Below are 59,841 nucleotides of genomic sequence, written 5' to 3' on the forward strand. Positions count from 1 at the left end.
ATTGTGCAAGTTCTCCCACTTAAAAAGATGAGAGGCCTGTAATTTTCATCATAGGTACACTTCAACTATGACAGACAAAATAAGAAAAGAAAATCCAGAAAATCACATTGTACGATTTTTAATTCATTAATTTGCAAAATATGGTGGAAAATAAGTATTTGGTCACCTACAAACAAGCAAGATTTCTAGCTCTCACAGACCTGTTACTTCTTCTTTAAGAGGCTCCTCTGTCCACTCGTTACCTGTATTAATGGCACCTGTTTGAACTTGTTATCAGTATAAAAGACACCTGTCCACAACCTCAAACAGTCACACTCCAAACTCCGCTATGGCCAAGACCAAAGAGCTGTCAAAGGACACCAGAAACAAAATTGTAGACCTGTACCAGGCTGGGAATGCTGAATCTGCAATAGGTAAGCAGCTTGATTTGAATAAATCAACTGTGGGAGCAATTATTAGGAAATGGAAGACATGCAAGACCACTGATAATCTCCCTCGATCTGGGGCTCCACGCAAAATGATAACAAGAACGGTGAGCAAAAATCCCAGAACCACACGGGGGGACCTAGTGAATGACCTGCAGAGAGCTGGGACCAAAGTAACAAAGCCTACCATCAGTAACACACTACTCCGCCAGGGACTTAAATCCTGCAGTGCCAGACGTGTCCCCCTGCTTAAGCCAGTACATGTCCTGGCCCGTCTGAAGTTTGCTAGAGAGCATTTTGGATGTTCCAGAAGAAGATTGGGAGAATGTCATATGGTCAGATGAAACCAAAATATAACTTTTTGGTAAAAACTCAACTCGTCGTTTTTGGAGGACAAAGAATGCTGAGTTGCATCCTAAGAACACCATACCTACTGTGAAGCATGGGGGTGGAAACATGCTTTGGGGCTGTTTTTCTGCAAAGGGACCAGGACGACTGATCCGTGTAAAGGAAAGAATGGGCCATGTATCGTGAGATTGAGTGAAAACCTCCTTCCATCAGCAAAGGCATTGAAGATGAAACGTGGCTGGGTCTTTCAGCATGACAATGATCCCAAACACACCACCCGGGCAACGAAGGAGTGGCTTTGTAAGAAGCATTTCAAGGTCATGGAGTGGCCTAGCCAGTCTCCAGATCTCAACCCCATAGAAAATCTTTGGAGGGAGTTTAAAGTCCGTGTTGCCCAGCAACAGCCCCAAAACATCATTGCTCTAAAGGAGATCTGCATGGAGGAATGGGCCAAAATACCAGCAACAGTGTGGTGCTATAAAAGGTCGCAAAGGTCACAAAGTTCAAGGGGGCCGAATACTTTCGCAAGGCACTGTATATATACAGTGCCTTGCGAAAGTATTCGGCCCCCTTGAACTTTGCGACCTTTTGCCACGTTTCAGGCTTCAAACATAAAGATATAAAACTGTATTTTTTTGTGAAGAATCAACAACAAGTGGGACACTCATGAAGTGGAACGACATTTATTGGATATTTCAAACTTTTTTAACAATTCAAAAACTGAAAAATTGGGCGTGCAAAATTATTCAGCCCCCTTAAGTTAATACTTTGTAGCGCCACCTTTTGCTGCAATTACAGCTGTAAGTCGCTTGGGGTATGTCTCTATCGGTTTTGCACATCGAGAGACTGACATTTTTTCCCATTCCTCCTTGCAAAACAGCTCGAGCTCAGGGGTTGGATGGAGAGCATTTGTGAACAGCAGTTTTCAGTTCTTTCCACAGATTCTCGATTGGATTCAGGTCTGGACTTTGACTTGGCCATTCTAACACCTGGATATGTTTATTTTTTAACCATTCCATTGTAGATTTTGCTTTATGTTTTGGATCATTGTCTTGTTGGAAGACAAATCTCCGTCCCAGTCTCAGGTCTTTTGCAGACTCCATCAGGTTTTCTTCCAGAATGGTCCTGTATTTGGCTCCATCCATCTTCCCATCAATTTTAACCATCTTCCCTGTCCCTGCTGAAGAAAAGCAGGCCCAAACCATGATGCTGCCACCACCATGTTTGACAGTGGGGATGGTGTGTTCAGGGTGATGAGCTGTGTTGCTTTTACGCCAAACATAACGTTTTGCATTGTTGCCAAAAAGTTCAATTTTGGTTTCATCTGACCAGAGCACCTTCTTCCATGTGTTTGGTGTGTCTCCCAGGTGGCTTGTGGCAAACATTAAACAACACTTTTTATGGATATCTTTAAGAAATGGCTTTCTTCTTGCCACTCTTCCATAAAGGCCAGATTTGTGCAATATACGACTGATTGTTGTCCTATGGACAGAGTCTCCCACCTCAGCTGTAGATCTCTGCAGTTCATCCAGAGTGATCATGGGCCTCTTGGCTGCATCTCTGATCAGTCTTCTCCTTGTATGAGCTGAAAGTTTAGAGGGACGGCCAGGTCTTGGTAGATTTGCAGTGGTCTGATACTCCTTTCATTTCAATATTATCGCTTGCACAGTGCTCCTTGGGATGTTTAAAGCTTGGGAAATCTTTTTGTATCCAAATCCGGCTTTAAACTTCTTCACAACAGTATCTCGGACCTGCCTGTTGTGTTCCTTGTTCTTCATGATGCTCTCTGCGCTTTTGACGGACCTCTGAGACTATCACAGTGCAGGTGCATTTATACGGAGACTTGATTACACACAGGTGGATTGTATTTATCATCATTAGTCATTTAGGTCAACATTGGATCATTCAGAGATCCTCACTGAACTTCTGGAGAGAGTTTGCTGCACTGAAAGTAAAGGGGCTGAATAATTTTGCACGCCCAATTTTTCAGTTTTTGATTTGTTAAAAAAGTTTGAAATATCCAATAAATGTCGTTCCACTTCATGATTGTGTCCCACTTGTTGTTGATTCTTCACAAAAAGTTCAAGGGGGCCGAATACTTTCGCAAGGCACTGTATGTGTGTATATATAAATGATTTAGTCCACAAAGGTTAGGTAGGAGGACTACTTATTGGTAGGCTATTGTTTGAGCACAGAAGGCAGCTTTTGTGGTTACTTGAATTTTTGTAGCTATACTTCCAAAAGGCTTTATGTAGAAGCACCTTTCACCATAAAGACGACTCATCGTGCATATAACCCGTTTGGCATGGACATTGCCACTGAGGGCTTCCATCATTTGAAAGTAGTCAACTGGTTGGAGATTCCTTTGAATTGGGAGCAAATCAGCCAATGAAGAAGAAAATGTACTACTGTAAAATGGAGATCACCTCAGAGTGGTGAGGAGGAATCTTCCATGTCAGGAAGCAACTTTACCATTTTTGGTTTTCAGGTTTCACTCAAGCGTTGTAAGCTTTGTTTTACTATTGACAGTTATAGCTGAGTTCGGAGATGGTTTTTAAATTTTCTCCCCTTAAATATAAGTAATCCGATTTATTTGTTTCAGTCTCTGAATTATTGGTGTAGTGTTAGCTGGTCTTGGACTGACTGGTCTTGGAATTGTGACAACAGGCAGCCTCACCCCGCTTGGCTCTGTGGGATGTGTAGTGATTTTGCCAACACTGCCAGTACACAGCAGTGGTGGTCGGTCGGTAAAGTTTAAGATGAGGGAGGACAATTTTTTATTTATGAGCATGGCCTTATTTCTATTACAGCACATTGGATGACTGTAATTCATATTCCATTCACCCAGCTCAATGTAACATCGTTAGGTTTAGGCTACTACATGATATTTTCCCTATACCCATCATGAGGTTGCTACAACCTAGCCTATGATGTGGGTGCACAGGTCAAAATATATTTTTGAGTAATCAAGGTGACAAACAGTGACACATTCAAAACCGCCTTGCACACTCTTGCCTGCATCTAGCTGATCTGGGGTGTAATCATTAGTCCAACAGTTGCAAACGAGAGTTTCTATTGGACAAATTCAGGTATGTTTATCCCCATTTTGTTCCGTTTGCTTCCATTTTTAGAAGAAAAAAAACAGAATCGGCAGAATGAATACACCCCTGATCACATGCAAACACAGTTCACTTTCATAGCAGCCACATATAAACAGCATGATTAGTTTGCTCATTGTATAATTCCTTTGCACATCTATACACTCTCCTCTCACCTTTTCCCTTCGCTTGTGGACTTCAGTGCACAACACATCAGCTGTATGTGACCAGGCAAAAAAAACTTTCCAAGCCAAACCTTTATATCATAACGCTAACCGCTACACAAAGCCTACATCGTTGTCACCATATTACCTAACATTATAGTCAACATAGCTACTAGAACTAATGCATTAGTAAACTCGCCACAATCATGCAGTCAGTTTAGCAGTTACACCGGCAGGCCCCGGTAGCAATACATTTATAAAAGCTTACCTTGACTTGAAATAATTCCAGTGTTGGATAGCCATAGCCAGCTAGCTAACATAGCATCCCTCTGTTTGAGCCAGGTGTTTGAGTAGGCTAAACTAGCTAGCTGCATTTTTAAATAAAATATTTGGTTAAAAACTGTTAAACTATTGTCTCTCTGTCAGCTACTCACCACATTGTATGCACTGCAGTGCTAGCTAGCTGTAGCTTCTGCTTTCAGTACTACATTCATTCTCTGATCCTTTGATTGCATGGACAATATGTCAGTTCAGGCTGCAAGAGCTCTGATTGGTTGGAGGACGTCCTCCGGAAGTTGTCATAATTACTGTTTAAGTCTATGGAAGGGTGTGAGAAACATGTGCGTCGTAGGTTTTGTATTGAAGTCAATGTACCCAGAGGAGGACGGAAACTAGATGTCCCATGGCTACACCATGGCCACTACCCTACCGAGTGCTGTTGAGGCTACTCTAGACAATATTTTTTCAACGGACTGTCTTATCTGTTGATTAAATTAAACTTGATTAATATAATGAGTAATCCAGGAATGTCACGAGTTAATTGACACATTAAAACTTTTGAAAATAGCAACTCTATAGAGCACAATGACTACAATGAATGGCTAAATTACTTCCGGACACGCAGAGCTCCTCCTCCTCCTCACTGCTCTATGGCGCTGACCATGGTATCACAGACCCTATAATGGCAGATACAAAGATGAGTCCTAGCTCTATGCCACAAATAGAACAATAAGACAGATATTTCACTGGATGTATAAATATGAAGCATCTGCTTGACGTTTCCATTCACTACCAAATATGGTAGTGAGAGTAAGCTCAGGGGCCTGCAGTGGGAGAAGATGGAAGGAGATCGATTTTCTCCTACATTCTGCACATTTTCTCATCGATTAAACATTTGATCTCAATATAGTTTTCTGATCCCAAAACTAGAATATGTTATGAACAGAGTGGACTAAGTTTTGTAGCCTTTAGCCTTTGCCAAATTTGTAAAAAAAATTGCGTTGTTTAGAAGGAGTGAAAAGGCGAATTGAGTTATTGCACACGCGCACTTCACAGAGTAGGCGTTCCCTAACGAAAATATGCCGATATATGCTAGCACGGGCCGATCTCGCTATCGCTTGCTTGGTTCTTCCCACCTCCTTGCTTGTTCTGGCCACTATTACTCATCTGTTCCCATTGGAAACGACAGGCCATGGTCTATCTTGGTATAGTTTAAAAAATCTTTGTTCATGCCTTTCACACACCATTGACCTCGCGAGCATTGTGCGTACTTCTCGCGCGACTTCTTTCCATCTCAAGAGCTGGAGCTTGATTGAGCGCTCATGAAGAGAGGAAGAGGCGAAACAAGAGGGATAACTGCCCAAAAGCTGTCTTCTCCAGCAGGTAGCGTTTTTTCCTCTCACCAAGCGAATACTTTTTTGTATGGAGATCAATGAGACAGTGTCGAATTTGGTTAACAAAAAATGTAATGGCTTATTTGCTACGTGTGGATTATTTGATCGAGTAGAAGTTTCGTAATGATTAGGTTGTTACGAGTGTACGTACTGATATAAGTAGGACACATGACATACCGGCAACTTTGAGAAAAAACACCTAATATCGGTGTTGTGCGATATAAGTAGGATACATGACATACCGGCAACTTTGAGAAAAAACACTTAATATCGGTGTTGTGCCTGGTCGTCACTAGTTACCACAGCCACAAAGTAATAAACCCTGTAGAAGTCTACAACGTATCTTCTTAAAATGTGATTTTAAGCCTAACCCAAACCGTAACCACACTGCTAACCTTATTCCTAACCCAGACCTTAAATTAAACCAAAAGGCACATTTTTGCTACGATGAATGTTGATTATTTTTACTTTGTGGCTGTGGTAACTAGTGGAAACCATTATGCCTGTCTGTTCTCTCATTGGCTAGAATGGTCTGACAGACTTGCCTCTTCCCGTCTACCTTGTATTTTTGAATAAATGTATTTTCATTGATAATAACAACTCGTTCATAACCAAGTGGGAATGTGGTATTTACCACATATGACAGGAAACAATTCAGTTGAACAGTCCTTCAACTGGTAAATTACTCATTTTTTTGTGAGAAAATAAAATGATGCATAGCTCGAACATTGTACAAAACTATATACAAATATCAAACATAACAAAATACCCCCCAAAATACAATAAATCCAGAGAGACACAAAAAAATTACATTTTGATACATTTTGACATTTTCAGATATAGTAAGTTTCTAATTTTGTCAGAAAGACGTTTTCATTTCAAGTTAAAGCATACTGTTCGCTAGCTAGCTAACGTTAGCTGGCTGTCTCGCTAGTTAACGTTACGTGTATGATCTGTGTAGTAATATTATTTGTATCTCAGAGCCATTTGCATTGCTAGTTATAGCCCAATGTTAGCTAGCTTGCTAACATTGAACCTGGTTGGCTAGCTAACCTGAAGATTCATGCAGGGTAGTAACATTATGAGTTGGAATTAAATAAAAATCACATTTTCTTTGTCACATACACGTGTTTACCAGATTATATTGCGGGTGTAGCGAAATGCTTGTGTGAAGTTCCTTGAGGGCCGTCATAGTATCGGCTTGAGGGGGGATATACACAGCTGTGACAATAACCAAAGATAATTCTCTTGGGAGATAATACGGTCGGCATTTGATTGTGAGGTATTCTAGTTCGGGTGGAGTTGAGTTGAGGAGTTGAGTTTCTGTATGTTATTACAATTACACCATGAGTCGTTAATCATGAAACATACACCCCCTCCCCCCTTCTTCTTCCCGGAGAGATGTTTAATCCTGTCGACACAAAATACTGAGAAACCAGATGGCTGGTCCGACTCCGACAGTATATGCCGAGAGACATGTTTCCATGAAACAGAGTATGTTTACAATCCCTGATGTCTCTCTGGTAATACTGGTGAGTTACTGGTGAGTTGGTTCTGATACCCAATAGTTCTTCCCGGCTGTATGTAATAACACATAACATTTTGTGGGCTAACAATGTGGTTCAAATTAGGTTATAACGTTAGGCCAACGAGACAGTGTCCAGGTTCTAAAATTCTGTGGTAGAATGCCTTGCTTTTATTTTGTCACAACAGTCACAACCATAAGCTATTTTCTGTAATTGGCTCGCCATTAATTGTAAATAATGATCTTGTCGTGAGTTTATTTTTCCGTAATAATGAAGACAAATGAGCTAAAGTGAAGACGTTGTCAGCTATATAATATTGTCATTATTTGAACTGGCTTGCCAGCTAACTTAACATTAGCTAGCTGGCTAACAAGCTAGAAACGAACTGAAACATTGTTTAGAAAGTTGCTTTTAGTTACCTGGTTTGCTAGATTGACATAAACTAAAATCATTTTTAAATGGGTGGGTTTATTGGTGTTGAAATACACTAGTTATTCTATTTTCATTTCTACACAACTTAGTGCATATAATGAAAAGCTTGATCGATCCTTCAGTAAAGTAAAGGTTCCATTGGGAATAGCTTTCTTTAAAATGTCATATTCCTTACACAACATAACAAAGCTATATTTGGCTAATAATTCATTGTACATATTAAGATTACCATTATCATTTATAAATTGACTAACCAAAGATGTTATTGGAAAACTAAAAATGGAAAAATAAGGTTTTATTTCTATATCTAACATCGACGTTATTCCAAATAAAACATTTATATGGAGAGAAGTTGTGCTTGTATATCAAGGACCAGCACATTAGAGCTTGTTTTGGAAATGTTGCAAATTTAACAGGAATTTTAACCACAGCATGAGGGCATTGGAGTAAAAAATGAAGCCCCACAATTTTCTGGAAAATAAACTGTAGTTTTTTTTAGATACTTCTTCATCCAGTTCACTTTTGTAGTCTGATTAAACAGTGTAAAATCTAAAACATTTACACCACCATCACAAATCTTGTTGGTAATAACATTCTTTCTGATCTTTTGTGGCTTATTTTTCCAAATTAAATAGAATAATAATTTGTCGAGAGTGGTACACGTAAACTTGGGAATCTCTAAAGATGTAAAAAGATAAGAAGTTTGAATAAACCCTCTGCCTTTAACAGGATAACTCTACCCTGAAGAGATACATCTCTTGCCAACCATGAATAAAATGTATTTTCTATAGATTTAATTAAGGGACTGACATTAATATCTTTAATTTCATTAGTATTTCGGGTAATTTTGAGTAGGTTACAACATCGTTGACAGATATTTCAGGACTCACTGTGTCTTTAAGTGCTTTAAGTGGTAAAATTTCACATTTTGCAATATTCAAAACCAAACATGACACCTGAGAGAATTGCTCTACTGTATGTAGGGTTACTGGAACCTGATTTTCATTTCTCAAAAACTGGGTTGTATCGTCAGCTAACTGGGAAATCTTCACCTCCATATCACATACAATTGAAGTCAGAAGTTTACATACACCTTAGCCAAATACTTTTAAACTCAGTTTTTCACAATTCCTGACATTTAATCCAAGTAAAAATTCCCTGTCTATGGGCAATTAAGGATCACTACTTTATTTTAAGAATGTGAAATGTCAGAATAATAGTAGAGAGAATGATTTATTTCAGCTTTTATTTCTTTCATCACATTCCCACTGGGTCAGAAGTTTCCATACACTCCATTAGTATTTGGTAGCATTGCCTTTAAATTGTTTAACTTTGGTCAAACGTTTTGGGTAGCCTTCCACAAGCTTCCCACAATAAGTTGGGTGAATTTTGGCCCATTCCTCCTGACAGAGCTGGTGTAACTGAGTCAGGTTTGTAGACCTCCTTGCTTGCACACACTTTTTCAGTTCTGCCCACACATTTTCTATAGGATTGAGGTCAGGGCTTTGTGATGGCCACTCCAATACCTTGACTTTGGTGTCTTTAAGCCATTTTGCCACAACTTTGGAAGTATGCTTAGGGTCATTGTCCATTTGGGAGACCAATTTGCGACCAAGCTTTAACTTCCTGACTGATGTCTTGAGATGTTGCTTCAATATATCCACATAATTTTCCTGCCTCATGATGCCATTTATTTTGTGAAGTGCACCAGTCCTTCCTTCAGCAAAGCACCCCCACAGCATGATGCTGCCACCCCCGTGCTTCACGGTTTGGATGGTGTTCTTCGGCTTGCAAGCCACCCCCTTTTTCCTCTAAATGTAACGATGGTCATTATGGCCAAACAGTTCTAGTTTTGTTTCATCAGACCAGAGGACATTTCTCCAAAACGTATGATCTTTGTCCCCATATGCAGTTGCAAACCGTAGTCTGGCTTTTTTAATGACGGTTTTGGAGCAGTGGCTTCTTCCTTGCTGAGCGGCCATTCAGGTTATGTCGATACAGGACTCCCTTTACTGTGGATATAGATATATTTGTACCCGTTTCCTCCAGCATCTTCACAAGGTCCTATGCTGTTGTTCTGGGATTGATTTGCACTTTTCACCCCCACCTACATGTACAAATTACCTCAACTAACCTGTACCCCCGCACACTGACTCTTTACCGGTGCCCCTTGTATATAGCCTCGTTATTATTGTTATTCTTATTGTGCTACTTTTAAAAAAAAAATCTAACTTTTTTTTTGTCTACTTGGTAAATATTTTCTTATCTATTCTTGAACTACACTGTTGCTTTAAGGACTCGTAAGTAAACATTTCATGGTAAAGTCTACACTTGTTGTATTCGGGACATGTGACAATTAAAGTTTAATTTGATTTGATTTGAATTCACCCCCCCTGAGACAATACATGCTAGAAACACCTTTGGCAGCTATAAAAGCTTTGTTTTTTGGGGTAAGTCCAAGAGCTTTGCACATCTGGATTGTACAATATTTGACCATTATTCTTTTTTAAATTCTTCAAGCTCTGTCATGTTGTTTGTTGATCATTGCTAGAAAGCAATTTTCAAGTCTTGCTATAGATTTTCAAGCAATGTCAAAACTGCAACTAGGCCACTAAAGAACATTCAAAGTCATCTTGGTAGGCAACTCCAGTGTAGATTTGGCCTTGTGATGTAGGTCATTTTCCTGCTGAAAGGTGAATTTGTCTCCCAGTGTCTGTTGGAAAGAAGATTAAACCAGTTTTTCCTGTAGTATTTTGTCTGTGCTGTCTGCTTCTTTTTATCCTAAAAAACTCCCTAGTCCTTGCCGATGACAAGCATACCCATAACATGATGCAGCCACTACCATGCCTGAATATATGAAGAGTGGTACTCAGTGATGTTGTCACACCTGCTTCCACTCCCGCTTTCTGGCGTTCGAGGCTGTCAGGCTGCCCTTCCTTACGCATATTTGTCACCATCATTACACGCATCAGCGCTCATTGGACTCCCCTGGACTCCTTGTTGTTGATTGTCCCCTCTATACCTGTCTGTTCCTCAGTTTTGTTCCTTGTGTCAGCATTATTGTTGTAATGTTGTTTTGTTCCCCCCGTCCAGACGCTGTTCTTGTTTAGTTTGATGTCCGTTCTCCATTAAATGTTCACTCCCTGTACTTCAAATCAAATTTAATTTGTCACATGCACCAAATACAACAGGTGTATTACAGTGAAATGCTCACTTACAAGCCCTTAACCAACAATGCAGTTTTAAGAAAAATACCTAAAAAAGTAAGAAATAAAAGTAACAAATACTTGCTTCTCGTCTCCAGCATTGGTCCTCACAGAATGCTGACACCACTATTTGAAGCATCAGAGAGTTCTTGTTTTTTGTTGTTGGTGGTGACGTTGGGTCCGGGTGCCACCACCGATGGAACCAGGGGTGCCTTAGCTGGCTCGAGAGGTTTCCTTGCTTCGGTTGGCTCGGCAGGCTCCCATCCCATGTCATGCCTCAGCCGACCCGTAGGGCTCCAACTCCTCAGCCGGCCCGTCGGGCTCCCACTCCTCAGCCGGCCCGTCGGGCTCCCACGCCTCAGGCGGCTCGTCGGGCTTATATACCTCAGCCGGCTCGTCGGGCTTATATACCTCAGTCGGCTTGTCCAGCGCCCATGCCTTGGCCGGCCCGTCAGGCTCGCCCAGGTGGGACGCCTCATTACACGCATCAGCGATCAGTGGACTCACCTGGACTCCTTTACGTTGTTGACCGCCTCCTCTATATCTGTCTGTTCCTCAGTTTTGTTCCCCGTGTCAGCATTATTGTCGTAAGGTAATTTTGTTTCCCCTGTCCAGACGCTGTTCTTGTTTTGTTTGATGTCCGTTTTCCATTAAATGTTCACTCCCTGTACTTGCTTCTCGTCTCCAGCATCGGTCCTCACAGATGTGTTGTGTTGGATTTACCCCCAACATAGTGCTTTGTATTCAGGACAAAAAGTTAATTTCTTTGCCACATTTGTTACAGTATTACTTAAGTGCCTTGTTACAAACAGGATGCATGTTTTGGAGTATTTATATTATGTACAGGTGTCTTCTTTTCAAATTGTGATTAAGGTTAATATTGTAAGGTATCTACAATGTTGTTGATCCATTCTCAGTTTTCTCATATCACAACCATTCAACTCAGTAACTGTTTTAAAATCACCTTTGGCCTCATGGTGAAATACCTGAGCAATTTCCTTCCTCTCCGGCTAGTGAGTTAGGAAGGACGCCTGTATCTTTGTAGTGACTGGGTGTATTGATTCACCATCCAAAGTCTAATTAATAACTTCACCATGCTCAAAGGGATACTAAGGTTTATTTTTTTATATATATTTTTTTACACCTACCTTCTTTACGAGGCCTTGAAAAACCTCTCTCATCTTTGTGGTTGAATCTGTGCTTGAAATTCCCTCCTCAATTGATGGGTCTTACAGATAATTGTGTGTGGTCTACAGAGATGTGGTCATTGTTAAAAAAAATCATGTTAACTACTATTATTGAATACAGAATGGACTCAAGACATTTCAACAACAACACAAATTCACTTTGACCATGATGGGGTATTGTATGTAGATCAGTGACACAAAATCAACATTTTATACATTTTAAATTCAGGCTGTAACAACAAAATGTGGAAAAAGTAAAGGGTTGTGAATACTTTCTTAACATAAATCTTCAATAATGTTCCAGCTGGAGAATTCCTTTGTCTGTAGAAATGCAATGGAACAGAGCTCGCTCTCACGTGAACGAGCGTGGTCAGCTCATGGCACTCTGCCAGAGCCCTGACTCATTCCCCTCTCATTCGCCCCCACTTCACAGTAGAAGCATCAAACAAGGTTCTAAAGACTGTTGACATCTAGTGGAAGCCATAGGAAGTGCAATATGACCAATATCCCACTGTGTATTCGATAGGCCAAGAGTTGAAAAACTACAAACCTCAGATTTCCCACTTCCTGTTTGGATTTGTTCTCAGGTTTTTGACTGCCATATGAGTTCTGTTATACTCACAGACATCATTCAAACAGTTTTAGAAACGTCAGAGTGTTTTCTATCCAAATGTACTAATAATATGCATATCTTAGCTTCTGGGACTGAGTAGAAGGCAATTTACTCTGGGAACCTTATTCATCCAAGCTACTCAATACTGCCCCCAGCCATAAGATGTTAAGGCACTGCATGTATACCTCATCATCAGCCCATTTTATAGGTAAACTGCAGGGTAATGTAAAAGTTGTATATTTTAAAGATACAATACGTAATATGGTGCACGCCATAATTGGGTTTATTCCAGAGGCCAGAAAAGTTATCTGAGTCTTGTTTTAGTAACAGTGAAATCATACCTTCTTGCTGAGTACCTGACAGACTAGTTAAAGCAACCTAAAAATTGAGCTTTGAGTACATCAAAAAAAGAGTTGATATACTTTACCTTTACCGGTATACCATGAAGCCCTGGAGTTTTTCCAGACTGAAAGGATTTAATAGCCTCAAAGTTATTTCTCTGTAATTTGGCCTTCGCACTGATCTTTTTAGGGATTTGTTAACTCATTCATTTATTTATTAGGAAATACAATCCTTACTGTAATCATCATTCAGTGGGAGAGACCGAAAAGAAAACATCTGCTTAAAATATTTAGCTTCCTCTTTTTTAAAAATAAGTTGGAGAGTCCTGAATGACTGTCTTTAGTAGTGAGTTTCTACCAAATTTTTTTTGGTGGCGTTCCTGTGTTGAAGATTAAGGAAACATGTGATGCATTTTTCGACATACTCCATCTAGTTTGCTTTATTTTTGTAATTTATTACATTAGATTGTTCTTGAATATGGTTGGTCCTCCAGTTCTTTTTGCTTTTCCTCTAGCTTGTTTTGTGCCTCTATAGTACCATTTTTATTGCAATCTACCTGTACTGTGGACAGCTTGGAAAGACGGCAACCGGGGCAGGGAGGGTTGGCAAACAAAACCACTTCCTCCGTGCGGAGGAGACGCAAACTAAGCTACAGATCGACACATGAAACATATCCCCATGGGAGCCTGACGAACCAAAGGCTAATGATGCATTGAAACGGACAACTGAATATGACCATGGAATATGTGTGTTTGGAAAGGTCTGCAAGAATGCCAGAGGCCTTACAATTAATACATTCTAGATTAAATGTCTAGAGGAGGTAGTAGCGACACAACACACAGGTAGCGAACCTGGTGAGACGCAGGAGGAGCCAGGCCCAGAGTCACACCAAAGAGCCCGGAGCCTCCATGTGTCGCAACAAGACCCTCCTGGAAGACCATCGGAGAAGGTTTGAATCAAATGGCCGCAAACCTGCAAGACAACAGTGTGGCAACAGTTTGACGAGGATGCAGACAAGGTGCTGGAAGCAACAGCAAAGGGAGGTGCAGACAGGATGCTACAAAGTATGATGACAATCTTAGTCAGCCTATCAGAGGAAAGGTTTGGCGCAGTGGAGCAGAGGCCTGTGAGAACACCGTACACCATGAACCAGAGAGCTGCGAAAATCCACAAGATCAGGCAGGAACTGAATATCCTCAAGAAACAGCACAAGGAGGCCAGTGAGGAGCAACGGCCACCCTTGGCAGAGCTACGGAGCATCTTGAGAAAGAAGATATTGACTATGCGTAGGGCTGAATGGCATAGAAGACGGTGGAAAGAAAGAGCCAAGATGTGAACTGCCTTTATAGCCAATCCCTTTGGTTTCACAAAGCAGCTACTAGGACAGAAGCGCAGTGGGAACTTGGTTTGTTCCAAAGAGGAGATTGACTAGCACATCCAGAGCACATACAGTGACCCCAACAGCAGGAGATGGGGCAGTGCAATGTCTTGATACACCCACTAGTACCAGTCACAGAGTTCGACAACAGGGAGCTATTTCTGAAAGAAGTACAGGACGTTGTGAAGAGGGCAAGGTCTAGCTCAGCTCCTGGACCAAGCGGAGTCCCGTACAAGGTCTACAAGTACTGTCCTCTGTTACTCTAGAAGATCCTTAAGGTCCTCTGGAGGAGAGACAAGGTTGCACAGCAGTTGGAAGAAGATTCAGAGAGAATCAACCAATTCATGATCATCTCCTTGCTAAGTGTCGAAGGGAAGATTTTCTTCAGCATTGTAGCCAGGTGGCTGGCAGACTTCCTCTCTAAGAATGACTACATCGATACATCTGTCCAAAAGGGAGACATCGCAAAAGTACCAGGTGTGTTGACCCAGCTCATCAAAGAAGCACGATAGAACAAGGGTGACTTGGCAGTGTTCTGGCTTGACCTTGCCAATGCCTACGGATCGATCCCTCACAAGCTGGCAATGATAAAACACCATGTCCCACACCAAGTGGCAGATCTCATCCTGGACTACTATGACAGGTTCAGCATGAGTGTCTCATCAGGGTCAGCAACATCAGAGTGGCACAGACTGGAAGTGGGAATCATCACAGGCTGCACCATCTCTGTGATCCTGTTTGCCCTGGCGATGAACATGATTATGAAGTCTGCTGAAGCTGAGTGCCGGGGTCTCTGAACCAAATCTGGGGTGCAACAACCACCAATCAGAGCTTTTATGGACGACCTGGCAGTCACCACAAAGTCAGTGCCAGGAAGCAGGTGGATTCGGCAAGGGTTGGAAAAGCTGATTGGATGGGCGAGAATGAGCTTCAAGCCAACAAATTCGAGGTGAATGTTATTGCCATCTCCACAATAACCTTCACCCTGGCATTTCTACTTTTATTCATGATCATGTGTCCTTTAGCACATTCACGAGCGCAAGATTTTCTACTGGTCAACCTTTTGGCTTCAATCACTCTTCCTCTCTTCACATTTTCTTCAATATTATCTATGGACATAGATATGGGAACCCCAGTGATGACTCCCCGCAATCTAGCATAAGCACCAGGGACAAGGCTTTTAATCTTCTTCCCATTAAGCTTTTCCATTTTCAGAATCTTCTCTTGATGAGCCTGGCTACAAAGCAAAAAATATTAACAGTCTACCATTTCCAATGAACCAAGCTAATTTGACTTCATCTACCTCTTTCTCTGCGGCATTAGTTGGTCAGATTTGGTGTAAATGAGGCCCTGTTGTCTCATCAAACACTATCACCACTTTCCACTGCAACACATTATTACTTTTGCTTCATTGGTCCTCTTTATGCTTTCTCTACTAGATGCTCTACGGCTTTCGGTATAATGATCTCTCTTCTTTCTATGTCTTTTCACTATCATTCCGGTCCTTGACCCTCATCCTCCCGCTCTATACCATCAGAACTGACACCCATATTGTTGACATTCCAGCACAACTGTTGCTTCACCAACTTTTTCTCAATTTCCTCCACTTCGTCCGCACTACTCTCCCCCATTTCCGAAACATTAAATGTCTTCAATATGCAAAAATAGCACAAAAAAAGCCTCAATCTCTTTTCCTTCAGCCCTTTCAGCCATAAGCCAAATTATCTTCCTTGTGGATCTTTCCTGACAGTTTACACATTCAGATCGAAATCATTGTTAATTAGTATCATTACCTTTTTTGAGTTCCTTTGTCCATGACAGAAAATGATTTCACCACCCCAGTCTTTTTTTCACGCAACTTCATCTTTAGATGTAGAGTGAGTTTCCTGTAACAGTAGATGTTACATTCCTTCTCCACTTTAAACTGATGGCCTTTTCTTATAATCTGCTAAGACATTACACTTATAACTGGCTATACTTATTTCACCCCTAGCTGTACTTTTAGTTTATGGTTGACACAGCGTATTTGCCATTAGCCAATCATGTTTCTCATGGATTTCAAAGCATGTGAATGCATTCTACTTGTATTTACAACTTCACAACTGGTTATTATCACCTTCCCACTTTGTTATGAACGCAGCATAAATTTCGATTTGGATGACCGGTCAAAAATGTATTACAAGTCGTTGCTCGTTTTTTTCCGCGGTCCCAGTTGTCTTGAACGCACTGAGGTCGAAGGTCGGAAATTTCGTAGTTCCAAGTTGTCGTGAACGCAACAACACAGTGGAGGAGAAGACAAAATGGAAGGCTGTGTAGACGTTTTCCTACGACAGAACACAACTGGATAACCAGTAAGGTAGCTAGCTATTGTTTAAAATATATCGTAAGATGTATTAATACAATTATATTTTACAACAACAGTTAGTTAGACGCAAGCTAGCCAAATGAAATTACATTAAAACATTGTCACGCGGTAAGGCTCCTTGACCCTGTGAATAGCATAGGCCAGTTAACTAGCTAACGCCAGGTAGGCTTGCTAGCTAGTATGTTATTTTAATTTTATATCAATAATGTTTGGTAGTTCTACTGCTAGATATAATACCACTACACACGCCGCTTGGTTAGCAAGCTAGGTTGCTAACGTTAGTGCAAACATTCCACGAGCTGAAGTTAACTAACGTTAGCTTGTTAGCTAGCTTGCTAGGTGGGGGGAGGGTGTCTAGTTTTTTAAAACGGCATACTTTTGTTTTAGTCACTAGATAAAGCGTTAGCTAGCTACTTGCCTACATCGATGGTTTCATTCAGTGGCAGTAATGTAATATTTCAGTGGTAGACTTCATTAATCTTCAATTTTGCGGTGTCAGTGTTACAACTCAACTTCTAAAATTAACTGTATGTCTAATTTACAAGCCTCTGTAGTAAACAGCAAGTCCTGCTTGAAATTCACATTTTCTACGGGATGAATGAGGGAGGAATACTTGATCAGAAATGGTCTTTGTTTGATGTTATGGACATGGGGGGATGCACGGTTTTTGAACACCCAAGTGATGTCTCTTTCTAGTCATGACATGACATGACATAATGCTCATAGTCTTGTCTACCAGCTAGATGCATCTTTTTTTTTTTTATGCTTGTCTGATTCTGAATTCAAACTTGGCTTGTGTATAACTCTGGTACAGGGCGTTAGTGCGGCCCAGCCAGTGAACTAGAATGATTAATTATATTTCTATGGGCTCAGGTAGGCCCAGTGTTAGCAAGCGTCATGTAGTGAGCTACTGTCAGTTATTTACATCAGGTGATGTGATTTCACGCGGTTATTTAAAGATGGTAGCTATTTATTTATTTATTTCAATTTAAGGACCCCTTTAGATATATTCAGTACCAGTCAAAAGTTTGGACACAGCTACTCAAGGGTTTTACCTAATGGTTTACTGTTACCTACATTGGTGAATAATAGTGAACACATCCAAACTATAAAATAACACAAAAATGCAATGATGTAGTAACGAAAAAAGTAGCCACCCTTTGCCTTGATGCCAGCTTTGCGCAGTCTTGGCATTCTCTCAACCAGCTTCACCTGGAATGTGTTTCCAACAGTCTTGAAGGAGTTCCCATATATGCTGAGCACTTGTTGACTGCTTTTCTTTCACTCTGTTCCAACTCATCCCAAACCATCTCAATTGGTTTGAGGTCGGGTGGTTGAGGAGGCCAGGTCAACTCCATCACTCTCCTTGGTCAAATAGCGCTTAAACAGCCTGGAGGTGTGTTGGGTCATTGTCCTGTTGAAAAACAAATGACAGTCCCACTAAGTGCAAACCAGATGGGATGGTATATCGCTGCAGAATGCTGTGGTAGCCATGCTGGTTAAGTGTGCCATGAATTCTAAATAAATCACTGAGTGTCACCAGCAAAGCACCATCACACCATCACACCTCCATACTTCACAGTGGAAACGACACAAGCAGAGATCATCCGTTCACCTATTCTGCATCCACCTATTCTGGAACCAAAAATCTCAAATTTGGACTCATAAGACAAAAGGACAGATTTCCACTTGGGATGCACCATATATCAGTGAACATATCAGAATCAGACGATATTAGCTAAAAATGTCAACATCGGTATTGGCCGATGTGCAAAATCGATGTCAAGCTGACGTGCATACCTATATAACGAAGGTACATGGCGTAATGACGCCAAGTAAAATTTTGCGCTGTAAGTGCAACACAGCATTCCTAAACTAGCCCACAATGTCTGCTGTGTGGATCGAGTAGTCAACAAGTCAAGCAGTCATTTGAGTAACAACATTTCTGCGAGACAACTCAAAGGCGAAATCCATTAAAGCCAAGACATTGCCCTTGAAAATCAACCGTTTTCTGTTGTGGGTGATGTTGGCTTTCGCAGACTGGTCGAGCACCGGTTAACACTACCAAGTGCGCTATTTTTCAGATGTTGCCCTACCGGAGTTACACAGTAATAGCGTCACTGCTATTATCTTCATGAAATACATACTATGGAACTCCGTATGGGTCTTTGCGTGTCAAAAAATATACAGTAGCACTGTCAAAAGCTGTACAGCAAAGTCAGCAAACACCGGCCATGAACGATGTGTTTACAATACCGCGTAGGTAATAAAGCATCATTTGTTCGACCGCAACTTCTGAGGTAACTATCTTTAGGTTGGTACCTAGCTAGCACCAAAACAACCAGCCTGAAAACAATGACCAGTAGAAACTGCAGTCATTTTCATTATTCTTAGCAATGATTAAGGAATCCTTGTAAGTATTAGCTAGGTTGCCACTTGTTGTTTGCCTATTGAAATTGAACTTCAGTTCATAAAAATAAATAGCTTGCTGTTTACAGCTTACAGACGGTAGGCAATTAAGGTCACAGTTATGAAAACTTAGGACACTAAAGAGGCCTTTCTACTGACTCTGAAAAACACCAAAAGAAAGATGCCCAAGGTCCCTGTTCAACTGCGTGAACGTGCCTGAGGCATGAGAACTGCAGATGTGGCCAGGGCAATAAATTGCAATGTCCGTACTGTGAGACGCCTTAGATAGGGATACAGGGAGACAGGACGGACAGCTGATCGCCCTCGCAGTGGCAGACCACGTGTAACAACACCTGCAGAGGATCGGTACATCTGAACATCACACTTGCGGGACAGGTACAGGATGCCAACAACAACTGCCCGAGTTACACCAGGAACACACAATCCCTCTATTAGTGCTTAGACTGTCCGCAATAGGCCTAGAGAGGCTGGACTGAGGGCTTGTAGGCCTGTGGTAAGGCAGGTCCTCACCAGACATCACCAGCAACAACGTCGCCTATGGGCACAAACCCACAGACAGAACTGGCAAAAAGTGCTCTTCATTGATGGGTAGCAGTTTTGTCTCACCCGGGGTGATGGTCGGATTCGTGTTTATCGTCGAAGGAATGAGCGTTACACCGAGGCCTGTACTCTGGAGCGGGATCGTTTTGGAGGTGGAGGGTCCGTCATGGTCTGGGGTGGTGTGTCACAGCATCATCGGACTGAGCTTGTAGTCATTACAGGAAATCTCAACGCTGTGCGTTACAGGGAAGACCACCACCTACCTCATGTGGTACCCTTCCTGCAGGCTCATCCTGACATGACCCTCCAGTATGACAATGCCATCAGCCATACTACTCGTTCTGTGCGTTATTTCCTGCAAGACAGGAATTCCAGTGTTCTGCCATGGCCAGCGAAGAGTCCGGATCTTAATCCCATTGAGCACGTCTTTGACCTGTTGGATCGGAGGGTGAGGGCTAGGGCCATTCACCCCTGAAATGTCCGGGAGCTTGCAGGTACCTTGGTGGAAGAGTGGGGTAACATCTCACAGCAAGAACTGGTAAATCTGGTGCAGTCCATGAGGAGGAGATGCACTGCAGTACTTAATGCAGCTGGTGGCCACACCAGATACTGGCTTTGTTCAGGGACACATTATTCAATTTCTGTTAGTCACATGTCTGTGGAACTTGTCTCAGATGTTTAATCTTATGTTCATACAAATATTTATAAACACAGTTGACAGTGAGAGGACAATTTCTTTTGGCTGAGTTTAGTAATCTAGCGAACTATAGCTACTGAAACAGATTGTCGTTTTGCTATGTTTTTGGGGAAGAACATTGATTGTGTCCATGAGCTAGCTATTTTTTTCATGACCAGCACTGTAGTTTCGCGAGACAACTTTACCAGCATCATAGAACACGTATCGATGAATCGTTGTGATTCATTGATTCTTGACACGTCAAGTAGGGTTTTTTGACATGTCAAATAGTGTATTTTTTGACACGCAAAGACCCAAACGGCGGTCCATAGAAATGCTGGTTGAGAATTAAACAACTGAACAAATGAACAGCGAACCAGCATAGCAAGTAAGTGAATGATGGCCGATTTCAAGTTTTCTTAACAATCAGTAATCGGCCATTTTGGATGACGATAATGGCCGATTACAAAACAATCCACAAGGATATTGCATGGCAGGCTGACCACCTGTTACGCGTGTGCAGCATCAGAAGGACCTTGTGGCTGCAAGGAGCCAAGGTAAGTTGCTAGCTAGCATTAAACTTAACTTATTGAAAACAATCAATCTTCACAGAATCACGAGTTAACTACACATGGTTGATGTATTACTAGGTTAACTAGCTTGTCCTGCGTTGCATATAATCAAAGCAGTGCCTGTTAATTTACCATCGAATCACAGCCTACTTCAACTTCGCCAAACTGGTGATGATTTACCAAAAGCACATTCGCGAAAAAAGCACAATTGTTGCACAAATGTACCTAACCATGAACACCAATGAACACCAATGCCTTTCTTAAAATCAATACACAGAAGTATATATTTTTAAACCTGCATATTTAGTTAAAATAAATCCATGTTAGCAGGCAGTATTATCTAGGACATTTGTGTCACTTCTCTTGCGTTCAGTGCAAGCAGAGTCAGGGTATATGCAGCAGTTTGGGCCGCCTGGCTCTTTGCAAACTGTGAAGACCATTTCTTCCTAACAAAGACCGTAATTAATTTGCCCGAATTTTACATAATTATGACATAACATTGAAGGTTGTGTAATGTAAACAGCAATATCTAGACTTAGGGTTGCCACCTGTTCAATAAAATACGAAACAGTTCCGTATTTCACTGAAAGAATAAACATTATGATTTTTTAAATTATAGTTTCTGGATTTGACCATATTAATGACCAAAGGCTCGAATTTCTGTGTTTTTATTTATTATATTATAATTAAGTCTATGATTTGATATTTGATAAAGCACTGAGCGGTGGTAGGGAGCAGACTGAGCGGTGGTAGGCAGCAGCAGGCTCGTAAGCATTCAAACTGTACTTTACCGCGTTTGCCAGCAGCTCTTAGCAATGCTTGAAGCACATCACTGTTTATGACTTCAAGCCTATCAACTCCCGAGATTAGGCTGCCAATACTAAAGTGCCTAAAACAACATCCAATAGTCAAAGGTATATGAAATAGAAATGGTGTAGAGAGAAATAGTCGACACGTCCTATATTAACTACAGCCTAAAACTTCTTACTGGGAATATTGAAGATTCATGTTAAATTGAACCACCAGCTTTAATATATTCTCATGTTCTGAGCAAGAAACTTAAACATTAGCTTTTTACATGGCACATATTGCACTTTTACTTTCTTCTCAACACTGTTTTTGCATTATTTAAACCAAATTGAACATGTTTCATTATTTATTTGAGACAATTGATTTTAGTTATGTATTATGTTAAGTTAAAATAAGTATTCATTCAGTATTGTTGTAATTGTCATTATTACAAATATATTTTAAAAAAGAAAAGAAGAGCACTTTTTTGGTCCTCCAATTATTGGAATTGGCGTTGAAAAATCATAATCGGTTGACCTCTAACTAGAATGCTTAATCGGTATCTGTTTTTTTTGGCAAGGGAAATATCAGGTATCGGACAAAATTGTCATATTGGTGCATCACTAATTTCCACCGGTCTAATGTCCATTGCTTGTGTTTCTTGGCCCAAGCAAGTCTCTTCTTTATTATTGGTGTCCTTTTAATAGTGGTTTCTTTGCAGCAATGGACCATAAAGCCCTGATTCACGCAGTCTCCTATGAACAGTTGATGTTGAAATGTGTCTGTTACTTGAACTCTGTGAAGCATTTATTTGGGCTGCAATTTCTGAGGCTGGTAACTAATGACCTTGTCCTCTGCAGCAGAGGTAACTCTGGGTCATCCTTTCCTGTAGCGGTCTTCATGAGAGTTTCATGATAGCTTGCTTATTTGAGCTGTTCTTGCCATAATATGGACTTGGTCTTTGACCAAATAGGGCTGTCTTCTGTGTACCACCCCTACCTTGTAAAAATACAACTGATTGTCTCAAATGCATTAAGATGTATAGAAATTCCACAAAGACATTTTCAACAAGGCACACCTGTTAATTGAAATGCATTCCAAGTGACTACCTCATGAAGCTGGTTTAGAGAATGCCAAGAGTGTACAAAGCTGGAATCAAGGGTGGCTACTTTGAAGAGTATATTTTTGATTTGTTTAACACATTTTTGGTTACTACATGATTCCATGTGTTATTTCATAGTTTTGATGTCTTCACTATTATTCTACAATGTACAAAATAGTAAAAAATAAAGAGAACATGAGTAGGTGTGTCAACTTTTGACTGGGACTGTGTATATTTTTTATTGTTTGATAAAATATTGAGTTTAGCCTCCCGGGTGGCGCAGTGGTTAAGGGCTCTGTACTGCTGCGCCAGCTGTGCCACCAGAGACTCGGAGTTCGCGCCCAGGCTCTGTCGTAACCGGCCGTGACCGGGAGGTCCGTGGGGCGACGCACAATTGGCCTAGCGTCGTCCGGGTTAGGGAGGGTTTGGCCGGTAGGGATATACTTGTCTCATCGCGCACCAGTGACTCCTGTGGCGGGCCGGGCGCAGTGCGCGCTAACCAAGGTTGCCAGGTGCACAGTGTTTCCTCCGACACATTGGTGCGGTTGGCTTCCGGGTTGGATGCGCGCTGTGTTAAGAAGCAGTGCGGCTTGGTTGGGTTGTGTATCGGAGGACGCATGACTTTCAACCTTCGTCTCTCCCGAGCCCGTACGGGAGTTGTAGCGGTGAGACAAGAGTAGCTACTAAAACAATTGGATACCACGAAATTGGGGAGAAAAGGGGGTAAAATTAAAAAAATAAAATACAAAATATTGCGTTTGGCCTTTACTAATATAGCCCATAGAAAAGCATTGAATAACACATTCAGAAATGGCAAAACAGGCAGTCCTAAAAATAAATCGTAAGGCATTTGTGGTTTCTTTGCAGCAATTCGACCATGAAGGCCTGATTCACGCAGTCTCCTATGAACAGTTTATGTTGAGATGTGTCTGTTACTTTGCCACGGGTGGCTACTTCGGGGCTCCCGAGTGGCGAAGCGGTCTAAGGCACTGCATCTCAGTCCAAGAGGCGTCACTACAGTCCCTTGTTCGAATCCAGGCTGTATCACATCCGGCCATGATTGGGAGTCCCATATGGCGGCACACAATTGGCCCAGTGTTGTCCAGGTTTTGCCAGGACAGGCCATCATTATAAATAAGAATTTGTTAACTGACTTGCCTAGTTAAATAAAAGTACAACACATTTTTTACATAAAAAAAAAATGTCTTTCTTACAGATGTCAGAGGTTTACATACACCTTAGCCAAATACATTTAATTTTGACACCTAAGTAGTAGGTTACAACATCGTTTACAGAAATTCCAGGACTCACTGTGTTAAGTGCTAAATATTGGTAAAATTTCACATTTTGCTGTATTTAGGGTTACTGGAACCTGATTTTAATTTCTCAAAAACTGGGTTGTATCGTCAGCTAACTGGGAAATCTTCACCTCCTTATCACATACAGTTGAAGTCGGAAGTTTACATACACCTTAGCCAAATACATTTAAACTCAGTTTTTCACAATTCCTGACATTTAATCCCAGTAAATATTCCCTGTTTTAGGTTAGTTACGGTCATCACTTTATTTTAAGAATGTGAAATGTCAGAATAATAGTAGTGATTTATTTAAGCTTTTATTTATTTCATCACATTCCTAGTGGGTCAGAAGTTTTCATACACTCAATTAGTATTTGGTAGCATTGCCTTTAAATTGTTTAACTTGGGTCAAATGTTGCGGGTAGCCTTCCACAGGCTTCCTACAATAAGTTGGGTGGATTTTGGCCCATTCCTCCTGACAGAGCTGGTGTAACTGAGTCAGGTTTGTAGGCTTCCTTGCTCACACACGCTTTTTCAGTTCTGCCCACACAAATGTTCTATAGGATTGAGGTCAGGGCTTTGTGATGGCCACTCCAATACCTTGACTTTGTTGTCCTTAAGCCATTTTGCCACAACTTTAGAAGTATGCTTGGGGTCATTGTTCATTTGGAAGACCCATTTGCGACCAAGCTTTAACTTCCTGACTGATGTCTTGAGATGTTGCTTCAAAATATCCACATAATTTTCCTGCCTCGTGATGCCATCTATTTTATGAAGTGCACCAGTCGCTCCTGGATCAAAGCACCCCCACAACATGATGCTGCCACCCCTGTGCTTCACGGTTGGTGTTCTTCGGCTTGCAAGCATCCCCCTTTTCCTCCAATCATATGGCCAAACAGTTCTATTTTTGTTTCATCAGACCAGAAGACATTTCTCCAAAAAGTATGATCTTTGTCCCCATGTGTAGTTGCAAACTGTATTCTGGCGGTTTGGCTTCTTCCTTGCTGAGCGGCCTTTCAGGTTCTGTCGATATAGGACTCATTTTACTGTGGACATAGATACTTTTGTACCTGTTTCCTCCAGCATCATCACAAGGTCCTTTGCTGCTGTTCTGGGATTGATTTGCACTTTTCCCACCAAAGTTCGTTCATCTCTAGGAGACAGAACGCGTCTCCTTCCTGAGCGTTATGACGGCTGCGTGGTCCCATGGTGTTTATACTTGCATACTATTGTTTGAACAGATGAACGTGGTACCTTCAGGCGTTTGGAAATTGCTTATAACCAGACTTGTGGAGGTCTAAAATTATTTTTTCTGAGGTCTTGGCTGATTTCTTTTGATTTTCCCATGATGTCGAGCAAAGAGGCACTGAGTTTGAAGGTAGGCCTTGAAATACATCTACAGGTACACCTCCAATTGACACAAATTATTTAAATTAGCCTATTAGAAGCTTCAAAAGCCATGACATAATTTTCTGGATTTTTCCAAGCTGTTTAAAGGCACCGTCAACTTAGTGTATGTACATTTCTGACCCACTGAAACAGTTAATTATTTGTGAACTAATCTGTAAGCAATTGTTGGAAAAATTCCTTGTCATGCACAAAGTACATGTCCTAACCGACTTGCCAAAACTATAGTTTGTTAACAAGAAATTTGTGGAGTGGTTGAAAATCGAGTTTTAATGACTCCAACCTAAGTGTATGTAAACTTCCGACTTCAACTGTATATCTAGGAGATATAAGAAAGCTAAGGAAAATATTTACTTTTTGTGGGTGGGGCACTCTACCTTTTTATACTTCCATTAATTGTTTTAAAACTGGTACTGGTTACAGTCAGACGAGTCCTGTTGACACTTGTAGGTGTTGTAAAGCAAAACGATGAACATCGTGTTCGTTGGAATCTTCCCTTTCCACAGTGGGATTCCGTTAGGTTGTATCCTATACGGTACAGACGCTACAAACATGTTGGCACATCAATTACTGACTTCAAATCAAATTTTTATTTGTCACATACACATGGTTAGCAGATGTTAATGCGAGTGTAGCGAAATGCTTGTGCTTCTAGTTCCGACAATGCAGTAATAACCAACAAGTAATCTAACTAACTATTCCAAAACTACTGTCTTGTACACAGTGTGAGGGGATAAAGAATATGTACATAAGGATATATGAATGAGTGATGGTACAGAGCAGCATAGGCAGATACAGTAGATGGTATCGAGTACAGTATATACATATGAGATGAGTATGTAAACAAAGTGGCATAGTTAAAGTGGCTAGTGATACATGTATTACATAAGGATACAGTCGATGATATAGAGTACAGTATATACGCATGCATATGAGATGAATAATGTAGGGTAAGTAACATTATATAAGGTAGCATTGTTTAAAGTGGCTAGTGATATATTTACATCATTTCCCATCAATTCCCATTATTAAAGTGGCTGGAGTTGAGTCAGTGTCAGTGTGTTGGCAGCAGCCACTCAATGTTAGTGGTGGCTGTTTAACAGTCTGATAGCCTTGAGATAGAAGCTGTTTTTCAGATGAGTCCCGTGATGTTTATAGAGCAAAACGGAGAACACCATCGTGAGAATCTATTTTCCATATTATTGTTGGCCAAACCGTTCTGACGCTACAGACGTTTTTGTGAGAAGACCTATTTTCAGGATGTCTCATGGTCTGACAAACACCACTGTAGCTTGCCCACCTTCCACCGCAGATGCGGAAGGCCGACATCGGTGGATGTGTTGGATTGAGAAGCAGCCCATGCAAGACTGATATGTCTAGCTTAAACTGACAGATTTTGATTGGGATGTTTTGTTACCTGTACTGACGCACCCATGTGTCAATGGACTTAACGATTAATGCAAAGTGATGGACTGCTCTTCAAGTCTCTCGAAGTGTAAATGTGCTTCATTTCAATCAACAGCATTTCTGGTAGATTGGATAACATTTGTATTTTTCTATCTTAATTTGACAGGTCTACCATGGAGGGCTTTATGGATATCAATGAGATCCATGACATCACTGGCACTGATACAGGTATTACCTTAACTATTTTCCTTCCCCTTTTAGTCTTAATGTAATGGACTGTGCGTTAGCTGTCCAAATTATGTGATTAGATGGAGATGATGATACATTTTCTGTCATTGTTTTTCTATCCTTGCTGTTCTCCTTGGTGTAGAGGAGCACAGAATAGATGCAGAGCAGGTGGAGGGGGCCGAGAGGAGTGCTAGGCCGACCATCAGCGAGTTCAAAAAGACCTGGGGCTTCAGGCGGACCACGGTTGCCAGAAGAGAGTTTGTGGGATTGGATGAGATTGAAGATCCAGAATCTCCACCCCTACCCACACGTCGGGGCAGAGGCCGCCCAGCCAAGACCTATTCAAGACGTGGGCGAGGGGGGAGAAGAAGCGTCCCAGCCGACCTGGAGTACTCTGGAACGGCCTCCCCAATTCCAATGGACACAGAGCCTTCCTCAGATCCCCAAGAGCCCTGCCCAGGTGGCAGCCTAGATCCCACCTCTTGGCAGGACTTTGGATCTGCATTTGGCACTGCTTTTTCTCTACTTGGGGAGAAGGAGGAGGACTACATGCCCATGACTGCTCCTGCCCAAACTATGGCTGCCCCTGCCCCTAGCTATGGGGCTAGTAGGGTCGTGGAAGTTGCCTCCAGTATTGAGGAGGACAGTGATGAGCTGACCCTGAAGCAGCTCCAGGAGCGGCTGAGCATTAGGGGGAGAGGGGAGTCCAGGGGGAGGGGGGTCAGAGGGAGGGGGAGGGGAAGAGGGAGAGGGAGAGGTAGAGGACGTGGTAGAGGTAGGGGGCGTGGGAGGGGTAGGGGTGTAGAGCCAGATTCGAGCACTGCGGATGAAGAGGAGGTTATTTTTGTAAATGAGTTGGAACCGCAGCAGGTGCATCAGCCTCAGGAGGAAAGGGAGAGGAGTCCTGAGAAGGTTGTGGTAGAGTCTCAAAGCCCTTCTCCTTCTCAACAGTCAAGCTCAGACTCTATGCCACCTCTTGAGTCTGATCCAGAAACAACAGAAGAAAAGGCTAGCCAAAATGATAATGTAACAGAGGCAAAGGACGAGGTGGAAGAGGAGGAGAGGATCGAGGAAGAAAAGTCTGAGTATTCTAGCATATCGGACAGTGAGGGCTACAACCCCCATGCCCTTTACTGCATCTGTCGACAGAGGCACAACAAAAGGTATGTGTGTAGCATTGTCCTGGACGGTATTCATCTGTGAAAACAAACAAGCAAGCCGTATGTTTTTGGTTTAGCAACTCTACGTCTCGGCTCTTTCCATCTGCCGCACGTCTATTTCAAAATTGTCTGGTTGTTGATTTTAGTTGTTCTTTAGCTGACATTTTCTTATTGCTCTTCTGATTCCTTATCCAGGTTCATGATCTCCTGCGACAATTGTCTGGAGTGGTTCCATGGCGACTGCGTTGGCGTCAGCGAGATTCAAGGCCGAAAGCTTGAGAGGAGTGGACGAGACTGGATCTGCGCCACCTGCACCAACAAGAGCCAGAGCCAGCCAGACCCCCAGCAGAGCTCCCCTGACTGCCTGACACTGCCCTACTTGGGGGAGGAGGAGATTGTACATGAGGAGCAGGCCAGCGAGGTGAGAACAACAACAACAAAAAACACTGATTCCTTTGCTAGCAAGCAAGGAAATAAATTGTAGTTTGTGGTGTTATATGGCTTTCCTTGCTTTGTACGGCACAAACTTGACTACATTTTAACCATGGTGTTTATTTGCATGTTTGAGATGTGTGCTGACGTGAGTCTGGTCCTAGGAGGCTGTGGTGCAGGAGGTGACAGAGATGGTTGCTGAGGCTGAGATGGAGTTGGACGGTTCCCTACCCCAGTGCATCGGCTCAGGGTGCAGTAAGCACGCCCTGCCCGACTCCGTTTACTGCGGCACAGACTGCATCCTGCGGCACGCGGCTGCCACTATGAAGACGCTCTCCAACTCCAAAGAGACTAAAACCAAGCAACGCCCACAGAGGAGAGCAGCAGCCAAACTTGGCCCTAAGGTAACCCGTGGTTCAAAATAGGTTGTTTTGGTTAAGAGACTGCCTAAGATTTTTTTTATTTTCTTATTTTGTTTTTGTGAAGAATGTATGTTGAGATTGTTACCTTTTGAAATGGATAAAGCTGACACCTGACACAATCACTCACATAGTATGAGTACATTTAACCCCAAATAAGCTGATGTCGACCTCTCTGAATATTTTGACCTCAGGGTCAGAGGTCAGCTAGGATGCCCCAGAGGTTGTTGGCAGAGCGGCCCGAAGAGGAGGGTGAGGAAGAGGAGGCTGAAGATGTTGAGGACAAGGAAGCTGACACATCTACATCTGCCTTATCCTGTGACCCTAGTCTCACTGCAGTACAGGCCACATCCATAGAATCACCTATGTTTTACAAGTCGAGTATGTATCACTCACAGCACATGCATATCCAACACATACATAATACTTTCACTCAGTTGGCATTCATCAGACACTAGCTATAATGTTACCTATACCATCCCCAATCTGTAGGTGTAGGGAGACAAGGTTATTTGCAGGGGTCATCAGCAATGGGTAAGTGTACACATTTTGGCAACTTTATAAAATGTTTTCCTTCAACTAGTTGAACAGGAAACGTTGAAAAATAATAGAAACCAAACCAATTAACAATCCAAATGAAATGTCCTCAGTTCCCAAATGGTAGAACGTTTATTATAGTCTGGTTGAGACGCTTCTACTTCAATACCACCATCTTTCTACAGTCAATTTTTTAATAGTTGCCAATGTTTTGATTTGACAAATATTGAAACCGGTACGTTAGTTCACTGACAGCCTTACATGGCAACAACATAACTACAAGGTACAGGCTGAAATTAGGAGAGTCTGTCTTAAAAAAAAAATGTTTTCTTTGTTAGGAAATACAGTGGAAGTATGTTTTAAAAAAGAAAATAGGGTACACAAGTTGTTCAGATAAAAATCACTGTTTGATGGAAAGCGCCAAAAAAATGGTTTTAGTTCTCAGAAGAAAAAAAACATGAAACAAAATGAATGCTTGGTCACTATGGTCCAAAAACAAGGTCTCTCCGGTCATCCAGTAGTGCCTGGTATAAGAAATAGTTTAGTTAAACAATGGATGAAAAACCGGTGACATAGCAATAGCACATTTTCTCCCTCTCAAAGATGGCAACCGAATGCAAGCTACAGACCAGTTGAGCTTTTGGAGAAACTGGTTTGAATTCTTTGCAATGGTGTTTGAACTGTGACTCAGGGTGGAAAACAGAAGAGAATCATCCAGCCTTATAAGATTTATAGAGCAATGTTCACCAGTAAATAGCAAAGGCCAAGGTTTGCTTTGGGTAGTGTAAACCCTTGGCTAAAGTTCAAGCTTCCACTTCTCAACAATCACTGATTTTGGCTAGACACATCTGTACCATTGGCACATTGCAATGGTCTCTGTTTTTCCTACTCTCTTCTTCTGCGCTGTTCACAATATTGCTTTCACGTAACATGTGTTTTGATATCAGTGCTCATGGAGGAGGGGACAAGCGCCACGTTGCCAACTTGAAACTTTTTTTTATAATGAAGAATTTATCATTTGTATCTTAAACAAGGTGCGGTGTCATACCATACTTGCACACACGGGACACCAAAACACACACATCCATATTGTACATTCAGACTCGGATCAGTGCTCATGGAGGAGAGGGGACTATTGAGATGCATCCCTTGTCCTTAGTCTTACTAGATTGCGCTCATCCTCTTGAGCTCCATTGCTTTAGCTATAAACCACTTCTACAGGGCTGTGCTGTTTTAAAGGCCCAATGCAGCTGTTTATATATCAATATCAAATCATTTCTGGTTAACAATTATTAAGTACCTTACTGTAATGGGTTCCCATTTAAAATGGTCAAAAATATAAATGCAACATGCAACAATTTACAGTTCATATAAGGAAATCAGTCAATTGAAATACATTAATCAGGTCCGAATCTGGATTTCACATGACTGGGAATATGCATATGTTGGCCAGAGATTACTTTAAAAAAGGTAGTGGCGTGCTTCAGAAACATTCGGTATCTGGTGTGACCCCCCCCATTTGCCTCCTGCAGCACGACACATCTCTTTCGCACAGAGTTAATTGGGCTGTTGATTGTGTCCTTTGGAATGTTGTCCCACTTCTCTTCAATGGCTGTGTGAAGCTGCTGGATATTGGCAGGAACTGGAACACGCTGTCATACACGTCGATCCAGAGCATCCCAAGCATTATCAATGGGTGACATGTCTGGTGAGTATGCAGGCCATGGAAGAACTGGGACATTTTCAGCTTCCAGAAATTGTGTACAGAGCCTTACGTTATGGGGCCATGCATTATCATGCTGAAACATAAAGGTGATGACAACAATGGGCCCTCAGGATCTCGTCACGGTATCTCTGTGCATTCAAATTGCCATAGATAAAACGCAATTGTGTTCGTTGTACGTAGTTTCTGCCTGCCGCCCATACCATAACCCCACCGCCACCTTGGGGGACTCTGTTCACAACTTTGACATCAGCAAACCGCTCACCCACACGACGCCATACATGTAGTCTGCGGTTGTGAGGTCGGTTGGACGTACCGCCAAATTCTCTAAAATGACATTGGAGGCAGCTTATGGTAGACAAATGAATATTCAATTATCTTGCAACAGCTATGGTGGACGTTCCTGCAGTCTGTCTGCAAATTGCACACATGAGACCTCTGGTGTTGTGACTGCACATTTTAGAGTGGCCTTTTACTGTCCCCAGCAGGATACACCTGTGTAATGATGTTTCATCAGCTTCTTGATATGCCACACCTGTCAGGTGGACGCACTATCTTGACAAAGGAGAAATGCTCACTAATAGGGATTTAAACAAATTGGTGAACAAACTTTGAGAGAAATAAGCATTTTCTGTGTATGGAAAATTTGTAGGATATTTTATTTCAGTTCATAAAACATGGGACCAACACTTTACATATTGTACTTACATTTTAGTTTAGTGTAGTTTTTTTGCACAACTTTCTCCAGCAATAATTTTACTAGGACGGTCTGGGAGTGGTTTGAGTGAGGAAGAGGAAAATAGAAAACGAGCTGTAGAGGTTTAGAACTCTCTTTATTGGTCTATTAACTAATTAACTGCATGGCGATGTCACTTTGGAAAGCCTAAACTCCCACCCATCCAAATCTGCTGATTTAGAAGGTCCCGTGTAGATTGTATTTTCAGAAATTAACTATCACGAAATAACACATACATACACAGTATTAGTGACGTGTCATCAGCTGTTGTACAAAATAATACCAGACAGGAAAACTGAATTTTGACTGCACTGGGCCTTTAAAACAATGCATCAGCTATTCATCAAAGGAAAGCAGGATCATATTCACCTGAGCCCCAGACACTGCACTATCTATCCAGACATGGGATTTGTTTTCATAAGCATCTATTCATAAACGTTACATTTGTATCTTCGGATTTATGCATGTTTTTTAAAGAAAGCTACCATAGTTGACCATATTTGCTACAAGTTGTCATTAAGTGCTTGACAGTAACCTGGCCTAGACCCCAAAGTCTAAGCAGAACCCCAGTGGCAAGAAAAAGAAGCCTTGAGATGAACCAGACTGAGGGGAGGCCCATCCTCCTCTGGCTGTACCAGGTATTAGTTACATACAAATACAATGTATGTTCAAAGAATACGATCAAATACAGACCGTTTTCTGTATCTGCAAGGCACACACAGTTATTTCCGTTTTGGCCAGATAGTTGTCCATAAAATACTTACAATACTCTAAAGTTTTTGGATATAGACTTTGACACAGCATGATGGGACAGACCAATATGTGGAGGCACCAACAGGTAGGGTGAAGCAGAAAGGGAGGGAATGTGGCAGTAGGGCAGCATCTGGACATGTTGGTGGAAAGCTGTCTATAATGGTAGTAATTGAGTACAGCAAAGGCAGTCCCAGCCAGTACCTTTTCCCATACCAGACCATTCACAACTGTTCACTGCTGTTTAATGCGGACCTGTGATTTCACTTGGATAAGTATAACAGGGTCTAGTATGTGATTCATACTTGAGAAAAGTTTTTCCCTCAAAGTGAGTTTGAACTTTCCAGTCTGCTAAAGAAATGTAGATTTTGGACATTGGTTATTGTCACTCGTGTCCAGAGGCAGGACTGGGTCCTCTGCCTTGCCCTCTGGTAATGCTGCCCCTTTATCCAAGCGTACCGATGTTCAGCAGTTAGGGTGCCAGTGTCAATCAGTCCTATTCTCCACTATTTTTTGACTTACCAGAGACCTTGCAGCATCTGACATGATTGTACAGATTTTATTTAGCTAGTGCATGAGGGGGGAAAAATTGTCATACTCGATTAATATTGCAATACATATAATTTGTTCATGAGGAAACACAAACTCAAATAATTCAAAATGGTATTTTTATTTTTTGGAGGCCCCGTGTGGTCTTTTTTAAAGGGGAACTGGAGCTCTGCACCCTTTTACATATACCCCCCCCCCCCCCCCCAATCTTTATTTCAGACAGGTGGCAAGTAGATGGGTTACAGGTTGGTAGAGGGGAGAACAGGAGGAAAGTGGTGGTTGTGGTGGAATTTGATCACATGCTGTTCTGGGGGACTGCTGTTCCACGCCACCAACAGTTGGAACTTAAACTATTGTCAATTGCAGTGTCAAACACACACACACACACATAAGCAAATGATGCACTAGTCAATCTTTGGCTCACTTTTAGGCTTATGTCTGGCCACACAAATCCTTACTGGACTGATGCTGGCTATACACTACACCTCTGACATTTCTACAGCTCTCACACACAAACCCCAACATGCACACAGACACGGGATACCAACAAACACAGACATATTTTACACTCAGACCAGAGGGAGAGAGGATTCTATGCAAATAGGGACGGGAAGATTTGGAGAGCGGAGCAGTTTTTCAGCTGGAGCATGGAGCTGCTGAGAGGATGTTCAGATGCCATGCAGGATTTCTCCAAGGATCCTGACAAACAATGAATGCCAGATTCATAGATCCATTTCAATGAAGAAGACTGAAGTACACCGCTGGCCAATGCCACTGACATAATCAATACTGCAATGCCTGGCAGATCAGCAGGAGTTGTGAAATTATCCTTCCAATAATTTGGAACATGACCTGAATTATCCTATTAGGATTTGAAATCACTCACAAAAGGATACACTTTCTCCTTTGCTCTACAGTTGGGTTACAGTTTTTGTATTTTGAATTAATTCAATAACCTGCATCAGTGAACACCTGTTTGATTCCTGCACGTGAATGGGATTCAGTGAAATGCCATAAAGTGTGCAAGGAGTACAGCAGTTTATTTAGTTATTGCACACATGGAACAATGACTAAGGCTGTGTTATGTTCTTCAAACAGCCTAATTCTTCTTATTTTTCACTAATTGGTATTTTGGCCAATCAGATCAGCTCTGAAAAAATATCAGAATAGTTACACATTTTAGTATCCTGGTCAAATATACAAGCATTTTTCTGTACCATAGAAGGATCTTCCACAAAACACCCATATTTTATGTACATCCTTTTATTATTTTTGTTTTCCTGTGGTTCTGTTTTTATTTTTGACAATTAAAAGTCCTGAACACATCTGACACTGAGGATTGCAACCTCAACGCTAATACCTTTAGAGTGTGACCATGTGTCTTACATCAGTTCTCACCATTCACATGGAAACATTTGACGGGGGTGACCAGCTGAATTTGTTTTATATCGATCTGATATGTTTCAGATTCACATACAAGTATTCACACCCTCTGGTATTTTGCAGAGGTGGACTGGGTCTATCGCACTACCTGAGATGAGTGACTATCACTACTATGGTCTGAGACACCTAGGCCAAATACTGTTTTTAGTCACAACCAAGATTTAGGCGGCAGTCAAATGACCTCTACCTCCTCAGTTTTTACAGATTTGAATGAACTATAGCAAGGCTAGGTGGAGACATCATCATTGCTTATTTTGCCCGTGTTACTCTACTTTCATGGGGGACATCCAGGTGGTGCACCTTTTCATTCCAGCCCAGCACTAACATACCTGTGCAGCATCATGGTCCCCATGATTAAGGAAAACTGTTATTCCTTTATTTTTGCAGATCTGAAGGAACTGGATAGGTGTAAGCAATATGTGTCTTCATCTCTGCTAGCTGTTCAACAGTTATCTTCCGTTTTGGCTTTTCGTCTTGAGCCCCCAATTGTTAAACACAAGCACCCTCTACTGGCCAGATATTATAATAGTTTTAAAAAAGTGCAATTATTCAGTGTGACGTTCTCCTGAGAATGTATCATATTCCCGTACCCCTGAGAAAGTGTCGTAATAAATCCCCAATGGTAATAGCACAGAGTGTCTAAACCCAGAAGTTCCAAATCGCGATACTTCCGGGAACACTTGCGAAACAGACAGACCAGTCCGGGGATTTAGAAGTCAATGAGAAACATTCTTCCTTTGTTGTTCATTTTCTCAATCTGAAGGCACAACCTAGATTAGAGCCAATGTCTTAAGTAGTTGAACATGTTATTACTCCAACCTCGTGAAAGTGACACGTTTTCGTCAAAAACAACTTTATATTAAGGAGTGCCATTGATTTGACATCCTGCACATGTGCAGTTCAGCGCGAGACGAACGTTTGGCCCATGACGTGTTTCTATGCATGAGCTGTGCTTGCCAACGTCGACATAACATCGCCTACAAGTGTGATCGGGGATTTCTATTTGGAGATGCCGTTTTAGCCTATCTTCATACTCTACTGTCTTTGATAATATTTGAACGATACATAATTTTACATTTGTTCATGTTTGAATAGCGTTCTATTGTAGAAACGATTATATCAAATACTGTAAGCATTCTGGGTAAGATGTTATACAGTTGTTCAACTACACACATTTAATGCCCTGATCATAATTTGTTTATTTGCTCATGATGTTCTTTATATCTAAGTCACTTGATTGCTGCAAGGGTGCAGTTCCATTTACTTGCTAATGTGAATTGTTAAGACTCAAGCACAGAGCTTCACCAGATTGTTGCTTTTACAATCTAAAACAGATGCCTTACAGAAGGATGTACTACTCCAAAGTGCACATTAGACACACTTAAACCTCAATCTCACAAATGATCATATGACAGCAGTCCGATAAAGTACATAAATAGCCATCTGTAGTTTCTCCAATAGATCAACTTTTTGTGTATAGTGTTGGTTGGGTTGGATGTGATCTTATAGTAGGATCAGAACAGGATCTGTGTAGAATCATTTAATCAAGCAAGTTTTGTAATATTGCTAGATGCAACCACTGAATGGAGATTCAGTAGGAAAGTGTGGATTTAACCATAAGTTCTGTGTTTATGGAGCGAGCCCATTAACACCTGTGCCATAACGTTCCAGGACCTTGTTTCCCAGAGCATTCGTAGCGTTAAGATCATATCTTTTAGTAGCCAAGGTCTTTCCCAGAGCCTTCGTTAGTATTGTTGCGCTTAAAAACCTTTGCACATCTACGGAGTGATCCTGACCACTCATAGAGCAGCCAAAGTGCATCTTTATAGGCTTCTTTTCTGCCTTACCTCACAAGATAATCCTTCTAAAACAATGTAAGTGTTTTTATGTGAATGGGCATGATCGTACAATGTAATGGGTAATGTATAGGATATGTAATATTTGAAATATGTATTTAACATTTTGTCAAGTTTGGTTTTATTTGATACAAAGCTGAATCTTATCGGTACAAATTAGAAACACCTGGAAGTCTATAAATGACAAGCCATTGGAACAACAATAATACAGTATGGCTGCTATTCAGCGGATTGTTTATCCAACATACCTGGCGGCTCCGTCTGCGCAGTCAGTTGGTGTATATAAATCTGCATGTCCGTTGCAGCCCCATCATTGGGAGTCTATCAGGCTCCCACAAGAGGTACTCAGACTGCTCTACCTTGTGTATAAATCAGCTGACCAACCAGCTGAGGCATAGCAGGGGAAGTAGTAGGGATGCTAATGGTGCTGTCGTAGCCCCCCCCCCCCGGCGAAATAATAACAGCATCGCCACCCCCAAACGTCTTCCTGAGGTGCAGCTTCTAACAGCCTTGTGCTTTTACTCAGTGTGGTGTTTCCTCCAAGGCTTTGGTGATGGACACAGAATATATATTTTTATGAAAAAACAAAATGTGTGTAGTAGAGGGTTAGTCACTGTATATATTTGTGTGCTAAAAGGAAACGATCTGATACAGATATATTGTGGTGTGCAGTGTCCTAAAGCACTGTAAAGATGACCGTGGTTCAAATCTTTAAATTTATGAACATTACATGACAAATGGTTTGTTTATTTTCATACATAAAACTTAGTCTTCGAAATGTATAGGCCTAGCCTACTTTTCACATGAAATGTGGGCTATTAGTAGTGTTTGCCTATGATGCCAGCGCCATCGATTTCAGCACCAGGGAACTGGACAGCTCCTCCAACGGGATCATGTGAAAAACTGAACCCGGCCCCAATGATTACAGGCTCTTACAGGTTCACACCACCTGCTTATTTATGGAAACACTCTTGAAACGTTGGCTCGTAAATAACGATGCATTTAGTATGATCATGTAATGCTTAAGTTACAACGCAACTGGGAAACGAGGCCCAGACCTCTTAGCAGATGTCATTGTGCGCTCACATACAGGGAGGCTCTCCCTTTCTCCAGGAGTGTCCTGCACACACACACTCCAATGCAAACAGGGAAACACTTCTTCAAAGGCCCAGAGTAACAAAGAACAAATGTAATTTCAATGCTTCCATCAATAGCGCTGGAAGCTGAAACAGCTAACGCAACACTTGAACCAACAGAGGACAATTCAATTGCGCTACTGCCTGTGCCATAAAGTTCCAGACCTCATGGCAAGAGCCATAGTATACTTTCCGAAGGCAGACTTCAATAAAAGGGATGATATAGGGGGCTACGGAGCTGAAGAAAAGAGAAATGAAAGTACCGTATGTTCCTCCATGACAGGGATCTACCATGCCAGTCCTTCGAGGGCTGAAGTTCTACTAGTTTTCATGTCTTCCTGGCACTTCACTGATCAGTCTGAATCATTGATTAGCCATTGACCACCTGATAATCCAGGTTTTGGGCTTGTTATGAAAACGCAAAGACGAAAACCAGCGTTTATGGCATCCATCAATTATTAGTGTTGTGTACCTCTCCACTATAAGGAACAAATCTGCCATGCCCAGTGTCGGGTCTAATAGACTGCACATAACATAGTAAACGTAAATCCAGGACACTCAAATTAGTTTGATATGTTACGTTTGGTATGGTTACATACAGTGCTCGACTTGGACAGAAATAAGTGCCTGTACTCATTTTGGGTGCCGGTACTGTTTATATTTAGGAGCAGGAGCTCCACAGTACTTTTGAGCTAATATTCTACAAGCGGAACAGGAGCACAATCAGTAGAACGTTTGAGGTGCCGGTACTTGTCTCGTGAGCTCCTGCCCAAGTCAAGCACTGGTTACATAAGAGAGGAGGTCACTTAAGGCAAAAACTAAAGGAGAATGTCTGGAACTCTTGGAGGGATGCGAAACCATTCTGGGTTGAGATCTGGTGACAAACACACACACACCCTTTAAACCCCCTATGCTCTTTTGAGATCCCTCTTTCAAAGTCACTGAGATCTCTTCTAGCCATGGTATCCAAAATAATGGGCAACTGGGCATTTTTATACATGACCCAGGGTTTCCATTAGCCGGCTTTTGGTCAATATATATATTTTTTAAAGGTTATAAATAAAATTTGCACCGGCCAATTGTCCAGGAGAAGAGAAAATCCCATTGCGAAATAATAAATTGATAGAAATACCAGTCGATACATTTGACTGGTCATGGTTATTGGTCAATAGGTTAATTTCCATAGTTTAGTGGAATTAAATTGGTGCATGTACGTTTTATTAGTGATTTAGGCTCTTATTTATCACAGATACAGAGTCTTTGAGTATAAAATCTGTCAGACAGCGTGAGTTGCATCTCAAACAGCAAATTCATAGGCAATGGAAGGCAGGCTTCATCAGCGCATCACACACCACTTCGCAATGAGCTGGAGGCAGTATGCATTTTCAAAAGAGATACTTAATTGTTTGAAATCTGAATGTTTTACTACATATTATGATGCGTGTCTTACATTGCTTCAAAGTAGGCATTGCCAAAATCAGACCATATCTGTGGAGGCAATTATTTTATATAAACTTTCTTTTGTTGTCCACTAGCCAAAGGCCCAATCCTAGTCATATTAACCCATGGTAATTGTTGCATATTAGATCTCCCCACTTTTGAAATTTCAAATGGATATTTTAATCTCTGTCACATGAAACCACTCACATGTGCGGTGCACTTTTGACAGTGTTTTCTCGCTAATTGCACTATGGAAAAGACATTCACACACAGCCTGCTGCATTGCTGCGCTCTAAACATTCTGATCTGTTACATCAGACTCATTGCTTTTTAACGTTTTGTTTATTTTACATAGCCTAGGCATACTGGTTGTATGAAATTGGGATCTGTCGTCCCACAACTGTCCCAGCGTCTGTTTGGAATAGGCTATTTCTTTCTCAACAAGCTGACCGATAGAATAGGTAAACGTTTCTACTATGGGGGATAGTAGATTGCCATAGGCTAGTGATTTTGCTGTTCGTTACCTGTCTTGCTGGCTGAGGAAAAGTACATTTTGGACAGTTATTCTAACATCAAGTGTGCATCAGAATTTGGTAAAAAGAACCACACATCGTTGTATCCTCAACTTGCATGTTCTGTTAATAGAATGACCATAATCTAAATGTGATTACTGTCATTCTGAGCACCATGAGTAGACGCCCTAGTAGGTAGGCCACACACGCTTATAGAACAGGAGTGCTGAAGCGCATAGCAAGTAAACGATTGTCTGTCCTCCGTTGCAACACTCACTGCTGAGTTCCAAACTGTCTCTGGAAGCAACATCACCCCCACAACTGTTTGTTGGGAGCTTCTTGATATGGGTTTTCATGGCTGAGCAACACGCCTAAGAACACCATGCGCAATGCCAAGCGTCGGCTGGAGTGGTGTAAAGCTCGCCGCAGTGGAAACACGTTCCCTGGAGTGATGGATCAATCTTCACCATATGGCAGTCTGACGGACAAATCTGGGTTTGGCGGATGCCAGGAGAACGGTACCTGCCCGAATGCATAGTGCCAACTGTAAAGTTTGGTGGATGAGGAATAATGGTCTGGGGTAGTTTGTCATGGTTTGGGCTAGGCCCCTTAGTTCCAGTGAAGGTAAATCTTACTGCTAAATCATACAATGACATTCTAGATGATTCTGTGCTTCCAACCTTGTGGCAACCGTTTGGGTAAGGCCCTTTCCTGTTTCAGCATGACATTGCCCCTGTGCACAAAGCGAGGTTCATGCAGAAGTGGTTTGTCAAGTTCGGTGTGGAAGAACATGACTGGCCTGCACAGAGCCCTGACCTCAACCCCATCAAACACCTTTGGGATGAATTGGAATGCTGACTGCGAGCCAGGTCTAATCGCCCAACATCAGTGCCCGACCTCACTAATGCTCTTGTAGCTGAATGGAACCAAGTCCCTGCAGCAATATTCTAACATCTAGTGGAAAGCCTTCCTCGAAGAGTAGAGGCTGTTATAGCAGCAAAGGGGGACAAACTCCATATTAATGGCCATAATTTTGGAATGAGATGTTCGACGAGCAGGTGTCCACATACCTTTGGTCATGTAGTGTACTCTGTATCGTGTTTCCTTTATTTTGGCTTTATCCTTTATTTTATTTACTCAAGTGTAAACTTGAGTTCGGCCTACTTCAGCTTCACAACATTACAGAGCATTAGATGTAAATGTGGACAACACATCTGACACCTTTGCATATCAACATACTGAGACATTACACACTTTTTGTTATTATGCGTTAGCATATTTTATTATGGCGTGGAGACATTTTTTGTTTAGTTCAGAGCAGTGGAGCCTGGTGTCACTGGTTCATAGATGTTAAGCACTTTAAAGCGAGACTGTCTTTAAAAAGCAACAAGTCCCTTTGAAAACGGCCTATGTGGCATCGATTCGAGTCAAACATTTATTCTAGTGTCCAAATTGACTACAAAGTGTAAATTGGATAATTTTGGTCATAAAGTCAGTCTCGTCTAAAACAGAGTTTGGAACAGCCGTGCTTCTCAATGGGTAAATGAAGGTTGGGTTTTGATGTCCGTTTGCCTACTAACATGGGGTGAACTGCTGCTGTGATTGCTCTCTATCCGATAGCACAGACAGTGAGACAGACCTGCCCAACAGCTCAGACTTTGTTAACATAAGGCAAGTCATCACGCATATTTGAACTTGAGAAATAATGCACCAAGCACCTTAGCGCAATTTTACATCTAACGATCTCAGATTCATTCTGGGGATTTTGAGGAAGTGAAATAAGTTTCTGCATCTGCAGTGTCTCGGGGGGGACAAACATAATTTACCAAAAGCGGAATCTGTCAGGAAACACACTTCCAAGACTGAAATCTCGTTTTTTTCCCCCTAATGAGTAACCAAAAGACACACGTGCCAATCGACGTGTTCATTGGCTCTTTAATGATGAACAAGCTTTTTCATAAGCCAGTAGTCATTTCATATTAGCAAGGGCATCATTTGGAGGAATTTACTTTGAGTGAAACATTAACTTATAGGTATGGGGAGGGGCATTTTAAAGGCCCTGGACTGGTTTTCCCAAAAGCATCGTAGCACTAAGATGATCTTAATTCCATTTAAACTATACTGAACAAAAGTATAAACGCAATTTGTAAATCGTTGGTCCCATTTTTCATGAGTGGAAATGAAAAATCCCAGAAATGTTCCATACGCACAAAAAGCTTATTTCTCAATTTTGTGCAGAAATATGTTTACATCCCTGTTAGTGATAATTTCTCCTTTGCCAAGATAATCCATCCGCCTGACAGGTGTGGCGTATCAAGAAGCTGATTAAACAGCATGATCATTACACAGGTGCACCTTGTGCTGGGGACAATTAAAGGCCACTCTAAAATTTGCAGTTGTCACACAAAACAATGCCACAGCTGTCTTGTTTTGAGGGAGCGTGCAATTAGCATGATGACTGCAGGAATGTCCACCAGAGCTGTTGCCAGAGAATTTTATGATAATTTCTCTAGAATAAGTTGCCTCCAAAATTGTTTTAGAGAATTTGGCAGTGCATCTAACTGGCCTCACAACCGCAGACCACGTGTAACCACGCCAGCCCAGGACCTCCACATCCGACTTCTTCACCTGCGGGTTCGTGCCATCCCAGGCCCACCCATGGCTGCGCCCCTGCCCAGTCATGTGAAATCCATAGATTGGGTCCTAATTTATTTATTTCAATTGACTGATTTCCTTCTATGAACTGTAACTCAGTAAAATCTTTGAAATTGTTGCATGTTGCGTTGGTTTGTTCAGTATAAATGGACAAAAGATGACAGTGCAACGATGCTTTTGGGAAACCCAGCCCTGGTTATGTTACCGTGTGGTTGGGTGTTTAACTGCTAAAATGAACATTAACTTTCTTATGATGGTATAAATGTCAGCCATTTTGATCAGGGAGTTGGTCATCCATGCTTTGCCAGTGCTGTGATTTAGATATTGTGTAAAATAATGAATTTGAAGAATATATGTTTGTTAGCACGCTAGCTGGCTAGTTTTAAAGGAATGATTCCATTATGATTCCATTCAAATTAGCTGCCAATATGCCAACATTCCATTCAAACAATGCAACTCGGACAAGTTATAAATGCAACAAGTACTGATTGTATCATATATCACTCAGCTTTCCAAGAACACAAAAATTGAGACATTTATGATCTGTTTACATATATTTTAGAGGCTATTTGGAAAAAAAGGTGTATAAAACCTGTATAAACTGTAGGCCTATTTATAATTATATTATAGTATTTTAGGTTCAATTTTATTACACAATTTCTGAATTTCTGATATCACATTATTATTACTTTAATTTTACTGTATAAGTAAAATCAGGATTATGCCTCTACTGTCATTCGTTTTATTTAGACTGGTTTAGAATTCTCCCTGACCAATATGGCTGCAGTTTTTAACCCATTTTGGAACTTTGAGGGTTAATTAATTTAATAGGATATCTATGGGTTTCCTACTCTTTTTTTAAATGTGTATTTTTAGATAATTTGAGTCATAAATCACAGTACTACCCTGCTGTCATTGCACAGAAGAACAGAGGGGCCCTGGCTCCCCCAATATAGGTCTTCTTTACCACCTTTCTAGCGTGGAATGACATTGGTTCCATCTTGTCGGCCTCTTTTAGTCAGGTAGTTTTGACAGTTATTTTGATGTACTTCTATTACATTGCAGTACAAGTTAGATTTTCATTTATATGTTTAATGTTTTAGCACAGGAAATTTTAGTCCCACTACCAGTCAGTTTACATGACGGGTGATCTATCACTCAACTGCTTTAACACCTAGGGTCAAAAATGGATACATGAATACAAGTGTATTATTGATATATCTTTATTGTCCATTAAACAACAAAGATGATTATATTTTGCTGTTACAATACCAGCACCCAACTGCCTGAGACGCACACACAGACGAGAGGCTGAACCCGTCACAGGGTCAGCTGCAGAGCATTGCCTGTGGAGAGGGTGTGATGCCAGCAACCCCCTAGTTATTTGATGTAAATGTATTTGCATTGTAGTTGTTTCAAATCGTATTTCAGTGGGCTATGAACAGTCCGTTCTTTCTTTTTTTTTTAGCATAAATATTTTCGTTTTTTCGTGGGAATATATCTTGCCCTCTGCCGTTGCCTTACTGTTCTCAATCAAAAAACTTCAATTTAGCTGACAAGGAAGAAGAAAATTCACAATTTTCCTACCTGGGATTTTAGTAGCTGTAAAAGCAATGGCACAACATCACAAAGGGGGACACTTTTATAGTAATGAATTGAGGAACAATTAAAGCCACACTGTACATACCATCAATGAGTGGGCCCCCAACAAAAACATAAACAATAGTGCAAATACATCCCATCACATTTTCCAATGCAGATACAGTTTTGTAGTGGTCAAGGAATAAAATTCCATGAGCTCAACATGGCCTTTTATAACATTATTTGAAGCTGTACATCATTTGGCTACAGAGTCAAAGGTAATTGTTTTTGGTAATTATTAGGTCGAACAAAGCTAATCTCATCACACTGTACATCTCAGCCTAAGAAAGACCATTTTGAAGCTGATTCATTGTTCGTGGTTAATCACATGCGTGCACTGTTCATACTTAATTAACTGGCAATAACACACACATATGTTAACATATTGACCTCGTGGCTTATTACACTGACTTCCTATAAGTTTTGTTGATTATATTCATAGCTACCAGATGCCATATTGATTTATCAGCACTGATTCAGTTCCCCTGTTATTCTATTTTTTTAACAGCTGGAAAGGCCAGTGAGCAGGTAGAGGTTGAGATTGAGCCCATTTCTCCTCAGACACATTCTCCAGATAACTCTCCCTCAGACATCATCACTGAATCCTCCCCTCTGGGAAGTGCTCCAGGTAAAACCAAGAGACCAGCAAACAGCTGCAGTGTCTCCAGGAAACCCTCTGTCGATACATTCCCTGTCAAACAACCCAATCCCCCCAAATCCAGCCACTCTCCGACCCCTGAGACCCCAAGCACCTCAGCCTCCAGACACCATGAAACAGGGGCCCTGAGGATCGGCAAGACGTCCTTCACCATCCCCAAGAAGCAGCCTCAACCCCTCGTGACTCCCACTCTACCCTCACCTCCACCCCCCACCCCAATGAATGAAACTAGGATTCTGCCCGTGTCCCCAGCCCCTATCGCCCCTTCCTCCAGACCCCCTCAGCCAGCCAACAACCAGGTCAGGCAGAGCATCCAACGCTCTCTCACCAACATCATGTTCAAGAGGTGAATATAAAGAAAGAGATGACAAAATATACATGGTGGTTAGAAAAGTACACTCACACTCTCTCTCACACACACACACACTGGATCACATTGATTGACAAAGAAATTATGGCTTAGTCTGAGAAGACACCCTATTCCCTATATAGTGCACTAGGTTTGACCAGAGCCCATAGTTCTCATCAAAGGTAGTCCACTATATAGGGGTAGCGTGCCATTTCGGACACACGCATTGCTTGAGCTCTCTTTTGAATGTAGGGCAAAAATGTTATTAAAAGATGACTAATTGCATTTTGATTTTATAAGGGTGTGCGACTGTGACGATTTGGAGAGGTCTGAGAGTGAAGTGGCGAAGCTGGTCACCAGCATCGAGACGGAGATGTTTAACATATTTAACAATACAGATAGCAAGTACATGAACAAGTACCGAACCATCATGTTCAACCTTAAAGACCCCAAAAATAAGGTTGGTCTATAGACAGCAAAAAAAATCACATATGCCTTGTCATACAAAATAAATCCACATATATAATTCTCTGCTATACAGCATTTCATTCAAAAAGTTATGAAAACAAATATTCAATGTAACAAATGTGCCCCCGTCTGACAAACTAGACTTGTAGTTCACCATGTGGTAGTACGCTTCATTGATTGTCTCTTATTTGGGTGGGTCTCCAGGGTTTGTTCTACAGCGTCATCCGTGGTGAGGTCAGTCCCTTCAGACTGGCCAGGATGAGCCAGCGGGACATGCAGGCTACAAAGGTCTCAGAGCCGAACAAAAAAGACACTCCTGAGGTACAGTATAATATAGCCTATGCAGAAACTTAATCTAAGCCAAAAACTTATAATAATAATAATAATAATAATAATAATAATAAACTAAAGAAGACCATTTGAGTTTTAATGTCGTGCACGATACTAAAATACAAAAAATTACAAATAATAACATACAAAATTCACCATAATTCTTCACTGAGAACTATATTTATTATCCAAAACTTTACCAGTTGATTGAGATGTTGTCTGTGTGTCTTGCAGGTCCGGGAGTCTGGTCCCAAAGCCACATGTGTGCTGCCAAATCCAGCGCCTGAGCCAGTGAAGGTTGATCTACCTAGTCTTCCCTTTAGGCCAAGTAGACACATGGTATGTACAACATGTATTATATAACATGTATTGTCTACTCATACTAATGCAATAAAATATCTAGGAAATTATATCGCCCTCAGTATGTGATCAGTTCATCTTCAAATGTAGCATAACTTTTAGATGAGCATGTCAGTGTGTCTGTATCTGAGTGTGCATCTGTGTGTAACGTTTTAATAAATGTGTGACATGATCCTCTTTTCTCAGGAACAGAAGAGCACTCTCCCTGCTGCCCCTAAGGCCAGACCTAACCAGTCGAGCCAGAACAGCTCAGTCCCAGACATCCTCAGCTGCATGCTGAAAGACACAACTGCCGAGCACAGAGCTCACCTGTTTGACCTCAAGTGCAAGATCTGCACAGGTAAATTTAAAAAATATGAAGTAAAATGACAGTGTACACACTACAACAACATCTAACGAACACCATAATATCATGTTGGCCTTCTGCACTGTATCAAACTATTTTAGTGAAGGGCAACAGTGTTGATATAAACCACAATCACTCCCAACGTCAAAATAATTATTTACTGAACTTCTATGGTGTTGAGTGTACTGATGCTGCTAACCAGTGTTTTGTGTGGGTTGGTATCTGTTTCTGCCCTTCAGGTCAGATAACAGTTGAGGGTGAGGAGGAGCCTGTACCCAAGAAGTCTAAACTGTCCGGGTCATCGTCATCCTCCACAAATCCAGACGAATGGAAAGACAGGCCGTCTCGGCCACCCTGGATGTATGCCAGAACAGATCCCAGAACAGAGGAGAGAGGATGGAGAACTCCAGCAGGAGATGAATCACCCCTCCTTGCACCCCCCGACTCCCCCACCATGGGTTCCCCTGCCTCCCCCCTAATGGAGGATGACTCTGTCTTAACCATCATGGAATCCCCCGCTTCACCCACAATGGAATCTCCAGCTTCTCCACCAATGGAATCTCCTGCCTCCCCCATTTTGGAATCCCCTGTCTCCCCTGTCATGGATTCTCCCGCCTCCCCCATTCTGGAAACCCGCAAAGCCAAGACACCGTCCAGAATGTATACCCCAGTCATGATTCCGGCTGTTTCTACGGTAACCATTACAAGGCGTGATCCTCGCACTGCTGGCAACCGTTCTGCTGTTATGTCTGGTGACCCCCACACCGCTGGCAAACGCACTCCTGCCATGGCAACTGTCGCCATGTCTAAAGTCCCACCTCCACAAGTCTCTTATGTCCCAGCGAAACAGAGTGTTACTCTGAGCAAGACATTCATGCCCTTGCCACCACCCCCATCCCTTCCACCAATGCCAGCATTACCCAAATCTATCCTGATGAAGCCATCCTCCTCATCGTTCTATGGTTCTTCAGGATCCTCTTCATCCTCTTCAAGGTATCTCCTCTCAGCTTGCCACCATCACTACAAGTGATTCTTGATAAGAATGTGTTTTATGATAATTAGTTGTGGTGGTTAATTTCTTTACTATCAAATGAGGTGAGACAAACTTATCACACAAGTCAGAGTTATACTTAAACTAAATCTTTATTCACTTATTAATAAGGGAGCAGGTCAATAAAACACACACATATAAAGTGAATCGGTTGAGTGCTCTGCGATAATGATGGCTGGTCGACGAATCACCCTCAGATGATTAATTGAGAGCCCCGACACAAAGGATACAAATAACTTTTATAGCAAAGATCCACCCCTTTTAGTCCACATGACAAACAACAGATGTGTGGAATGGGTCACAAGGTTAAGATTTGTATGAAAGATCTGCTGTAAAGACTGTTCTCATTGTGTAGAAACCATGGTCTGGCCCCGAGCCATCTTTCCCTGGTACCAACAGAAACATTAACCCATGCTATGGAATGTGGTCTTGTTAGGTTTATCACCCAAAGCATCGTAAATCTTCTGTCAGTATTAAGCCCCCCAGAGGCCCACTTTCAGTTCACACAGACGCAATAGTTATAAGAACCCTCTTCTGTTGGATAAAACAACCATTTGATGCAATGGCAGTATTATAACATAATCTTGTAATTTCCCTCACATAGTGCATGTTCATTTCAGTCAGAATATAACTCTTGTTTCTTCCTCTGTGCATGAGTTATATTTGATTTATAGCTGAGTGAATGGGCAGTAATGGACTCTAATTGTGATGATGTGTTTGCAGGGCTGTGAACTCCCACTCCCCTCAAGATGGGGAGACAACCCAGTTCCTGGCCAAGCAGGAAGTAGTGTGGAAGGGCTTCCTCAACATGATCAGCGTGGCCAAGTTCGTCACCAAGGGCTATCTGGTCTCCGGGCCTTCTGAATATCTCAAAGAGGTAATGAATATAATATATAACTTTGCTACCATGACCGCAAGAAACAAAATAGGAGAGCATTGTCAGATGTCTTTAGATTTGTTTATTTGTGAACATTTAAGTCAATACCTTTCATAAACAACTTAGCAGTTTGGTCTATATGGATATTAACAAAATATTTATTTTGTTTAGGATCTGCCTGATACCATACAGCTTGGTGGAAGAATCATGCCTCAAACTGTGTGGGATTACATCGGGAGAGTGAAGACCTCTGTTACAAAGGCAAGCCCTCCCTATGTCATTATGAAAGAAACTATACAATTTAGATAGAAACACATACACAGACCCTGTCTCAATGATAAGAGATTATTATTATTGGTCCACAGGAGCTGTGTGTGATCCGGTTCCACCCAGCGACAGAGGAGGAGGAAGTGGCCTATGTGTCTCTGTTCTCCTACTTCAGCAGCAGACGGCGCTTCGGGGTGGTGGCCAACAACAGCCGCAGCATTAAAGACATCTACCTCATCCCACTCAGTGCCAAGGAGTCCATTCCTTCCAAACTCCAACCCTTCGAAGGATCAGGTAAGAAAAGGCCAACATGTATGTAGAAGGCTACACAGATGCCACACTGACATTTGAATGCTGGTATATATTTTTTGATGCTATTTTTTTTTATCATTCAAAACTAATCTCCCTACTCCCTGTTTATTTAACAGGCTTTGAGAAGAATCGCCCCAATCTTCTTTTGGGACTAGTTATTTGCCAGAAACCCAAACGTGCGGGAAGCTTGCCACAAGAGGTTGAAGAGAAGAGAGCCAAGATCCACATATCCAAAGACTCCAGAGATACTGGCCTCCCGAGACCCCCTACGCTGTATGGGTCTGACCCTAGGACGGAGGAATTCCTGCCCTACGACCCAGCGATGCCCATCATGTCCACCCCTCCTGGTTCCCCTCCTTCCACTGGATCCCCATCAGACTCCTCCTCCTCTGGCTCACTGACTATTCCATCACTTCTGTCCTCCATCAGAGCTGCTCTCCCTGCTTCTGCCCCACCCCCCATCACTAGCACATCCACCACTCCCCTGCAGACCATCCTGAAGTCACTGTTTGGGAAGGACTCTCATGCAGTCCCAGCAGTTGCAGCAGTGCCCCTTCCAACCACTTTGCCCCCTCCCCCAATAGTAGATCCGATAGTACAGCAGTACGGGCAGAAATCCAAAGTCAAAGAGATTGAGGAGGAGGAAAATGAATATGATCGACCATATGACCCAGAGGAGGAGTATGATCCAGCAATGGGCTATGGAAGGGTTGCCCCAATTAATATAGATAAAATGTTTGAGGCGAATGCTGCCACTCAGGCCACGTGTGCAGATGACGACGACGTGGCTTACGACCCTGAGGATGAGACTATCTTTGAGGATATGCACAATGATGGGGTCAGTGTAGGGAAAGTCACAGCCCCAACTTCAGCTCCAGCTCCTACCCCAGTCCCAGCTCCAGTACAAGACCCATTCCCAGATCCCAGTCCAGCTCCAGCCCCTCTGAGCCGCCCCATTACTGGTGCTGTGATTGTGTCAGCCGCTACTCTGACTGAACAACAGCGAATGCTTGAGGATCTCAACAGGCAGATTGAGGAGCAGAAACGGCAGCTGAAGGAGCAGGAGGAGGCACTGCGTCAGCAGAGAGAGGCAGTGGGCATGTTCATGGCCCATTTCTCTGTTTCCGATGCCTTGATGTCTCCCCCTACTAAATCTGGGCTGTCTCACTTACAAACACAGCAGAGTGAAGGAGAGCTGTCTGAGGCAAATCCTTCAGTCAATCAAAGAGCTTTGAAAGGTATTTTGAAAACGGAGGAAACAGAAGTACCAATAAAACAGGAGATTAAGAGAGAGACCAAGACTGTACCTCTTTCAGTGTCAAGAAATGTGGAAAAGCCCAATGCATCACCAAAGCGGGTTAAAGAGATTAAAAAGGAAAGTATTCAGGCAACAGACAATTCAGATCCTGAAGCTGGTGAGATCCAGGACTCTGATGTAGCTTACGACCCAGAGGATGACACTATCTTTGATGAGCTGAAAGACACAAATGGAGAAGAAAAGGCGAAAACCTCAACTCGATCAGATTCAGCAAGGCGTTCTGAGCGTTCTCGTGACTCCTCAGTGTCTAGCTCGTGTCGTGGTGCATCGCGGAATGACACTCCTGATAGGAGGCGTAAGCGTAGCAGCCAACCAGATACTCACTCACCGAAAAGACGGGACCGTAAAGTCAGGGACCGCCAAGAAAGCCCTCCTCGTAGATCTGGCCGCCGGTCCCCTGGACACTCTGATAGGCGAAGGGAAAGACATAGACGGGGTGAGAGGAGCCGACCATATCACAGAGGTCGTCACCACTCTGAGCGCCCAGGCCGCCATATCCCTCATAAAGAGCGTACTTCTCGACGCAGCTCTGGTAGCCATAGAAGATCCCCATCTTCACCAAGACAAAAACAAGATTCTGGCTCTAGGGGGCTCTCAAAGGGTCAAAGGGAGACTTCTCCTCCAGTGTGGGATGACTCAAAGGGCCCAGAGGCTCCTGAAGACATGGGTCCTATAAGTCCAACTCCAGCACTGGTCATGGAGGCTAATGACTCACCTCAGCCCCCTCTTGAAAGACAGGACATTGATGAACCACTGGGTGATCGTTGTGATTCTGGAGGTCCACCACAGGGAGAGATTGAGGACACAGGCCATCAAATGCCCCATGAGAATCCCACTCCCCAGAAGCCTGCGGATCAACAACCTTCTCAAAGCTTGCTGGGGTCACTATCAAAAGGACCCAACAACGAGCAAGGCCCCAACATCCAGCTTCAAGACAATAGGGATAGGTCCTCTCAACTGGAACTACTAGAGCAATGCAGTGTACAGAGCCCATCAGACATTATGAGAGAAAAACAGTTTTCCTCACAAGGTCCTCCCCACATGGCCTCTCCAAATAACCACGGTGAGCGGTCCAGCAGTTTAGAGAGAAGAGATCCTGATATGAGGGAGGGAAGGAGAAACCAAGGGCCTGATATGATGGGACCCGGGCCAAACATGACGGGTGAAAGGAGAGGGCCGCAAATGAGGCATCCAAGTCCAAATATCAGAGGTCCAGATCCAGAACCAGACATGAGGGGTGAAAGGAGCGGGCCACAAATGATGCATCCAAGTCCAAATATCAGAGGTCCAGAACCAGATATGAGAAGTCCAGATATGAGAGAGGACCACTTCTCACCAACAACTTACTTTGGAGGAAAGAGATCACCATCGCCCCGTTTTAATAGTCCAAGGATCCCCTCATCTGTTCCAAGAGGAAATTTTAAGGATCAACGGGGAGCACCTTGTCCTGGTTTCCGCCCCAGGGGTCCTCGTACCTCAAGGTGGATGCCACCACGGTCCCGGTTTGATGGTCCACATAATCCGCTAGTAGTAAGACCTCTAGAGCTGCTCGGAAAACAAAGAGGCACCAACCAGAATCATGACAATGGAGGTGAGCCTATTCAACCAGAAATAAAGGAGCAACACATTGCACAGAGCCCATCAGACATTATGAGAGAGAACCAGTTTTCCTCACAAGGTCGTCCCCACATGGCCTCTCCAAGCAACCACGGTGAGCGGTCCAGCAGTTTAGAGAGGAGAGATCCCGATATGAGGGAGGGACGAAGCCACCAAGGCCCAGACATCAGAAGTCCAGATATGATAGAACCTGGGCCAGACATGAGGGGGCCAGTGCCAGACATGTGGGATGATAGAAGGGGTCCAGGGCCAGACATTAAAGGGCCAAGGCCAGACATGAGGGGTGATAGGAGAGGGCCAGACATGTGGGATGCTAGAAGGGGTCCAGGGCCAGACATGAGGGGTGATAGGAGAGGGCCAGACATGTGGGATGATAGAAGGGGTCCAGGGCCAGACATGCAAGGTTCAGGGCCAGAGATGGGGGGTCCAGGGCCAATCATGCGAGGTCTAGGGCCAGACATGCGAGATCCAGGGCCAGACATGAGGGGGGATAGGAGAGGGCCAGAGCCCGATATGAGGGGTGATAGGAGAGGGCCAGAGCCCGATATGAGGGGTGATAGGAGAGGGCCAGAGCCAGACATGAGGGGTGATAGGAGAGGGCCAGAGCCCGACATGAGGGGTGATAGGAGAGGGCCAGAGCCCGACATGAGGGGTGATAGGAGAGGGCCAGAGCCCGACATGAGGGGTGATAGGAGAGGGCCAGAGCCCGACATGAGGGGTGATAGGAGAGGGCCAGAGGCCGACATGAGGGGTGGGCCAGACATATGGGATGATGGAAGAGGTCCAGGACCAGACATGACAGCTCCTGAAATGCCAGACCCAGATCCAGATATGAGAAGTCCAGACATGAGAATGGACCACTTCACACCAACAGCTAACTTTGGAGGACAGAGACCAACATCGACTCATTTCAGCAGTCCAAGAATGATCTCACCTGTTCAAAGAGGACATTTTGAGGATCAAAGGGGAGTACATCGTCCTGGTTTCCGCCCCAGGGGTCCTCGTCCCTCGAGGTTCAACCAGCCCAGAGGCTCATATCCAGGGCACTTCCCAGGGGGGCAACCACGGTTCCGTTTCGATGGTCGACAGGTAGTGGTAAGACCTGCTCATGCCTCGCTGGTAACACCAAGGGAGCACAGTATACAGAGCCCATCAGAAATTCTGATAGAAACCCAGATACCCTCACAAGGTCCTCCCCACATGGCCTCTCCAAACAACAAGGGGGAGCGGTCCAGCAGTTTAGAGAGGAGAGATCCTGATATTGGGGAGGAAAGGAGAAACCCAGGGTCAGACATCAGAGGTCCAGATATGATGGGACCAGGGCCTGACATGAGGGGTGATAGGAGAGGACCAGGGCCAGACATGAGAGGTGATAGGAGAGGACCAGGGCCAGACATGAGGGGTGATAGGAGAGGGCCAGGGCCAGACATGAGGGATGATAGGAGAGGGCCAGAAATCAGAGGTCCAGATATGATGGGACCAGGGCCAGACACGAGGGGTGATAGAAGGCCAGGGCCAGACATGAGGGGTGATAGGAGAGGGCCAGACATGAGAGATTCAGAGCCAAACATCAGAGGGCCAGGTCTAGTGCCAGACACAAGGGGTGATAGGAGAGGGCCAGGGACAGACATGAGGGGTGATGGGAGAGGTCCAGTGCCAGACATGAGGGGTGATGGGAGAGGTCCAGGGCCAGACATGAGGGGTGATGGGAGAGGGCCAGGACCTGATATGAGGGGTGATGGGAGAGGGTCAGGGCCAGACATGAGGGGTGATGGGAGAGGTCCAGGGCCGGACATGAGGGGTGATGGGAGAGATCCAGGGCCAGACATGAGGGTTGATGGGAGAGGGCCAGGGCCAGACATGAGGGGTGATGGGAGAGGGCCAGGGCCAGACATGAGGGGTGATGGGATAGGGCCAGATATGAGGGGTCCAGGGCCAGACATGAGAGATCCAGGGCCAGACACAAGGGGTGATAGGAGAGGTCCAGGGCCAGACATGAGAGGTCCAGGGCCAGACATGAGGGTTCTAGGGCCAGACATGAGGGTTCTAGGGCCAGACATGAGAGATCCAGGGCCAAACATCAGAGGGCCAGACACAAGGGGTGAGAGGAGAGGTCCAGGGCTAGACATGAGAGGTCCAGGGCCAGACATGAGGGGTGATAGGGGAGGTCCAGGGCCAGACATGAGGGTTCTAGGGCCAGACATGAGGGGTCCAGGGCCAGACGTGAGGGGTGATAGGGGAGGTCCAGGGCCAGATATGAGTGGTGATAGGAGAGGGCAAGGGTCAAACATGAGGGGTGATAGGAGAGGGCCAGACATGAGAGATCCGGGGCCAGACACAAGGGGTGAAAGGAGAAGGCCAGACATGACAGATCAAGGGCCAGACATGAGAGGGCCAGGTCTAGGGCGAGACACAAGGGGTGACAGGAGATGGCCAGGGCAGGACTTGAGGCGTCCTGGGCCAGACATCAGAGGGCCAGGTCTAGGGCCAGACACAAGGGGTGATAGGAGAGGGCCAGACATCAGAGGCCCAAGGACAGATATGAGGGGTGATAGAAGAGATCCAGGGCCAGACATGAGAGATCCAGGGCCAGACATGAGAGATCCAGGGCCAGACATGCAGGGTCCAGGGCCAGACATGCTGGGTCCAGGGCCAGACATGCAGGGTCTAGGGCCAGACATGAGAGATCCAGGGCCAGACATGCAGGGTCCAGGGCCAGACATGAGAGATCCAGGACCAGACATGCAGGGTCCAGGGCCAGACATGAGAACTCCAGAGCCAGACATGAGAACTCCAGAGCCAGACATGAGAGGGCCAGACACAAGGGGTTATAGGAGAGGGCCAGGGCCAGACATGCGGGGTCCAGGGCCAGACATTTGGGATGATAGGAGAGGGCCAGACATGAGGGTTGATAGGAGAGGACCAGGGCCAGGCATGAGGGGTCCAGAGCCAGATATCAAAGGACCAGGTCTAGGGCCAGACACAAGGGGTGACCGGAGAGGGCCAAGGCTAGACATGAGGGGTAATCGGAGAGGGCCAGGGCCAGACATGAGGGGTCTAGGGCCAGACATGAGAGTGCCAGGGCCAGACACAAGGGGTGATAGGAGAGGGCCAGGGTCAGAGATGAGGGGTCCAGGACCAGACATGAGAGATCAAGAGCCAGACATCAGAGAGCCAGGTCTAGGGCCAGACACAAGGGGTGATAGGAGAGGGACAGGTCCAGACATGAGAGGGACATGGCCCGAAACAAGGAGTGATAGGAGAGGGCCAGGGAAAGACTTGAGGGGTCTAGGGCCAGACATGAGAAGGTCAGGGCCAGACACAAGGAGTGATAGGAGAGGGCCAGGGCCAGACATGAGGGGTCCAGGACCAGACACAAGAAGAGATCAGGAGCCAGACATCAGAGAACCAGGTCTAGGGCCAGACACAAGGGGTGATAGGAGAGGGCAAGGGCCAGACTTGAGGAGTCTAGAGCCAGACATGAGAGGACCAGGGCCAGGCACAAGGGGTGATAGGAGAGGGCCAGAGCCAGACATTTGGGGTCCAGGACCAGACACGAGAGATCAAGAGCCAGACATCAGAGGGCCAGACACAAGGGGTGATAGGAGAGGGACAGGTCCAGACATGAGAGATACAGGGCCAGACATGGGATGGTCAGGTCTATGGCCAGACACAAGGAGTGGTAGGAGAGGGCCAAACATGAGAGATCCAGGGCCAGACAAGAGGGTGGTTAGGAGAGGGTCAGGGCCAGAAATGGAAGTTCCAGGGCCTGATACAAGGGGTGATAGGAGAGCGCCAGGGACAGACATGAGGGGTCCAGGACCAGACACGAGAGAGCAAGAGCCCAACATCAGAGGGCAGGGTCTAGGGCCAGACACAAGGGGTGATAGGAGAGGGTCAGACATGAGAGGGCCAGATATGAGGGGTGATAGGAGAGGGCCAGACATGTGGGATGATAGGAGAGGGTCTTCACCAAACATGAGGGGTCCAGGGCCAGACATGAGCGGTGCAGGACCAGACATGTGGGATGAGAGTAGAGGGCCAGATATGAGAGGTCCAGACAAGAGGGGTGATAGGAGAGGGCCGGGGTCAGACATGAGAGGGCCAGATATGAGGGGTGATAGGAGATGGTCAGGGCCAGACATGAGCGGTGCAGGATCAGACATGTGGGATGAGAGTACAGGGCCAGATATGAGAGGTCCAGGGCCAGGCACAAGGGGTGATGGGAGATGGCCAGGGCCAGACTCAAGGGGTGATGGGAGATGGTCAGGGCCAGACATGAGAGGTCCAGGGCCAGACATTAGGGGGAATAGGAGAGGGTCAGATATTAGTCTTGATAGGAGAGGCCCAGGGCCAGACATGTTGGGTGAAAGGAGAGGGCCAAACATGAGAGATCCAGGGCCTGACACGAGGGGTCCAGGGCTAGACATGGGTCAAGAAATGCGAGCCCCAGATCCAGACATGAGAAGTCCAGATATAAGAGGAGATCACTTCACAACAACAAATCATTTTGGAGGATCAAGGGGTGTACAAAGTCCTGGTTTCCATGGCCCCAGGGGTCCTCGTCCCTCGAGGTTCAACCAGCCCAGAGGCTCATCTCGAGGGTATTTCCCAGACAATGGGGGGCAGCCACGGTTTGACGGTCCACGGCTAGTGGTAAGACCGTTAAGGCCTAAAGGAGGTTTACTCCCCACTCCCCCGGAGGGCCTCATGAGTTTGCCGAACAACAGCCCGGATGCTTTTAGAGAAGACCAGTGGCGGAACAGTCACTCGCCTGATACGAGGAGAACAAGCCTACCCATAGAAGACTGTGAAATTAGAAACTATGGAGACAGAGAAAACAACTCTGAAGAACGTGGCCGTGGTGTTAACCCCCGAGATAGGGTTAACTTCCAGGGCACAGCGCCCTGCTTGTCCCAGGGGAGGCAGTTGCCTGAGGACAATGGGAGAGAGCGGGGTGGCAGTCATGGAAGACAGGGGGACAGGGGGACAGGTAGGCTTGTGAGTAGGGAGAGAGAAAGGGTTAGAGGGAGCGAAGTAGACAGGCCCAGAGAGGAGGTAGATGAAAAGCAAAAGACACCCACAGAAAAGGACAGAGACATTGGCAGAGCCACAAGCAGAGAAGGAGAGGCAAACAGAGGTGTTAGTCTGCACAACCGTTCACTCTCAAAAGACCATGACCGAGACATTTTAAAGGATGGAAGTGGAAAGAAAGAAGAACAAATGGAGGGAAAGGGTAAAACGGTTGAATTAACAGAAACGCCCCAGGTAGACACGCCCCAGGTAGACACGCCCCAGGAAGACACGCCCCAGGAAGACACACCCCAGGACAGCAAAGGGCCTGTTTGACTGGAGACTACTGTTAACAGAAATGCATGGACTAAGTTTGAAGTTGGTTCAGTTCATAATGTACTACGTAGTCGTTTTCACTACATCATAAAACACCCTTAACTTTTTGAATGTCATGACTGATGTACCTTGTTTCATTCAATTTAGTTTTAAAATTGTACAAATTATGTGCTTTTCAGAATTTCCAGATTAAAACTCATGTCAAGTCAAACATAATAGATATGTACATTTGTGTTTATGGATATTTTTTGGTCTTTTTTTTTTTATAAGTCCAAACCTATTGAGCCATACTGCTGTCATCTATTCACTGATTAGAAAAAGCCTTCATGTTGTATCATCTCATGATAATTATGTTTTAGAATAAACCTTTTTTTTTACTCTGTTTTAATTTGTTGAACCGAGGCCAATAAAAACAGTAAAGGAATGATCATACTTGCATTTAATTTGAACCACAATCAATTATCAGCTTTGTCTGATAGACATTTTGCCTAATAATTTAAGTATGCATATGTTTGAGTTTTGCTTGCAATGCAAATTGATTGAATATTAGAATTATTGTGTAGCCTATGCATAATCAAAAGGTCCTGCCATATTATCTTTGGTCAAGCCTTGGGGCATTATTAACCTAAACTCAGGCCCACAGTGAAAGCACTTTCTCAGTTATGAGTTTATCCACTCAGCTCTGTGCTGTAGTTTAATTCCAACTCTTGCTCCTGTGGTTGATGCTTTGGGGTCTTTGCGCCTCATTTAAAAATGACATGAAATTACACATACATGGACCCCAATAACTACGGTAAACTAAACAAACAATCAAATGTATATTTATAAAGCCCTTTTTACATCAGCCAATGTCACAAAGTGCTGTACAAAAACCTAGCCTAAAACCCCAAACAGCAAGAAATGCAGGTGTAGAAGCACGGTGGCTAGGAAAAACTCCCTAGAAAGGCCAAAACCTAGGAAGAAACCTAGAGAGGAACCAGACTCTGAGGGGTGGCCAGTCCTCTTCTGTGCCCGGTGGAGATTATAACAGAACATGGCCAAGATGTTCAAACATTCATAGATGACCAGCAGGGTCAAATAATAATCAGAGTGGTCATCACATAGGAGTCATCAAGCCAGGTAGTCCTGAGGCATGGTCCTAGGGCTCAGGTCCTGAGAGAGAAAGAAGGAGGAGAAAGATAGAATTAGAGGGAGCATACTTAAATTCACTCAGGACACAGGATAAGACAGGAGAAATACTCCAGATAAAACAGACTGACCCTAGCCCCCTGACATAAACTATTGCAGCATAAATACTGGAGGCTGAGACATGGGGGATCGGGAGACATTGTGGCACTGACCGACGATACCACCGGACAGGGCCAAACAGGCAGGATATAACCCCACCCACTTTGCCAAAGCACAGCCCCCACACCACGAGAGGGATATCTTCAACCACCAACCTACTACCCTGAGACAAGGCCAAGTATAGCCCACGACTACATGGCTATCATCTGCTGCTACATACAGTGCCTTCGGAAAGTATTCAGACCCCTTGACTTTTTCCACATTTTGTTACGTTACAGCCATATTGTGAAATGCATAAAATAAAAAAAATACTCAGCAATCTACACATAATACCCCATAATGACAAAGTGAAAAAAGTTTTTGCAGAAATGTTTGCTAATGTATTAAAAATGAAACAGATACCTTATTTACATAAGGATTCAGACACTTTGCTATGAGACTTGAAATTAAGCTCAGGTGCATCCTGTTTCCATTGATCATCCTTGAGATGTTTCTACAACTTGATTAGAGTCCACCTGTGGTAAATTCAATTGATTGGGCATGATTTGGAAAGGCACACACCTGTCTATATAAGGTCCCACAGTTGACAGTGCATGTCAGAAAAAAACAAGCCATGATGCCGAAGGAATTGTCCGTAGAGTTCCGAGACAGGATTGTGTCGAGGCACAGATCTGGGGAAGGGTACCAAAAAATTCTGCAGCATTGAACGTCCCCAAGAACACAGTGGCCTCCATTATTAAATGGAAGAAGTTTGAAACCACCAAGACTCTTCCTAGAGCTGGCCGCCCGGCCAAACTGAGCAATTGGGAATGAAGGGCCTTGGTCAGGGAGGTGATCAAGAACCTGATCACTCTGACAGAGCTCTAGTGTTCCTCTGTGGAGATGGGACAACCATCTCTGCAGCACTCCACTAATCAGGTCTTTATGGTAGAGTGGCCAGATGGAAGCCACTCCTTAGTAAAAGGCACATGACAGCCTGCTTGGAGTTCGCCAAAAATGTACTTAAAGACTCAGACCATGAGAAACAATCTCTGGTCTGATGAAACCAAGATTTAAC

At 43.5% G+C, this 59,841-nt stretch overlaps 1 protein-coding gene across 4 annotated transcripts; it reads left to right on the forward strand.

Moving 5' to 3' along the window:
- The first annotated feature begins 5,644 nt into the window (after positions 1–5,644).
- Positions 5,645–57,921, forward strand: LOC139368773 (uncharacterized). Of its 4 annotated transcripts, none has more exons than XM_071108103.1 (17): positions 5,645–5,697; positions 27,145–27,206; positions 27,349–28,369; positions 28,562–28,787; positions 28,963–29,202; positions 29,412–29,598; positions 29,710–29,751; positions 44,704–45,199; positions 45,503–45,662; positions 45,875–45,991; positions 46,235–46,339; positions 46,547–46,700; positions 46,946–47,699; positions 48,481–48,634; positions 48,806–48,895; positions 49,000–49,195; positions 49,330–57,921. In XM_071108103.1, the coding sequence occupies exons 2-17, from the start codon at positions 27,152–27,154 to the stop codon at positions 57,495–57,497; spliced, it is 12,165 nt and encodes a 4,054-aa protein (XP_070964204.1). In that variant the 5' UTR covers positions 5,645–5,697; positions 27,145–27,151; the 3' UTR covers positions 57,498–57,921. The 4 variants fall into 4 exon arrangements, with proteins under 4 accessions (XP_070964204.1, XP_070964203.1, XP_070964202.1 ...); XM_071108102.1 differs by lacking the exon at positions 5,645–5,697 and adding an exon at positions 7,106–7,240; XM_071108101.1 differs by lacking the exon at positions 5,645–5,697 and adding an exon at positions 16,611–16,748.
- Positions 57,922–59,841: the final 1,920 nt, after the last annotated feature.

The sequence above is a fragment of the Oncorhynchus clarkii genome, chromosome 16 (genome assembly GCF_045791955.1).
Source record: "Oncorhynchus clarkii lewisi isolate Uvic-CL-2024 chromosome 16, UVic_Ocla_1.0, whole genome shotgun sequence".
Taxonomy (NCBI): Eukaryota; Metazoa; Chordata; class Actinopteri; order Salmoniformes; family Salmonidae; genus Oncorhynchus; species Oncorhynchus clarkii.

Coding starts and splice junctions, on each gene's coding strand:
- LOC139368773 (XM_071108103.1), top strand. CDS start 27,152: ATGGAGGGCTTTATGGATATCAATGAGATCCATGACATCACTGGCACT. Junction 28,788..28,962: donor ATGAGGAGCAGGCCAGCGAG/GTGAGAACAACA, acceptor GTCTGGTCCTAG/GAGGCTGTGGTGCAGGAGGT. Junction 49,196..49,329: donor CCAACCCTTCGAAGGATCAG/GTAAGAAAAGGC, acceptor TTTATTTAACAG/GCTTTGAGAAGAATCGCCCC.